Source organism: Lathyrus oleraceus, chromosome 5 (genome assembly GCF_024323335.1).
Source record: "Lathyrus oleraceus cultivar Zhongwan6 chromosome 5, CAAS_Psat_ZW6_1.0, whole genome shotgun sequence".
Lineage (NCBI taxonomy): Eukaryota > Viridiplantae > Streptophyta > Magnoliopsida > Fabales > Fabaceae > Lathyrus > Lathyrus oleraceus.
The window spans coordinates 240,721,268-240,793,356 of NC_066583.1; the positions used below are offsets into that span (position 1 = coordinate 240,721,268).

At 33.5% G+C, this 72,089-nt stretch overlaps 2 protein-coding genes across 2 annotated transcripts; one reads left to right on the plus strand and one right to left on the minus strand.

Moving 5' to 3' along the window:
• Positions 1 to 27,814: 27,814 nt before the first annotated feature.
• Positions 27,815 to 29,938, minus strand: LOC127088030 (bidirectional sugar transporter SWEET7). Its single transcript, XM_051028943.1, has 5 exons — positions 29,781 to 29,938; positions 29,597 to 29,633; positions 28,441 to 28,819; positions 28,238 to 28,357; positions 27,815 to 28,155 (listed from the first exon to the last, which is right to left on the minus strand). The coding sequence occupies exons 1-5, from the start codon at positions 29,821 to 29,823 to the stop codon at positions 27,949 to 27,951; spliced, it is 786 nt and encodes a 261-aa protein (XP_050884900.1). The 5' UTR covers positions 29,824 to 29,938; the 3' UTR covers positions 27,815 to 27,948.
• Positions 29,939 to 40,358: 10,420 nt separating this feature from the next.
• On the plus strand, positions 40,359 to 50,371 carry LOC127083411 (ABC transporter F family member 3). The gene is made up of 18 exons (XM_051023723.1): positions 40,359 to 40,742; positions 40,843 to 41,058; positions 41,143 to 41,332; positions 41,643 to 41,851; positions 41,981 to 42,130; positions 42,292 to 42,420; positions 42,688 to 42,789; positions 42,894 to 43,040; positions 45,730 to 45,792; positions 45,977 to 46,023; positions 46,126 to 46,185; positions 46,310 to 46,392; positions 46,649 to 46,743; positions 47,750 to 47,836; positions 48,358 to 48,445; positions 48,563 to 48,648; positions 49,776 to 49,838; positions 49,943 to 50,371. The coding sequence occupies exons 1-18, from the start codon at positions 40,539 to 40,541 to the stop codon at positions 50,063 to 50,065; spliced, it is 2,142 nt and encodes a 713-aa protein (XP_050879680.1). The 5' UTR covers positions 40,359 to 40,538; the 3' UTR covers positions 50,066 to 50,371.
• Positions 50,372 to 72,089: the final 21,718 nt, after the last annotated feature.

The window sequence follows — 72,089 nt, forward strand, 5'->3', positions numbered from 1 at the left end:
GAAAGATCTTGGTCATTTCCTTCTCTTCCAGCGGTGGAGTGATTTGAGCTGCCAGCTCTCGCCATCTCTGGGCGTACTCCTTGAACGATTCCTTGTCCTTCTGGGACATGGACCTGAGTTGATCTCGGTCAGGCGCCATATCGACGTTGTACTTATATTGCTTGACGAAAGCTTCGCCAAGGTCATTGAAAGATCTGATGTTGGCGCTGTCCAAGCTCATGTACCATCTGAGCGCGGCACCAGATAGACTGTCTTGGAAATAATGAATCAGGAGTTGATCATTATCAGTCTGTGTTGACATCTTCCTGGCGTACATGACCAGGTGAGCAAGCGGACAGGTGTTCCCTTTGTATTTTTCAAAGTCCGGGACCTTGAATTTGATCGGTATCTTGACACCGGGAACTAGGCAGAGTTCGGCTGCAGACTTGCCGAATAGGTCTTTGCCTCGAAGAGTCCTCAATTCCTTTCTCGGCTCAAGGAATTGATCGTTCATGGCGTCCATCTTTTCATGAACGTCTGCGCCCTCAGATGGCTCGGAGTGATAGATGATGTTGTCTACCCTTGGCATGGTATGCACGACAGGAGGAGCGGCGATAGGGACCGAGCTAGACGCCGGCATTTGAGCGAAGGTTGGCGCAGGAATATCTGGCATAAAACCTGGGGGCATGCCCCAAGGAAACCCGGGCGGCATGGCATTGGGCGCGTGGGTGCTGACTGGCACTGTAGAAGTAGCTACCTCTGAAATGACTGTCCTCTGAGCAGGAGTTGCAGGCGTCGGAGCAGGTTGATTCTGAGCGGCAAGGAGTTGCTCCATCAAAGCGCCAAGTCTGGCGACCTCTTCCTTCAATTCTCTGTTCTCTTGTTCCAACTGCTCCATGATTCTTGCAGAGTTGACTCGTGTATAATACCGGTGAATCAGCTTGTCTTCAAAATAAATGAAGAACAGAGGTTAGGACAAGAAGACCAGAAACAAAGGGTACCTGTTTATGCAAGAATGATGCATGAAATGCTTGTGCAAATGCTTTGTTTTCAAGGAACCCTTAGGGTATTATTTGCAATATTTTGATTAATTTAAGCATTTTTGATTCCTCATGGAAAATATTTCATTCAATACATCAAGACAAAAAGTACAGCATTTTAAATTACAAAGAGAAAAGGTAAGTGACATCCTATGGATCCCTAAAAGCTCGGGATGCTGGAAGACGAGAAGTGCACAACTTCTTGATCTCTCTCTCATAGGCCGCTTCCATGTCAGCTTTCTCCTTTGCAAGTCGATCATACCTCCTCTTCCAGAATTTGGAAGACTGAGGAAGCAGAGAAGTCCAAGCGTCGTTCGGATCATCGATCACTCGGTGCTCGAGGAATTCAATCATAGCGTCCTTCTCCTTGAGCTGCTGCAGCAATTCCTCCCTCTCACGGATCCAAGCACGCGAAAGGTCTTCTTCTCTCAACTCCTCTACACGTTGGGTAGGGAGGGTTGAAGGCCCAGCCACATCCAACGGTGTAGGTCTCGGATGATCATACGGCATCAAGTAAGTGGCAGCTCTTTGTCTGACCCAAGAGGTGTATGGCTCCAAAGCAATGCAGTTCTTTGGACCCAACTCGTTCCTACTCTTCTTGTGAATACTGCGCCAAGCACGGACAAATCTGGCTTTCAGGCCTTGGGGATCTTTACCCTCCTGGAAGAACACACCTTCTAACAGAATGCTATTAGGTTTATCCTTTAGGGGGAACCCAAGCTGGCGTCGTGCAAGTATAGGATTGTAGTTGATCCCACCACATGTACCAAGAAGGGGCACATTAGGGAATTCACCACAATAGTCGATGATCTGGACGGTATCGTACACGCGATCATACCAAGTGATATCATCATTGGTGAGAGACATGAGTCTCTGAGACCACCGTAGACATCCCTTGTTCTCCTTGAAAGCAACCGTCTGCGGCAAGTGCGAAATAAACCACTTGTACAGCAGGGGTAAACAGCAGACAATGACTCCTCCATTCTTCATATTCCTCAGGTGCAAGGAGACATATGTATCACCCAACAAAGTCGGAACTGGATTAAGAACCGAGAAGATCCTAATGGCGTTCATGTCCACGAACTTGTCGAAATTGGGAAATAGCACCAATCCATAGATGAGTAACGCGAATAGAGCCTCAAAGGCATCCTCACTCATGGCCTTCCCATAAAAGGTAGCTTGGGCAATGAGGAACTCGGAAGGAAAACCCTGAATTCCGCCTTTGGTAGTCAGGTTAGCTCTAATCAGATCTTCATCTATATGCAACAAGCTGGCAATCTCTCGAGCAGATGGAATATCCTCTAAGCCACTGAACGGCACTTGATCCAGAATCGGAATCCCAATGAGATGAGAATACTCCTCCAAGGTTGGCAATAGCTGGAAGTCCGGAAATAAGAAGCAGTGATGCAACGGATCGTAGAACTGAGCCAGAGTACTCATCAACCCTTCGTCAACCTGAGTGGTGAGCAGTGGTAGAAGCTTCCCATAGCGAGCTTTGAAACCCAAGGGATCTAGTACATACGATGTCAGATTCCTTAACTCTTTTACATCGGGCTGTCTAAAGCTGTACTTCTTTGTATGCCTCTTTGGTCTTTCCATGTCTGAAAATTTTGCAAATAAACCCTTTTTTAAGTTCCTCGAAAATCTTTTTTTTGTGATGACATGAATGCGGATGAATGCGTGAATGCATGAATGCAACAAACACACTCAAGGATCAAGCAAAGCACACCAAACAAAGGTCGTGGGAAAGCTCTATGTATCCCTAATATCAATCATCCATTTTGGTGGATTTAGGTTTTCACCTTATCGACACCCAAGTTCCATTGATATTAACGGTACATGAACCGGTTCAGACATTCTTAATATCAACCAGCCGCTTTGGTGGATTTTAGGTTTTACACCTGATCCGGGATCCATTGATATTAACAATGTTTGAACGACTCAACCACGAATCACGGGTTTGTTGAGAGTCACGAGCATGGAGTCTCGGTTAAGAACCACCCAAAGGGAGTGTACTAGGGTTTAAACCTGCCAGACATGTTCTATCAGAGGTTCCCATAATCATCGTTCCATCTTTCGAATATTATCGGAGGAACGAATACTCGTATTCCAAGAATATTCTCAAGAGAAACTCTTATGAGTGTAGTATCGCGTAACAATCGTATCAGAACTGACATCTGAACGATCTCCGCACTACGGTCCTAAAAATAGGCCAAGATGGGTTTGGTAAGCTAAGGTCCTTGGCTTCTGCGGAACATGATTGAAAGAATAATGCCTAACCACAAATGACTTGTGTGACATTATTAATCCAACATGACCTCCACCAAGTGAATGGGCTCGCAAGTCAACTGGCTAAGGAATACTCCACACCAGTCAACAGGACTATGCCATTCTCCTATCCTAGAGTGCACTCGAGTTCGGGTATAGAACTCATCTCACAGATCACCAAAGCAAACAACAATTGTATATCAAGCAATTCAAACATTACAATCAATACAGTCATCCCAAATTGTACAAAAAATATGTCAAATAACAGATAACAATATAGCACAACAAGGGTGAAAAGTAGGCAATACCACCAAGGATCGATAGTTTCCCCAGCAGAGTCGCCACTTTTCTGTAGCGGTGTATTCGTCGCTATATGATTTATCGATTAAACCATAAGCAAAGCATACAATGATTTTCGAGTCGCCACCGCACTTTTATTTATCCAAAGGACTGGCTAAAAAGCGAACAAAAGCCTAAGAAGTTTTACACGTAGAAAACTAATAAAAAGATCAGAGAGTCTGGGTAAGGGGTAAATTACGCAATGGGAAGGTGTTAGGCACCCACTACGTCCTAGGTACTCCTAGGGAGCCCTTTTCACACTTGTTGTACTAAATTGTTATTTGTTATGACATAAGTATTGTGCAAACATGATTGGGATGATGAGAAAAGAATATACAATTTTATTATTGGGTTTGAACGGATGAACCCGCTGCCTACGTACCTTCCATCAAAGGTAAGGATCAAAACGCCGTAGTTCGGCTAAAAGATTTCAAAAAGGTTGATGGATTCAATTTTAAACAATAGCACTGAGGCTTTTCATTATCAATGGGAGAAAACTCGACCAAGACCAACATCCACCATGCGAGGATAGCTTCGACGTACTGGAGGGGTTAACCCTGTTTTTAGTACGGAAGTCTTACTGTCGACTCACTAAGGATAGGCAAGATTTACATCAACCGCAATGATAATTGAAACCTATGGCTAATGCATGAAAAGATTAACAATGGACAAAGCCAAAACAAGTGAATGAGTGAAGTTAATTGATTGTGATTATGAAAGTGAAGTCAAAGTATGATTAAGATTGATTTGAAAGAAGTATTATGAAAATGGAGTTTGAAAAAGTCAAGGACTTGGGTCCAGGTTTTTAGTTTGGAAAACATGAAGAAGTTTGCACAATATCTATGTCAAGTTTGAAAATTGAAGTGTGAAAAGGTTTAGGACATAATGAGGATGAATGGATGGATATGGATTGTAAAACTTCTTAGAAGGTTCACTTCTTGAAATCATATGGGAGATGATTCAAGTGTGTCCTTTGGAATAGCAATGGATAATAACAAATAAACAAGCAAGTCAACAAAGGCGGATATCGGATGCCAATCACTGGGCTTATACCAATCTCCTAAAATAAAACTGGATATCAGATGCCACTCAATGGTCTTACACTAATCTCCTCAAAAGAAAATAAAGATGAAACATGGAAATCAACTGCCAATCTGTCTGGACTTAGGTTAACTCCACAGTATGGTCCTAGGAAATCCAATGCCACATTACAGGGACTTACAATGGATCCTCACATACAAGAACAAAAGCAACAATATGATCACAGGAATGCAAATGCCGACTTACAGGGACTTACAGTTGCAACCTCACATAAACAGAGAAAGCAAAACATGGATGTCAGATGCCAATCTGTCTGGACTTACCCTAACATACACAGTATGATCCTAGGAAAACAAATGCCAACTTGCAGGGACTTACAGTTGTATCCTCACATACAATCAAACAATGCAACATGATCACAGGAGAGCAAATGCCAACTTGCAGGGACTTACAATTGCTTCCTCATAATCAAACAAACAAAACAGAAGCTATGAGTGACCAATGAGGTCTTACACTCTATCCTTCCATATCATAGGAGCAAATGGCCAAAAGAGATGGACTTACAATTGTCCTCAATGGGCAAACAACAATGATAGCATCACAAAAGCAAATGAGATGATCATGCATTAATGGCAATTGATGATGATAAATGCATAGCATACAGGCAAACAAGTGCATATGAAGCAGTCAATCAATCAATGAATAGCAAACAGCACACTCTATAGCCAAACAATGGGGGGCTCACACAAGAGGGTTTGACTTTGAAAGTCCACTGTAATAGGTGAAGGTCGCTCTTAACCTTGCCATTGAGAGGCTAAGGTGAAGCAGATGAATAGGAGATGAGGGGTGTGCCTCATTGCTTCTATCTCAGATCAGAGAGAGCATCAAATAATATAAAGTGGGGGAGTTCAGAAAGATGGAACTCTTTCCCCTTTATTGACTCGATTAGATCTTGGGTTTTTATCTCAATGCTTCAACCGTGTAATGGGAGCAAAGAGAGGACACACTGAATAGTGGGGGATAGATTGCTTATCCCTACCTTCCACCAATTGCCTTACTTGAAGGACTTTTCCTGCTTGGGACAATTTTAAACACACACAGGCATTGCCTCTTAAGGAGGACTTCAGACAGTTTGCCCGGTCAAATAACAGACCGGGTCTCCAGACTACATGAAGAAGAAAGGTTTATACCTCAAAAGCAATTGCTAAATAGCAAAGCAAAGCAAGTTCAAGGAACTTAAGCAACTAAAGTACCTGAAAAAGTCAAACTTATTAGTAGACAAGTTAACAGTTCAAATCAAAGGAAAATGAAACAACAGTCAACCACAGAGGGACCAATGTGCATAGCACAAGACTCAAGTATATGAGTCACACCTACAAAACAAGGGTTAGCACATGATATATACAATCCAACTCAATCAAATTTGAATGATCTTTGAGGCATTGGTGCTTAACCTGAAACAATAGCTCAATTGTAAGCTCAAAAGACCACTAGGGCTAGCCTAGGGTCAAAGATAAAAGAAAAAAAGTCAAACAGCAAAGGAAAGTCAACCCAATTCATGTTCAAACATTTAAGAAGCAATCTCAATTGGATTCATAATCAAATCATGCACCATTGTCATTTCATACACCAAGGAATGCAAAGCATGGCAAGAGAGGCATACAAAAAGGTCAACAGCAAGACTTCATTCAAAAGTCAACCCAAACAATCTCAAAAATTATCAAATAAATCACATTCAATCCTAACACCTAGCATGGAAAGCATGTCAAATTTCATTGCATTTGGATGAGAGGAAGGCAGTCAATTAAAATCATGAAGTCAAACCAAATTCAAATAAGCATAATGAAAGTCAACAAGCATGGGTCAACTTCAAAAAATCATATCAAATTGAAAACAGAAGAGAAATGAATGAGATTAACACCAATGCAAAGCTTGAGATGTCTAGTTATCACATATGAAATTTCATGGTCATACAATATGATGTGAGAATTTCATAAATGAAATGGGAACAAGTGCCACACAAGGTCAACATTTGACTAGGCAGGGAAGAAAAATCTCAAACAAATGGAAAATAGTTCAATTAAATCCAAGAAAATTCACAAGTCAACTAGACATACAAGAGTAGGCTCATGCTAAATTTGGGGTCATTTGGATGTAAGGAAGCATGGTAATGAAAATCATGAAGTTGGACATCAATGGTGTGACACAAATTGTCACACCCTAATTCAAAAAATCATAACTCACAAACCACAAATGATAAATTCACAAACTCTACACCAAAATCACCATGAATGTGTCTAGTTTAAGCACAAAAAATTTGGGGGCCATTGGATACATTCTCATCATTTCACAATTGATTTGGCAAGGTGCACAAAATTTGGTCACATGTCACAAACCCTAAGGCCATTTAAAAACCACTCATCCAAAAATTCTGGAAAAATAATGATAAAAAAGTAGAGATCATGATGAACATAACACAAAAAAATCCCATTCAAATTGGACCAAAAATGAGCAAATTATGATTTTTGGAAGATGGATGAAATAATTGAAGAAAATAAAATGAAATGATAAAACAAAAATGGCATAATTGTAATATTTGACTCCACTTAACTAAACACGGTCGTTTTGGCCTTAAAAATGAAATAATTTCATTGGTTGGTGAGTGAAAAGGCCATGCACACGAAAATGGGGAAAATCTGGGCAAATTGGGATTAGGGTTTATGTTCATCACCATCCCCAAATTTGAGTTTCACAATTTTTCTCCAGAAATTAAAATTGGCCATACCATTGTATTCATCAAACATCACACAACAACATCCTAAAATTGATTTTCATTAATTCAAGCTACACAACAAGAAATCAATGGAAACATTTTCAAGCATCAAACTTTATCTCATCATATCTTCATGAATAAGCAGCCATTCCAAAAAGTGAAAGCATCACTAAACTCAGCATTGAAAGATCTTTTGAAAACATGTATCAATTTGAGAAATCATGGAGCTCGAAAACTTACCAATTTGGAGGAACAGTGGTGATTCAGTTGGTATTTGGCTTGTTTGGAAGTGGAACAGTTGCCCTAGAGCCCTCCTGATGATGAATGGTGAAAAATCCTTTGACTTGTGGAGGCTTGGAATGGAATTCAATGTTCAACTTCTTTGATGTTTTTTGGACATGAAGTTGAAAAATGCAAGATGGAGTTTTAGAGAAAATGAGAAGTTGGCTGGTTAGGTTGGCTGCAGAGCTGGTTAGTGACAAAGATTGGAGTTTGGTTTGCTGTTGGATATTTCTCTTGGCATGGCAGGGTTTGTGATGATGAATAGATGGTCCAAATGCAAGGCTTGGTTTTGTTCAATGGGAGTTTGTTGACAGGTTTAGTAAATGCAAGGCAAGGTGAGTTGGAGTTAGGATGAGTGATGAATGGTTTGCTATGAGGGTTTGGTCATGATGAACCTCTGCTGTTAGAAGTTGTTGCTGCAGGTCAAAGTTTGGTCTTGTGTGTTCTTTTGACAGAATTTGCAAAATGCCAAGATTGAGAATGGAGATGAATGAAGTTGGTTGTTTCTTGTGTGTTTTGGACCTGTTTTGAACAAAGTGCAAGTGATAGGGATTTTGGTTGAATGAGGTTTGTCATGTGTTGTTTGATGCCATTGTGTTTTTGGATGGCTCTAGAAGGCAACAGCAAGGTGCATGAGTGAAGTCTATCTGCAGTTGGTTATGTTGCCATGGTGAGAAATTGAAATGAACAAAACTGATATGGTTGGCCAAGCAGGATGGATGCTTGTTCTACTGGTTTTGATGACAGGAAAATGAGGTCTTTTGCCTGCTGCTAGGTTTAGTTCATTTTGTGAGTTTTGGAATGATTTTGATAAATGCAAGATGTGATCCTTTTTAGCATCCAAGAGCCAAAAGGTTTTTCTGTTGTGTGTTGGTGGCTAGCTGTTTTTCATAGCAGAAAAATAGTGAGGAACCATGTGCAAGGCAAAGCAGGTTAGGTTATTTGGTATTCTTTTTTTGACAGAAATTGCAACATGCCAAAATCAGTCCCTCTCAATGAGTTCTGTTATGTGGTTGTGGAATGTGGTTAGAAGCTCTTCTTGACAGAAAATAGTGAAGCAGTCCTGTTACCAAGCAAGGCAAGGACAGACTTTGTAAATGCAAGAGCAAGGTGAATGAATTTTTGATGAGTGCAGTTCCTGATTTTCTCTCTGTGTTGCAATGTTGTGACAGGATTTTTTTGATAAGGCAAGGCAAAATGGCCAGGTCCAGTTTTTAGAGAGTGTATGCAGTTGGTTTCATGACAGAAAAAAAATGATGGAGGGTATGGTCAAGCTAGCCAGTTCATTGAGTGTTTGGATAGCTCTTGTAAAATGCAAGTAAGGTCAATGCAAGTTTTTTTGATGAGTGATCCCTTTTTCTGCCATGCGTTAGATTGTGGCTGCTGCTAGTTTCATGTGACAGTACAAGGCCTTGTTGTTTTCTTGTGTTGCAATCTTTTATTGTGGCTGCAATTGGTGTTTGCAATGTGACAGACAATTATGGCTTGGGTCTGCTATGAGCAGTACCAAGCAGGGCAAGGCTTATGCTGTTGGGTGTTTTTGACAGCTCTTTTCAAAATGGCCAAGGATCATGCTCCACAGAATGAAGTTTTCTCTTGTGTTATGCAGCCAAATCCTCAAAATGACAGAAAATTTTCCATGAAATCTGCTATGTCATATGGTACAAGTATGGTTCATGGATTTGGTTGTTGAAACAATGTCCTTTTGCCAATGTTCAAGTAAGCTAGTATGGCCATATGTACTGTTGGTTATTTGGCTGCAAAATGTGTGCACAATGACAGAAAAAATGCTGCATAATGCTGCTGCTCTTTTGAGGTACAAGGCATGGTTGTGGGATGGTATGGACAAGTATGGTGAGATTGTACTTTTCTTACAATTCAAGCAACCAAGCAATGGCCTCATGTACTGCATATTTTGACTTTGCAAACACATTCTAAATGACATTTCTGAGCTGTTCCAATTGGCCAAATGTTGAAAAAATGTCTATATCAAAAAGTCAAACATTGGTCAAACTTGCATTTAAATGAGAAAAGTCAAAAAATGCCATTTTGATTGGTGAAGTTTTGGCTCATGAAATTTATATTTTTGGAAAGAGGGGATCAAATGTGACTTGTAGGAAAAAACCCCACCAAAATTGGTCAAACGGTTTGAGAGATATGGCCTTTTGAAGTTCAAGATTTTCTGAAATCGATTCGATCATAACTAGCCAACCACACATGGGAATTGAGAGTTCTTGGACTTTTTGGAAATGGGAGAACAAGATCTTCAACTTTCATGTTGGGCAAAAATTCATTTGAAGCTTTTATCATGATGTAAGTTGAGGATCAAGAAGTTTCCATTTTTGGCAGTTAAAATTACAGGCCCAGTTTCCATTTTTGGAAATTTTTGATCTGGCTTCAAATTCTTCCATGATGAGGTTGGACATGACATATGAGGCTTATATAAGCATGAATGAACTCCTTCAAATCAATTCCATCCATCAAATCACTGATTAAATGGCCAGTTGACCAAGTTTGACTTTCTGTTGACTTTTCTAGGGTTTTGCATGATTGAACCACTTCTGATGAATTTCAAACCCTAATCCCTTGAGACCTTGATTTCCAATGATGTCCCAAGTTGTATGAACTCTTGATTATTGATCATGGTGCCCAAATTCTGCAAGAATGGCCACCATCCATTGCTTTGACTGACTGTTGACTGTCTTTGACCTAATTGCTGATAATTGCTTCAACTGCAAGCAACAAGGTTAGACTGACAATATTTTTGTACTTTTTGGATGATAAACATATGAAAAGCAATAATATACAAATGCAAAACATGCTTGGTGATCAAGAACCATACACACAAGGCAACCTATCCACTAGGAGGGAAGCAAAGGCATGCAATGATCCTTGAGGCTATGATATGAGATGATATGGGCCATGAGGTATCTTAGGGCCAAAATTGGGGTCTTACACCGACTCGCTAGGATTTGAATCCATATGGTTCAAGTCTTAGCTAAAGGAAAGTTAATATCCATTTAGGGTTAGCCGTTCTATTTGATTTCCAGTCGAACAAATCAATTGTTATAAAGGAGATAAAGCCAATTCGGGATGCATAGCATTTATAAAAAATGACTAACATGGTGTTGTTTCGCTCAACAATCTCTAACCTTCCTATAAGAGGGTTACTTGCAGGACCGACTACAAACTCCTGAACTTAGTGTTTTGGGTGTATGGTTTTGAAGGTAAACAGTGTTCTTGACAGGTTTAAAAGGTGTAAACGCAACTCTTGATGAGTTAAGGAGGTAATAAAGGTAAAATGGGAATGGAAAATATAAACAATAAAGTACTGAAACAAAAGTATAAACAATAAAGTAAGAAAGACAAAAGGTAAACTTTGTAAGATTAAATGACTTGTAACTGTAAAGTGGAGGCAAAATACATTTTTGTGAGGAGAGTGACTTTTTTCTCGTAAACACTTTGATACTTCAAGCTTTACCCCTACTGCAAATGTTCAAATTGCCACCTTTAGAATTTCACCTAACATTGGCTTAAATACTAGTTGAAAATAACCGTCTCGAGGTTACAAAACCTTCTCGTGGTGTCACGTGTCGGTCCATTTCCCCCATCTTGGCGAATAACTACCCACGATCTCTTTGCGTGCCCACGTTCCCATTCTCCAGTCAAAACCTTCGACTTCGACCGAGGCTTGCACGTGTCAACCTGCAGACTCGTCCAGCCTCCTGTCGAGGAGCCGAAATTGGTCAGCTAACACATGGTTACAACTAAAACAAACCCATGAGGGCTCAAATATTATTGTCAAAGGATCAGGAAAGCGTTTAAACATTATAAAATGCATCTCAAAAGATGACTAATGATAAAAATGAGTGTGAGTCAATGAGAACAAATTATGACTTTAGTCACACCAAAGATTCTCCAGGGATTGGATCTCGACACACCGGGATCCTCTAAATAATGAAACAATATTTAATTGGATTTTCCAACCTATATACGTCTGAGGATTTGGTTATTATTGATGGTTTAAAAACCCACATGGACTATTACGATCCAAATAATAAAGTCATGCATTGGCATAGTTAAAATGACACTACAATTGGTCAAGACTCCACTGGGGTTCTACTTCTCTATGTCTAGAACCTACCTGGTTATACGATGAGAAGCGATCGAGACCCCACTGAGGCTCTCCGACCTTTCTATGTCTAGAACATATCGGGTTCTACGACGACAATTGTAACACCTTAAACCCCAAAACAGATAAATCATAGAATAAATCAAGTATTGATCATAATGCACACGTTTAGGATGTCACTCATCATAAAACAACACTTATCCCAAATAAGGTAAAACATTTTAATGCATCTATCATCGCATTCTCACCTTCACTTAGGCTATCATCGCAACGGAAATTATCAAATAATCATGCTTCACAAAAATTTAAACCTCAATAAAATACCTTATTTGAATAAAAATAATGTGGTAAAAATCTCCATTATATTATGATCTCAAAACCTCAAGAGCATAACATACAACTCTCGAATAACAAAAAACAAACCGAATAAAATAATCAAACATTCACAACCCCGATGTTACAGAATCAGAGCAAGACTTCTAAAATAAAGATGAAACTAAACGAAGTAACTCCAAGAGATAACTTCCACTTACAGCAACAAACTTTACTCCTGGGTATCTGCAAGATGTTCATGATGGACAACACCAAAACAAAGGAGTGAGACGCAACAAAAGTGTAAAGAATGCTAAGATAGAAAGTACACATCAAGCAAACATTATCGCACAACCATCAAAAACATATTCTCACACCTAATTCATGACAACAATTACATAATCACATACAATCATCAACATCATGAACAATAAACAACATATGGCATCATATATACAAATGTACTCCACAACTGACTCATTATACATGTGGTACCATTCATGAAGACTCTGGTTCATCTTGCTCCCGATCCCCACCATACGACCAGAGCACACCAAATCTTTACCATCACCATAGGTAACGCTTCACTGATTCTCACTTGAAATCGACTACTCGCTCCTGATCCCCGCCACAAGACCAAAGCATACCAAATTTCGTTACCATCACCATAGGTAACGCTTCACCGATTCCCACATGAAACCGACTACTCGCTCCCAATCCATACCACCGGACCAGAGCACACCAAACTTGGACCAAAGTTCGTACACCATGATGCATGACTCTCAACAACATGCATTTTCACCAAAAAAAGGTTCACCAAAGAATCACCTAGCACATCTCACCATTCATGAACACATCATTCATCATACACAACAATTAATCAATGTTGCGACATCATTAAACAACAACAAACAACAGCAATCCGCCCAAATTAACGTCATATGCATTCATTCATGTTACTTCATCAAAACACTAACACATCATCGTATAAACATAACGATTCGCTAACCGATCACACAAGTTAGCACAAACGTCCCTACATTAGGAAAATGACTACAACTCAAACATTTCACCAAGCACTACCATGAGGTAGCTCTACGTGTTAGAATTCTAACACTTCGAACGACGTCTCATTTGAAATTACATAATGAAAGTTACAACCAAAATTGTTGAATAGTGCAACAAAAGACAAAACAGACATTTTGGCAGCCAGAGGTCGACTCACAGGGTTATAGGTCGACGCATGGGCAATTCTGCTAGCTACAGGTCGACTCATAGCACGTATGCATTGATGCATACTGTGTAAAATTTGAAAAATTTTAATTTCGTTGGTTTGAGGTCGACACATAGGTTATAGGTCGACGCATAGGTTATAGGTCGACTCATACTACAGTATTTTGCCAAAAATCAGGTTTTAACGCATTTTGAAAATCATTTAGTGATAATAAACCACCCAAACTCTTCCTAACACCAAAATATCTTATTTCAAACATTTATTTCTCATAATAAAACCTCACTCCTATTAAGCCCTAATTCTAGCAATTAATATACCAATTCAATCACCAATTCATCAAATCATCATCGATTCACCTCTCTAAAACCTTCGACATTTCAACAATGGTGAAAAACACACAAACATATTTATGATCATTCAAACATGGATTCAATCATATCAACACATATAAATACAAGGTCAACCAACTAATTTTCAAAATTTCATCATATAACACATAATCAAAAGAAAACCTAGAACCCTAATGAGATTAAGAACTTCTCATCACTATCTCATCATATATTACACCTAATTGGTAGCCTTTTCTCCCCTCTTACCTTAGATTTCCAGCAATTGATGATGAATCAAGCAATATATATGGTTCCTTCTTCAAAAATCCTAGCTTTTGCTCTTCCTATCCTTTTAACTTTTTTCTCAAATTTCACGTACTGAAAAAACTAGGCTAATTTCCTCTTACTCAAAATATATCTTTAGGGTTTTCTATAAAACTTTTTCCAATTACCTCATTAACCCTTAGTTTTCTTAATTCACATAATTGCCCCAACTCTCTAACTCCTTGCTCCCCTCTATTTCTCCAAATTTCACAAATGGCCCAATTCAATTATTTTACTACTTATTTAATCAATTCAAATAAAATATTATTATTCTAATAATTAATTAAAGTGATAGTAACCTCTAAACAACCAAAAGAACCTATTACTCTCTTCATACCTCTATTCCAAGGATATTTACCCCCTACAATTCCATAATAATAATTTTAAAATGCCAATTAATCAAAGAAAATTCTAATTAATTCAATTTAATTAATTAATCGAACTTGGTGTTACAACAATTGGTCGAGACTCCACTGGGGTTCTCCGACTTCTTTATGTCTAGAACATGTCGAGTCCTATGACACCTACAAGTCAAGATCCCACTGGGACTCTCTGACTTCTTTATGTCATAAAACGGTTTGGAAACTCCGTCAACCTAGAGTCATGATGGAGTTATGATGGAGATTTCCTTCCCCATAAAAGTCATCATGACAAGGAGAAAGAGGAGATATGTCAAGACTGACATCAATGTTACTCTTAAAAACCCACTATCACACGTTAGCAGGATATGAGACGACTGTTGGATTAAATCAAACTGGATGGAAGTACATTTTGGGATTCTCTGTCCGAACACTTCAACCCGTTGGGCCTTGTGATCGGGGGGCTTATGTACCCCACAAAATTCTCAAAACTGAGTTATAAGTCACTAGGCCCGAGAGGTGAAAGTCGGGTGTGCTAGGTACTTGAAATGATAATCGAGATGCTACTTATGAAACAAATAGGAGCCCAAGACATAGAGTTCTCAAAGGCACGTTTCGGGACGATGAGTATAAATTGGCGTAACGACTATATGGTATGTACATTCCGGATTCTGATATGCCCGAGATGACTTACTCAGACAGGATGCACTCATCTCAGATTCTAGAAGGGATAGCCAAAGGTCCTTCATCGATTATGAAATTATGATTTGTCTATTACAACATTCTTCCATAAATCATGGAGCATTGTGACATTCATCAATAATGGGCTTATGTAACTGTTATTCTAATAATGACCATCAAAACATACTTATGACCATTAAAAGTAATTGTGTAAGTCTCTTAGAATCCTGACAGAGTGAGAATAACAATATAAATAGGGAAGGTTGAATACCAAAAAAGGGGCATCAGATCAATGAATAACACAAAAAGTAGAAACATGTGAAAACCTTGAACCACCAACAATGATGGTCATGAATCCTTCATAACATACCTCCCGCTAGACATGACGATTGTGGCCACTTGGCTAGCTTCAGGGAGGTTTCTCCAAATAATATATATATATATATATATATATATATATATATATATATATATATATATATATATATATATATATATATATATATATATATATATATAATGTGTAATAAACACTAACAAACAATAGCATCTGAATTCAATAGTCATCCGATTAGAATCGAAGTTCCTAGACATGATTCAAAACTCAATTTAGTCCAACTGTTACATGCCATTCTGGACAATTAATAATAAACAAACTTCTAGGATATATATATTGATCTTATATTCCTGATAACAAAATAACAACAAGATCAATAAAATAAAATGCGGAAATAGAATTAGAGGTTTTACCTCCAACCATTGTTGCAGTGTTGTGAGTGCACTGCCTTTGATTCTTCCAAGCTCTTGCTCTCTCAATATAGATGGTGTATTTCTTTTCTGATGAGAGAAAGCTTTGGGAACCAAAGACTATTTATAGGCTTGATTCTACCATCAAGAACTTAAAGCCATTAAAACTCATTACCACCCAATTAAATGATCATATCAATTTACATTAAAACCAAAATAAATCATACCCTTTTCAGAACCAAAATGCCAAAACTATGGACCATATTAAAATTGTTTTTTATTATTAATAATTATTATAATAAAAATAAGAAACCGTTACATTCTCCCACTTGGTCCATAGAACTGATTATTGGCATAAATGAGTCATGGAAAACTTACTCAAGAAATAAATATGTGAATCATAGAGATAGTCCCCCTAAAAGCGAGTAGTCTCATCTATGTATTACAACATGTCTATTTTCAAGTATATATCTATAATGTGGTAACTAACTTGATGAATAAACCAATATTTACTCTTGGCTCAAATGTAACATATTTTCTCAAACTGATGTGCGCATGAAAATGAGAAAACATCACAATATAAGAGTTTTATTAATAAACTGTATGTATACAATCATAAGGAGGACCCAAGTCCCATGTTCTCTACATGATCCTTAAATTTTATTGGTGGCATGCCCTTAGTCAAAGGATCAGCGATCATTAAATCAGTACTAATGTGATTAATAACTACTATTTTATCTTTAACTCTTTCTCTAATGGCTAAATATTTTATGTCGATGTGCTTGCTTCGACTTCCACTTTTATTGTTCTTATCCATAAAGACAGTTGTTGAATTATCGCAAAAATTCTTCAGAGATTTAGAAATAGAATCCATGATTCTAAGCCCAGAAATAAAACTCTTAAGCCATACACCATGAGAAGTAGCCTCAAAACAGGAGACAAACTCGGCTTCCATAGTAGAAGTAGCAACCAAGGTTTGCTTAGTACTTCTCCATGAAATAGCTCCATCAGCCATCATAAAGATATATCTTGATGTTGATTTGCGAGAATCAACACAACCAGCAAAGTTGGAGTCTGAATAGCCGATCACATCAAGATTGTCCGTCTGCCTATACATTAGCATGTAATCTTTTGTTCCTTTAAGATATCTCAACACCTTCTTTGCAACTTTCTAGTGATCCATACCTAGATTACTCTAATATCTTCCTAAGATTCCAACAGCAAATGCAATGTCGGGCCTTGTGCATACTTGAGCATACATAAGACTTCCAACAACAGAAGCATATGGAATGTTCTTCATTTGTTCCCGCTCAAAATCATTCTTAGGGCATTGATTCAAATTAAATTTATCTCCCTTGACAATGGGTGCAACACTTGGTGAACAATCTTTCATTCTAAATCTCTCTAAAACTTTATTGATGTAGGTTTCTTGTGATAGACCCAAAATTCCTCGAAGTCTATCTTTGTGGATCTTAATGCCAATGACATAAGATGCCTCACCCATATCCTTCATATCAAAGTTTTTAGAGAGAAATTGTTTCACCTCATGTAGAAAATCTTTATCATTGGTTGCAAGTAGTATGTCATCCACATACAAAATGAGAAAACAAATTTTACTCCCACTGACCTTCTGGTATATACATTGATCCATGGGGTTTTCAATAAACCCAAATGAAGATATTGTTTCATGGAATTTAAGATACCATTGACGAGAGGCTTGTTTTAAACCATATATGGATCTCTTAAGCTTGCAAACCAAATGCTCACCACTATTAGAAGAGAAACCTTCAAGTTGTTTCATATAAACTTCCTCCTCTAAATCACCATTAAGAAAGGTTGTTTTCACATCCATTTGATGCAACTCAAGGTCAAAATGTGCAACTAATGCCAAGATGACACGAAGAGAATCTTTCTTAGATACAGGAGAAAAAGTATCAGTGTAATTGATTCCCTCCTTTTTAGTAAATCCCTTAGCAACGAGTCTGGCCTTGTATCTCTCAATGTTGCCTAATGAATCTTTCTTGGTTTTAAAGACCCATTTACAACCAATGGCCTTTGGCCCATTAGGTGACTCTATAAGATCCCATACGTCGTTGTTTTTCATGGAATTCATTTCATCATTCATGGCATCATACCACAAATTTGACTCTTTGCAACTCATGGCTTGTCTAAAGCTCTCAGGATCATTCTCGGCTCCAACATTATAGTCAGATTCTTGCAGATACACAATGTAATCATTAGGAATAGCTGGTTTTCTTGTCCTAGTAGATCTTCTTAATGTTTGATCAACATTTTCTTGTGGATCTTGTTGTTCAACTAATTGTTCATCATCTTGATGACCAACTTGATTTACTAGATCATCAGTAGCTTGTGGAGTCTCGATGATTGGTTGATCAACATCCATTTGAACTTGAGGGATGTTGTAAATAGTAACCAATCTATTACTTGAAGTGGAAGGTTCATACTCTATATGATCATGCACAGAAATTGAATTTTTGATTTGATCGCTCCCACTAGTCAAATGATTTTCAAGAAACTTTGCATTTCTTGACTCCACAATCCTAGTTGTATGAGATGGACAATAAAATCTATAACATTTAGACCTTTCGGCATATCCAATGAAATACCCACTAATGGTCCTCGGATCTAGTTTCTTTTCTTGTGGGTTATAAATCCTCACCTCAGACGAACATCCCCAAACGCGCATATGTCGTAAACTCGGCTTCCATCCTTTAAATAACTCAAATGGTGTCTTTGGGACAGCCTTGGATGGAACCCGGTTTAGAATATACACAGCTGTCTTTAGTGCTTCATTCCATAATTATTTAGGAAGATTAGAGTTGCTAAGCATACTCCGCACCATGTTCAATAATGTTCGGTTTCTTCTTTCTGCAGCACCATTTTGGTTCGGAGAACCGAGCATGGTGTATTGGGCAACAATCCCATGTTCTTGAAGAAACTTAGCAAATGGACCAAGTGCTTGTCCACTCTCAGTGTATCTACCATGATATTCACCACCCCGATCTGATCTCACTATCTTTATTTGTTTTCCACACTGGTTCTCAACTTCGGCCTTAAAGACTTTGAAGGCATCCAATGCTTCATATTTATTGTTAAACAAATAAATATTCATATATCGTGAGTAATCATCTATGAAAGTGATGCAATATTTCTGACCATGTGCATCCATATCAGGACAACATATGTCTGTATGAATTATTTCTAATATACTTGAACTTCTATTGGCACCTTTCTTAGACATGTTGGTATGCTTTCCCTTAATGCAGTCAACACAAGTTTCAAAGTCAGCAAAATCTAGAGTATTAAATACCCCATCTTTTACTAACCTTTTAATTCTCTCTATGGAGATATGTCCTAATCTCCGATGCCATAACATAGAAGAATTCTCATTAATATTACACCACTTAATGCCAGTTTGAACATGCATTGAACTATAAATGGATTCGATTTGTAAATTAATACGATAAAGACCATCAGACAATATACCATCCCCGACATATTCCGAATTATAAAATAATTCAAACAAGGTGTCTTTAAAATTAAAGGAATATCCAAAAGGTACAAGTCTAGAAACTGAAATCAAGTTTCGTGAGAAACTTGGTACATAAAAGGTCCTTTCTAATTTCAAAACAAAACCATTATTCAAAATTAAATTGCAAGTTCCAATAGCTTCCACATGTGAGCCCATTCTGCTTCCTGATAGGACAGTCCGCTCACTTCCCACTGGCTTCCTTAGGTTTTGCATACTCTGTAAGGAATTTGTTATACGGATTGTTGATCCAGAATCAATCCACCAGGTGTTAATATCAACATCGGTCATATTAGATTCATAACAAACAAATGAGAATAAATTACCTTTCTTCTCAAGCCATTCTTTGAATCCATGGCTTTCCTTCTTCACGTGTCCTTCCTTTTTTACAGAAGTAACACTTTGCTTCTTTCTTGATATCACATTGCGGTGGTATTTTGAATTTCCCTTTCTGATTGGCTTGTGACTTGTCAGTTTTGAAAGCTCTGTTCTTCCCGCGAGTGTTTGTCAGCAATGCACTCTCACTATGTTCCATTACAAGTCTTTCTTCTTCCTGAACACACATGGTCATTAATTCATTGATTGACCATTTGTCTTTATGTGTATTGTAGGAGATCTTGAAAGGCTCATACTCAGACGGAAGAGAGTTTAGAATATAGTGCACCAGAAAGAAGTCAGACATATCAACCTCAAGTTTCTTAAGTTGAGTTGAAATGTCACGCATTTTCATTATGTGCTCATGCACACCTTTCACACTGGTGAGTCGATAGGAGGAAAATTTCATAATAATGTGCTTATCAAAGCCTTTTCAGAAGTGACGAACTGATCGTCAATGGCTTTCAGCAAATCACAGGCATTCTCATGCTGATTGACAGAACCACATATTCCACCTGTGACCTTAGTCTTAATGAACATCACATTGAGCCGGTTGGATCTCTCTCACCGCTCATATAGTGCGATTGCAACTGGAGTACTTTCATCTGTAATTGCAGGTGGTTCGTCTTTCCTAATAGCATAATCTATGTCCATCCATCCTAAATGGAGGAGAATTCTTTCCTTCCACACCTTATAGTTATCTCCTCTGAGTTCATGAATATCACATCGGATATCAGGAAAATTAGCAGGTTGAGAAGCTAAAAAGATAAACAAAATTGATGTCAAAATTTGAGGCATAAATATTATCCAAATTGTATGTATTATCAATATAAACATACTATAAAATAAATCTTGCAACATAAAAATTACCTGTGGGCTAAATTTTAATGTAATAAGATTTAAAAAAAAAATGCGATAGATTTTTCAAACCTCACACTTTACGTGCATGATATAATTTTGTTTTTCTATCCAAAATTAATACTTTATGATAAAACTATCAAATTATGTACCAATTCATAATTTCTGTGGGTAAGTTATGAAAATATTTTGACATTTTATCTCAATTAATCATACAAATATAATAAAAAAATTTGTAGGATAAAATTTATTATACCACGTATAATTAATTACAATTTTATGTCTAATAATTTATGTGATCTCAAAACTTTAAAAAAATAATCTCAATTAATTTAAGGATGTTGTGGCTAATCCAAATTAATCAAAATTATAACGATCACTAGACATAGTAACTCAATTATATGAGAGAACAAAATTAAATAAATAAGATCTATTATACAATTGCTTAACAAAATAATAACATTATAAATCAATTTTAATTTATGCACAAATTTAATTCAAAGATTAAATAATAAGGCATAATTATCAGTAAAAATGAATTTATATGGATATGAACAGAATCAAAATACATGTTTAACAAAGTAGCCCGGAGGTAACATTCATAAATGCCATGGATCAGGATCTTTGATTCTTCCAAACTCTTACTCTCTCAATATAGATGATGTATTTCTTTTCTGATGAGAGAAAGCTTTGAGGACCAAAGATTATTTATAGGCTTGATTCTACCTTCAAGAATTTAAAGCCATTAAAATTGATTTTTATTATTAATAATTATTATAATAAAATAAGAAATCGTTATATATATATATATATATATATATATATATATATATATATATATATATATATATATATATATATATATATATATATATATATATATATATATATATATATATATATATATATATATATATATATATATATATATATATATATATATATATATATATATATATATATATATATATATATATATATAATGTGTAATAAACACTAACAAATAGTAGCATCTGAATTCAATAGTCATCCGATTACAATAGAAGTTCCTGGACATGATTCAAAACTCAATTTAATCCAACTGCTACATGCCATTCGGGACAATTAATAATAAACAAACTTCTAGAATTTGAAACACACGTTCATCCGTGTAAAGCTAGGAGACAACATTAAATTTAGTGATTTTAGAGTCTACAGTTGAAAAGAGCAACATGTAATTAATCTAAGGGAAAAGTCAGCTTTTAGCAAAAACAAAATTCCAATGTACGCTAGTATGCCAACTTTGTTCCACTTTTATGATCCTGTGTTGAAACAAAATGCATTTTGATGTAAGGGAAGAGTCGGGTAGAATAATTTTGTTACTGTGTTTTATGGTAAGTGAAGAGAATAAATCTCTTTTTTCTACAAGTTGGCTTGGGTTCAGATTTCATTTCTAAAACTCCACTATCACGTCATTCTCCCTTTCTACATGAGCTTATTCCATGTCATGAGTTTATTCCATATCAGACTTCTGTCTATTTATAAATCACTCAGAGAATTCTACACTGTCTACCTAAAATCGAATAATAGGAAATCCAACTGAAAACAGTCACTAAAGTGCAATGCATCTACTCAAACACACGCAGGAGTACAACTTGGTCTGTTACAAAAAAAGTTCATATAACAGTGGTTCGAACCTTTGCTCCAGTAACATTGATCTAATAAAACACAACTACTTTATAGGCATGACAATTCTGTTGTGATATATCAAGACTGACTTAAAGTCTAACCTCAGATGGAAGTGTAGATGTTGAATACTTTGTAACTTAAAAAGATATATATATATATATATATATATATATATATATATATATATATATATATATATATATATATATATATATGATGTCTTAAAGTTTTGAGTGAAAATGTATTGTTAAATTCATTTATGTGACAGTTTTTAATCCACTGTGGTGATCCAACTTAGTGCGGAGACCTCAATAGTAGTATAAGAGTTCAGTTCGACTTTATGAAGGGGTACGAGAGATTTATTTTGTTGGATTAACGGTACAGTGAGTCTCACACTTTACGAAGATATTTTTTGATGTGTCAAATGTGAGTTAAACTTTCACATTTAAAAAAACAGTAGATGTTGAGTACATAAGAAGACTTAAACACATAATATCATAAACTTTTTTGAGTGAATATGTGATGATTTGTAATTGTTTTCAGTCTAATATATTAATTCAATCCAATGAAAAATCCCCCACAAGTCTCAACAAATCATAAACCAAACAATTATATTAAATCCAATAAATTTAGTAGTTTTTGGCATCTACAATATACTAAATTTGGATAAGGTATTATAGTAACCGTCTCTATACTTAGATTTGAAAAAAAAATCTTATACCGAACTCATATGCATGTGTGCACCAAAGTTTGTATCCTTATTCGTATTCAACATATACTTAATTATTCATATTTTTATATGTTATTCGCATTTTTAATAAAAAAATATTATCAATTATAAAACATCATATCATTTTAAATTATTATTAACATTAAAAAAAGTTTTAAAGATTTTATTTGAATAATAAAAAATAAATATTTATATTAAAATGTGTGATAGTTTAATAGTGGTGTTTTTTAAAATTAATTAACATACAATTTTTATACAATAATATAAATTTAAATATAGAAATATATATTGTGCAGAATGGTTTGAGATGGATATTAAGATATTCATAGGTGCTCTCATACCTGCTTATTTTATTGGATAATTATATGTGTTGATATATGTATCCATTTTGTGAAGTTTGACCCTATCTATTATCAATATTTATTTTATTGGATAATTATATGTGTTGATATATGTATCCATTTTGTGAAGTTTGACCCTATCTATTATCAATATTTTTTTTTCGTATATCTGCCTATTATTTATGGAGTGTTAACAATGAACTTCCATTAATAATATTAACAATGCATAAGAACTGAAGATTATATATATATATATATATATATATATATATATATATATATATATATATATATATATATATATATATATATATATATATATATATATATAGATAGATAGATAGATAGATAGATAGATAGATAGATAGATAGATAGAGAGAGAGAGAGAGAGAGAGAAATGGAATTTTCTAACTAACTTTTTTAATTTGGAAATGTGTAAGGTTTTGTTACAAATTCACTTTCATTTGAGTTTTATACAAAGATTCAAATGAAACTCAAATTCAAATGCAAATGAAACTAATCTTGAATGTTGAATTACATTCAATGTCATCCCTTAATTCATATTCAATCTAAAATCAACAACACTAATTTCATCCCTCAAATTGATGAAGTGTTCAGTTTTGATTGCTTTGGTCAGCACATCTGCAAATGAAACTAATCTTGAATGTTGAATTACATTCAATGTCATCCCTTAATTCATATTCAATCTAAAATCAACAACACTAATTTCATCCCTCAAATTGATGAAGTGTTCAGTTTTGATTGCTTTGGTCAGCACATCTGCAAGTTGCTTATGAGTGTTGAGATGAACAACCTCAAGTACTCCATTTTGAACCTGATTGAGAAAAAAATGATACTTGATATCAATGTGCGTGTTTCTTCCATGCAACACTGGATTCTTAGCAAGACTTATGAAAAAAAATTGGCAATCATCAACTTGACTGGTTTGTTCACTTTGTACTTCAGTTTCTGCAGCAAATTCATCAGCCAAACAGCCTGACAAGTTGACAAAGCTACAACTATGTATTCAACTTCACAAGTTGACAATGCAACCACTGCTTGCTTCTTGGAGCACCAAGAAATAGGGGCTCCCAAATACATAAACATGTATCTAGTAGTGTTTTTTTTGTCCAATATATCCCCACACCTGTAAGAGTTTGAGAAGCATATCAACTCAGCAGCATCTGACACTCCATATGGAAAGAGAATTCCATACCTCAAAGTCACTTTTACATACCTCAGAATCCTGACTACAGCTTGGTAATGTGACCATTTTATCTTACTAATAAACCTACTCACTATTCTAATTGCATAGCATATGTCAACCCTGGTGTTACACAAATATCTCAGACAATTAACCAATTGTTTGAAGGTTGTAATATCTACATTCTCACCATCAAAATCAGAGTCCAACTTATGATATATCTCAACAAGTGTGACTGCTGACTTACAATTCATCAACTCAAATATCTTCAACAACTCAAGTTCATATTCAGTTAGTGCACAATAATTTCCTTCTCATAATACAAAATCTCCATCCCTGGAAAATATACCATACTTTCAAGGTCAGTCATATCAAAAGCATTCATTAGCGCCTTCTTGAATTCTTTATCTCAGAAGTACAGCTCCTTGTCAAAAGTATATCATCCACATAAAGACACACCAAAATCACATTGCCTTCAAAAGTATGATGTGTATAGACACCATACTCCATTTCACATTTCTTGAATCCCATATGCTTGAAAATGAATCAATTTTCATATTCCAAGCCCTTGGATCTTGTTTCAGCCCGTACAAGGTTGTATGCAGCTTATACATCATCCCTTATTTGTCCTCTTTCACAAATCCATGAGGTTGTAACACATAAACTTCTTCTTGCAAGAAAGTACTTTATTTCCTTGTAAAATGTAATATTTATAAAGATATAATATTGATGAAAAAAAGAAAACAAATCTTAATTAATCTATTTTTCAAAACCTCTTTTATAATTCAATGGTTTCATATCCCAATTTTGTCAGAGCATTTTAAGAACTTTTATACATCTGATTTTACTTCACTTTGCATCATTTGCATAGAAGGACATGTATTTCATCACGCATAATGACTAAAATATCGATAAGAAAAAAAATTCAGATCTACAGACAGACTGGTTGAATCGTTTCTCAAATGTATGTAAAATTAGTGGGCAAAAAGTTTTGAAACCTAGCTTGCATACATCATTTTTATTAACTGACGATTCACGTAGTTTGACCTAGCATGCTCGTTTTATTTTTCGACTATTTTTTTGGTCACGTTTTAATCAGCCTGATACTTTTCAACCGGACATTTTTCACTTCAAAATTTGGTCAAAACCTGTCTGTTTTTTGGAAGTTTATTTCGCCTGATCATTTTAGTACATTCGTGTTAACTTTTTTGGGCACTTTTCGCCCGATCTTTATTCATATTAAGTCATTTTATTTTTATTCTTTTGTTAAAATATTCATAAAAATTAAATAGAATTTCCCATAACTTTATTTTATTTTGTTTAGTTTAAAAGGTATTTTTTTAGTTGTTTTAATTGATTTAATTCGTTTTTATCAATTAGAGCTTCTAGAAAGGGCAAGGTAGATTTTTTAATTGCTCAACAATTTGTATTTCTTTGATTTAATCTCAACCATTAAATCGGGGTTAATTAAAGGCCCATATTGGTTATCCATGTGTGTTTGTATCAACCAATCAAAAAATTAGAAATTAACTAGTATTAATATTAAAGAAAATCTGAAAAATAAGAGATATCCCCTTCCTTCCTATCACTTGATGCCACGTGTCCTAAATGACAAGGAAAAAACAATTTTTTATGGTCTCCTATATCCAAACGTGCCCTTGTATATTGGTGCATCACATTTTTCATTTGCACAACTCATAACCAATAGGGAATGAATTTCGTTCCTGCCTCATCCACTTACAGCAGGGCAGCTCACAATTCTAACAAAAATAAGACCCTCTTCTTTCCAAGGAAAAGAAAATACATCTTCTCTCTCAAGATTTTTCCTTGGGCTCTCACAAAAAGAAGTTTCCTCTCTTCCTCTTAATGAACCCAGCCTCTCACTTGAGGAAAGTAAAAAAAAAACGTATTCCTCTTCTTCTTCAATGAATCTGACTGAAACCCAAACACAACTTGCACCTCCTCTATTTTTTTCCTCTTTGATCTAAATCACTAGACACAACCACCACATAACATCGTACGCCATTATCTCCTTCCACCCTCTTCTCCATTAAACTCGTCGTGAAACCCTAACAACTCACTTCTTCATCCAAACCAAAATATGGCTTCACCCCTCACATATATATCAGTCTTCATCCCTCAACATCAACCTACCACATACACACAACAACCAAACACCCAACCTCGCAACTCGTTCACGCCATCCACCCAACAACCAACCATCCAACGTGGCAATTCATTCATACCACTCACCCAAACACAATACCAAGAATCAAATCCCGCAACCGCAACCGTCTATAGCCCAGATGATTCAAATGAGTCACTTCATCGTAGCCCCTCGCCAATGACCACTCAAACATCCCATCAACATAACACTCAACCATTGTTTAATTATAGTATGCCCCAGGAACCATTTCTTCGTTTCCAAAACGACTCAATGACCCAATTTGGGCAACTATACCGTCCCCAATCCACCCAATCCATCCAACCCCAACGACCTAACTACGATGACATGGGCACCGAACTCCATTACGGAAGTGCCGTTGGCCAGAGCCCCTTCGAATATTGGGAACAAATGATGACACATCTGTCAAATACCGTCGGACTTTCCCACCAGTCATTGCTCGATCAGGTCAGCACACAAAGACCTTAAACACCTCAAGAAAATCGTGGGAGACCTCGGAGACAAACTAACGCACTTGGATGTGGAACAGGGGGACGTTATAATCAGGTCGGTCATTAGTTTATTGTCAGTCCAATGTAACCAATTATTACATCATCAATAAATTTATTTATTTTCCATTACTATTTTTTATTTATTAAATAAACAAAATTAAAATTTAAAAAAAAAAAAAAAATACAAGGGGTGTATGCGCCAGATGAATTGGCGCATACACCATCCATTGCACCTAGGCGCCAAGAGCATTGGCGCCTCCTCATGAGGGTCAATGCATGCGCCAATAACATTGGCGCCTCCTGATTTTTTTTTTTTGAATTATTAATTATTTTCGATTTTTTTATAAAAAAATAGTTATTTTAAAAAAAATCCTCAAAATAGTATTAACATTTAAAGTTTTTTTTATTAAACCCATAAATATTTTTTTATTAATTTGTTAAATTTTTGTTTTTCATATAATCATTGAAGATTAATGATTAATTTTTTTAATATATAAACAAATGTTAAAACTATAATAATAAAAAACGGAGATAGGAAATTATAATTGTAATGTGTTGTTCTCCAGCAATATTGAACTGAGTACTACTTAAAAAAGTTAAGATTACTAAGTAATACGACAATTAATTCAAAAACAACAAGATGATAAATCAAAGATTACTCAATGGCTTAGGAAGAGAAAGAGAATTCAAGAGTGACATTAATAGTCATTTGACAGTGGGAGTTATCTTCTTGATGTTGACTTCATCTTGGACCGTAGCAGTAGCTTTACTAATACCAATTACCAATTCTGACACATTCATCTCTATTTTTCCATTCTTCCTTGCTGCTATCTGTTCTTTCGTTGACTTGTAATATGTTGCATACAAAATCAGTTGTATAACCGCAAACAATGTCCCAATCCCATTTGGTATCTGACAGAGAAATCATCCATTTACTATAATATGTAAAGCTAGTATACATAAGCATGGTAATTATAATAATTAGTATTCTTACAGCAATGAATGGGTCAAAAGGGATGAGAGCATAAATTGTCCAAGACACTCCATTGCTAAATGAAGCTAAAGAGAGAAAAAACGGCATGAACTCGACACTTTTGGTCTTGATCACTAGTTTCTGCATGCATGCAGCCACATGTGTTAATTAATTAAGATCACATGATTAAGCCAATATTAAGACGTGAAATAGTATATACTAACCATGATGGATAAAGGTGAAGCATACATGGCAACGTTGAAGAACATGCAAATAGTTCCAACTACAGCCGAACGTTTGTTAACAGAATGAATCATGGTCAATGAAACAAATGAGAGAAGTGCAATGAAAATAAGCTCCAAGAGTAAACTAAGAAAGACTTTGAGTCTCTTTTTGCTGTCAGAATAGATGAAGAAGAGTGTGATATAAATGATCTCAATCACACATCCTGCACCATTGATGGTTACCACAAGTAAGCTGTGAGGATGCACCATAGGTAACCCGTAGAGAGTCCAAACCATGCAGTTCATTAACGTGGCTAGGTATGGTACTGCTGAGTACTTTTCCACTGATCTTTTTTTGCATATCCCAACAAATGTTGGCCTGTAGAAATTTATTTTGCCTTATGAAAATATATTTAATAATTCCTAGTCAAAATTATTTTTGACAAAAAAAAAATACGAAGACAAATGTTGATTAAGCTAGTCATTAAATATGTAGGTCTAACATGGTGTTGCAGAGGCTTTTTAGAATTTAGAAGAGTTGAGTGTCTTCTAAAATAGTAGTGTTCTTTTGGAAGTTATATATGATTTCTGTTATGTCATTCAAAAGATAACTTTTCATAGAGAATAATATCAATAAATTAATATTTGTTAATTCTTCAAACTCAAATACCAATAAAATGGGTAAGATGAAAATAAATAAATAAATCATCATGACTGTACATTTATTTAACACAATAAAATTATATACTTAAGATTTGCTAATTAAAAAGCAGCTAAACATAACGTAATGGTTAAGAATAGCTAAATATAAAGTACAAGGGATGCTGATAGCTGGATGGCACGTAGAGTCATTGACATAAAAAAATTTCTCCAAAAACATTAAATTTGATACTAATTGATATTTATTTTTATCAAAAATCTCTAAAAAAAATATGAGTTAATATTTTTATTATAGTATTTACCGTTGGTTGTAGAAAAATATATATTAATAAAACAACAATTAGTTCAATAAATATTTAAAAAGAGTTTGTCTTTATTGATTCAAAAATATTTAGAAAGAGTTTTATAAAAGAAAATAAAGTGAAATTTCTCAAGAGTTTTAAATTTATAGTGTTTTTTTCTGGCATATATTACTGGACCTAAGAAATAAACTTACAGTGGAGACAAGAACATGCATCCGGCAATGATATTTCCTGAAGTCAAGAAGAAGAAAAATGTCAAAAGTGATAAATGAATAAGGATTGGAGATTACTCATAACCTAAATAATGAAAACATAAAAATAAAAAAAATACATGTTTTTAATGAAAACTCACGTACAAAACAAATTCATATAACCCACCTATGACGCCAACAACTGTTCGAGCAATTTCTGCAGTACTCATGTTTCTTAGCAGAAGAAGAGAGAAACTGAAATTTGCTAATATGAGTGTAGTTATGAGTCTATAACACTTTCACTATTGATGCACTAATTTAATGCTAATATATCTTTTGCATGATGTGTTGTGACTTGTGAAGGATATGTTACAAGTTTATGTTCTATAAATAGAGGCAGTTTTGATTGAGCTTAGCAAATGAGAGTCAATTTAAGTTTCTTTGATTTCATTTGACACTATGTTTAAGATACTCATCTACTAGACACAAGAGTTTTTACCCACATGTCACACTTTTTAACATTTATTCCCTAAATATATTCCACACTTTAAAATAAAATGTCTAAAATATCACATTTTTTAATTAAAATAAAATGAATGGGCCGATGGTGCTTGCCTCTTGGACTGTCCTTTCAGTTTATTTACTTTTTTTTCAATTCTGTTTTATATTCAACTATGATCGTCCTGTCCCGGCCCGTTTTTTCTCGAGCTTTTGCGGGGCGGATATAAACGGAGTGGACATGCCTGTTTGTCACCCCTAGTTACAATGACATATTTAAAAAATTAAACTATCGATTTGATGGATATTAGTGATTGTCGGTTCCATAAGATCGTACTATTGACACACGAAAACTATGATATTATTGTTTTCGACAAGGTGATGGATGAGACAAAGTAGAAGGTGGTCCGAAGGATGTACAAACTGTCGGGAATCCATTTGAATCGAGTTTTATTGCTTATCAACCATCGAAATTAAAATTCATGTTTTCTTAAAGAAATTGAGCCTAATTTTTGTTGTTGTTGAGGGTTGTTTTCTTCTCTCTTTGTTGTTGGTCTTTCCTTGTATTGGGTTTAGCGTCTCTTGTGTTTTATTAATACAATTGCTTATAAAAAAATAATTAAAATCCATGTCCAAATCGTTAGGGGGTTGTGCGTTGGTGTTTAGGTTTGTTGGTTCTATAGAAGAGAAATAACATTTGGTGGTTGGTTCTATGAAGGTTGTAGAATTTTGAGGGTATGATGTGTTATAATAGTGTTGTTGAGGATTTTAGTAATCAAAGTTTGATTTAGGATTGGTTGTAAGGTTGTACGGCACGAATTAATAAAATGAGATTATATATTCAAGAGAAACGTGTGACGGTTTCTACACTCACGTTGCTCGACTTTGTATAACATTATATACATAAGTTTCATTTGGGTTATCATCCTTCAACGTTATGTATGGACAATAATAATGTAGTTTTCTTAACTTTCTAGTTCAACCATCTAACTGTAAAAAAAAACTCGTGTTGATGATTGCAACAATTAAAGTAGTCAAAATGGTCTAACTCAAATGGATCGGTCCAAAAATCCCGATAAACCATAGGGTTTAGGTCTTAAAATTAAAGTCTAAATTTTGTAAGAGTTTTTTTAGTCTAAAAGAGTCTTTTACTCGTTATGACTACTCATATGGGTCATAGGTAGTCCTGTTTGGCCCGTATAACTAAAAATTCTAAAAATTATAGTAATGTATATGTTGTTTCATTCAAAAATCACACATTGAGCTCTCACACTTTGCCAAATTTTATCTCTTATATTATATTTATTTTTTATATTTACAATATTATATATTAATATAATCAAATTAATCTTTAATTATTTAACTTTTCACTCTAATTTTTTTTTGTATTCTATTAATTTGTGTTATGTTGGATATTTGTATATTATTTTAAATAATTTTAAACTTCTATAATATTTTAAAATGTGTTAGATTATTTTTTTTAAAATAATATAGTACATAAAAATATATTATATTTAAGGTTTGATATATTTTTTTCGTTTTATATCTTTGATTTGGGGTCCAGTTTGATTCCTTAATTTTTTTTGAAAGACAATACGAGGCCTTTAACTTTTCAAAATATAGTATATTAGTCTTTTTCATCCAAATATCAGTAATGACATTAATTTTTACTTATGTGGCAAATGACATGTGACATTGACTTTTAGTGACCGATTTAGCGACAGAGAAAACGGTCACTAAAACTGGTTTAATGGGTTTTGAAATATTCTTCATCTTCTTCATTAAATTCAACACCATATCAAATCTAAAACTAGAAAAAAGAAAGAAAAGAAAAGACAAAATTCTAATTTCAAATATATTTTCATTCCACCACTACTACAAAAAATACATTTAACCTCAGACGCGAAATGCATTTAATCTCGACTCCAAAAGTGAGGTAACGAATGACATCATAAAAAGTTGCATCTTTACCCCCTCGGTTATTTAAAAACTAATGGGTAAAGTTATATGCACATGAGCTCGAACCTCATCCTTTGCATTTTTATTATTTTCAGAATTGGATGACGCGCCCAATATTAAATCTCAGTTTTATGTAAAACGGATGTAATAATGCAATATTTTTACATCAATTATAAGTAAAAACCGAGGGGATAACATTATATTTTATTTTTATACTTTCGTTTGTACATGTATTATAGAATCATATCACATAGTATAGAACCATATCTTGCAGATTTCTGAAACAGAAACATTGTATATTTTGTCAATTTCTCAAACAGAAACATTGTACCACAAATATTCATTGTTTACACTAGATGCAAAGCAAAAATGACACACACCTTATAATTTTACAACAAAACTAAAACAAATGATTAACCAACAAACGCAATAACCAAGATGAAAGTCTTGTAGGTTGTCCAAAAGATATATGCTAAGATTTGTCATTGGTTGTTAAACACTTATAATTTGAATAACATTTGAAATTAATTATGATAATCAACAACAATATTAAATCTTTAGTAAAGAGAATAAAAATGAGTAAAATGAATTATTATAAATTACTAAATGATGTAAAATATTTACTTACTAGTTTTCTCATATCCCCACTTTATGATCACGACGAATATCATGTACATCATCTAAATCATTTTCTTCAAATGAATTATGTATATGTGTTGCGAAACAAGGGGCTCATAGTTAAAATCTTAATTTTTATCAGTACAGCTAAAAAGATATTTTCCTTGAAGAACAATTGAACATATAATGTTAGAAGATCAGTGAAATAAAAAACTTGTTTTGCTTGGATTGAGTTCACTTACAATAACAGTTTCCAATGGAGTATTGGGATAGACCCGTTTGAGGCGTTATATGGTAGGAGGTGTAGGAAACCTCTGTGTTGGTACGAATCTGGAGAGAGTATGGTGATTGGACCTGAGATTATACAACAAATTTATGAGAATATCAAGATGATCCAAGAGAAAGCGAAAGCTTCTCATAGTTGCTAGAAGAGTTGTCATTATAAAAGAAGGAAAATACTTGAGTTCCAAGAGAGATATCATGTGCTTTTGAGAGTTACTCCAGTAATCGGTGTCGGTCGAGATTTGAAGTCTCGAAAGCTCACGCCACGTTTTGTTGGTCCATGCTCGATCTTGTAGAGGATAAGAGAGATGGCCTATCAGATTGTCTTGCCATCGCCGCTTGCTAATCTTCATGATGTGTTTCATGTGTCTCAGTTGAGGAGATATATTTTGGATCCGTATCATATGATCCAAGTGGACGATATACAAGTGAAAGAAAGAACCTAATTGTTGAGACATTGCCCATGCTGATAGAAGATCGGGAAGTGAAGCAGTTGTGTGGTAAGGAGATTGCCTTGGTGAAGGTAGTGTGGGGATGAGCAACTGATGGAAGCGTGACTTGGGAGCTCGAGAGCCAAATGGGAAAGTCGTATCTGAATTTGTTTACTTAAGAAAAAATTTTAGGGCGGAAATTCTTTAAGTGGGGTTGAGTTGTAACACCTCAATTTTTGAGTTACTATTTTAATTGATTTATTTATATTTTAATTTAATTATTATATTATTGTGGTTAAATGAATATGAAGTTTGTGGTGTGTATGTTTTTAAGATGGGAGTCTGAAGACGGAGTTATAGGTTGATATAATTAATTTAGAATTATTTTAATAATTAAATTAATAATAGTTTATTTGATTTATTTAATAAAATTGAGGAAATAGAGAATTTGGGCCAAAAGTGGAAAATAAGAGAAATAGAAAGGAGGAAGGAGGGATAGAGGATTAAGTGAGGGAAGAAATTATAATTTTAAATAGGTTAATATCCTAACTATTTAAGGTTAAGCATAATCCAAGTTTAGAAATCCCTAATTTTGATCAGTACGTAAAAACCAAATTTGAGGCAAAGGAAAACAAGTGAGAGACTAGAGGTTGAAGAGAAAACACATTCAAATCAATTTAGATTTAGACTTCTTGCTAGGAATTAAGGTAAGGGATGAAGTTTCTTAATAAATGGGTATAATGCATGAAAGGTAGAATGAGGAGTCCTTAACCTCCAATAAGATTGTTGGGTTTTTCATTGAATTATGTAATTTGGTGATGAATTAATGTTATGTGATGATGTTGGTGGTGAAATTCGTGTACAATTATGTGTGAAATTTTTATTTATATTTTCTTTAGAACACCCCACTTCCCGACTCGACAATTCAATAATAAAACAACTATAAAACATTAATAATCATCAATATATTACGCGTACAATCTAAAATATTTTGAATCACATCATGATGAAAAGATAACTCGTTTAACACGCAGCAGAATTACAAAACATTTCGCATAAAGGCCTCAACAACATTATTAGTTTGAAAATGGTTCATCATAGAATAAAATAAAAACAGGAAGATACGCAACATAAACAAATATAGGACATCATGATCTCCCCATGTTACGTATCATAGTGACTCCAACTATAGGTTTGAACGACAAGTAACTAGAGAGACACAACACCGTTCTCAACCTTAAGTTCCTACTTAGGCACATGATTATTTATACTCTAGAGGAGCACAAACGCAACAACACAAAAAAGGGTGAGAATACATTCAAATAATTAATGGTGCATAAACATCTAGGATAGATTCACATATCTACACAATCATTCATATGATCAGGAAACACACCAACTTCATGTATTCACATGTCACCTATATCACAAACATCCAATCACAATCATTATGATGCAACAATAACTCGAATCGTGCTCATCACGATTCCCACCCTGATTCATACTCATAACTCAACTTATATGCACGTGGTATCGACTCAATATTTGATTCTTCATACGAACCGGATCCCAATCTCCGTGAACCCCAAGCCCCCACTATGAGCTTCAAGCCTCCACTCAAGGTTTGAGACAAGTCATTAGTCCCTACTCTGAACTAGCAAACATGTCTTTTTCACAATACGACAACATATGATGCATGCCATTTAATCATGCAATAAAAACAAAACAATCAATGATTAGACCTCATATATGTTGACACATAGACCTGCAGGCTTTAAAAATGATCCACATATGTCGACTCATAACATGTATGTGTCGGCACATAGACCAGTTTTTCACATAAAAACCTATTTTTAATGCATGAAATATTTTCTAAATCATTCCTAAGTTTCCTAATACTAAGATACACATTTAGACTCAGAGAATACCGTCTAATATACATAAATGCTAAAATGTCCTAGTTTTTATATCATATAAAACATTTATAATAGGAAGGTGAACTCACATAAGTTACCATGGGTAAAACAACCTACTACTTGATTTATATATTTGATGTTAAAACAATATTTAATAGACTTTCATTCACTTTTAAAGTTATTAATATAAGCAATGTCCATGCTAATGACATAAGCAATACAACTATAATAATGGCCAAGTTTAATTCCAAGGGCATTGTTTTGACAAAAACAAAATTAGATAAAAATTTAACTCATGGCAAGACTTACATGTCTTGTAATGACAAATGCATAATTTCTAAGTAACCATTATATTGAAGTTTATGGATGTTTAATATAAACCACCTGTAATATGTTCAGATGACACATTTGCATTTTTTTAAACATATACATACGTAGACTAATATATGTTATATCATATTTAGATATATTGCAACAAATAACAATAAAGAAATGTAGTCATGTAAATTTGAGTAGTATGTACAGATGACACATTTTCATTTTTTAACACATACATCATTAGACTAACATATGTTTTTATCTGATATGGAGATATTACAACAAATATCAACAAAGAAATATATTCATGAAAATTAGTGTAATTTAATTATGATTAAAAGCAATCCATTAAAGGACATAACGAAGTTCATTGTAAAATATGAAAGATAGCTATAAAGTTACAAAACCAAAAGTTGTTACCATCATTGATGGTAATATCACAACTAAATAACTTAGAAAACCCGATAAAAAATTTAGTAGGACAAGTAAAATTATTTTTCCTTTTTGATATCTTTCATTAACTTTGTGGAGGACAATTGAACATTATCCAAATCTTCTACCATATCACTCAAAGACCGTTTCGATGGAGTCAGTCCTGAACTCTCACCAACAGGATCATAACCTGCAGATGCAGACATAAGTTCCTACATAAAGATATAGATATAAAAATCATTAGAGTATGTCACAATAACCCCAAATATGAACTTAATGTGTATTGGAAATAAAAAAAAACATTGGGTGCAACTGTAAAATAAATCGTTATAGATAGAGGAATAGTATTACAGAATAACTTGGAAGGTCATCCTGCGACGAAGGCTCAGAAATCTAAAGTTCTGATGTATACTGAAAAGAAAGAAAAAAAGAAGTAAAAACGGACTATAAAGATTGGTTTGTTTTCAGTATTTGATAATTGGTATGTTTCACCTAAGGATTTTCTATAAGATTACCTCTTCTAACTTGAGATCGTCCCTTATTTTCTTATGCATTTCTTTGTTATCTATGAATCCAACAACAAAAAATCTCCCATACTTTGGTTGAAAACAACTCTAATTGTCAACTCTTTCTTTAAAATTTCATAAAGCAGATAAGGAAATTCAAGAGGTTTATCTTCACTAGCCTGAAATCATAAAAAGCTCTGCTAACGATTCAGATATAAATAATACATTTTGTACTAAGAGATGTAACAACCTCATTTAATTGTCTCTTCAGCTCAAGGGCAGATTTTCCCACCAGTTTGACACAATCGTTGTCCAAAAACTTAAACCTTGCCCTGAATTTGTCATCCACACTTAGGACTTCAAGTTTGTATATATAACAAAGTTTGACATATGAAATCAGTTTTCAGACATGGCATAATATTTATTACTATGAATACTAATAATCATTCAGTTCAAAAAGACATCTTGGGATAGGTTCATCAATTTCATGATTCGTAAAACATTTCAACTTTCCATCTTTAAGTGAAACACTTCTGGTACACTCACCAAAACCATCATAATACCATGCAGATTGACCAACCTCAAATTTTCCTAATATAACAACAATTACACATGTTGTCTCCTAGTATGATGTGATATAACATATTGTGAAAAAAACGAAACTGAACAAAAATGTATCAATATACAAACGTACACTTACATTCTGAAGATTGTTGATTTCAGCAAGACTTAGAACTTCAACTTTCCACAAAAACTTATCAACGTCTGAATATTATGAGTTTTAAGTCATCTCAAGGTGCATGTTTGGCGCAGATAATAAAAAAAAATTCCTCAAAGGCTGGGACTTATAAAGACAAACATCAATGTCATACATAAATCAAGATTTAACATTAATACAACATATAATATAATAAATATATGAAAATGTAACAACCTTTCTTTTAACTTGTTAATCTACATTAACATCATTGATATCTAGTTTTTTGCCATTCCACATGGAAGACCTCATATATATATATATATATATATATATATATATATATATATATATATATATATATATATATATATATATATATATATATATATATATATATATAGTGTGTGTGTGTGTGTGTGTGTGTGTGTGTGTGTACATTAGAATATGGGGGTTAATATATATTGGAAAATAAGTGAAGAAAACTATTTACTATAGTGTTCTACAAATAGCCAACATCAATATCTTGAGCTCCATTGATGCTTGCATTTTGCAATAGTACAATAACTTTATCAGCATCCTTGTTAGCATTGTAGTAATTGTATAATTGTGATGCAATGTCACTCTAAAGAGTACATTGAACCAAAAATTTATTGCGGTAAAAGAATCCAACAAATATTCAATAAGGTCAATTTATAGACAAAACTGTTTCATATTGAGAATAATAAGGAAATACCTCATGTCAATTATAACAAATGCACCTTTGTTTTTGTTGTTCTCAACATTCACTTGGGTCTGAATGATCTCTGTAACTCCTCCAATAACATCTAAAAATATAAAATTATTAATGTAAGAAAGCTAAATTGAAAGGATTTAATATGAAAACAACAAAGTATTATGATTAAATTACCAACTAAGAAATCAGATTGAAACCTCCCCGCAATTATGGATATCAAACTAATCAATTTCAAATGGTTTAGCAGAATGTCGGGAAAATTAGTAACTTTTGCAGAAGTTACACCATAAAAAATTAACTTGATACTATGAGCGGTTGCTTTGAAGGAGAAATCAATATTGACAACCTTGAAATTCTACATGATATAGGTATTTCCAACTATAAGTGTAGACTTGTATTTCAAAACCAAATACGATGGTATAATTACTTGGATCATGTCGCACTAAAAAGTCAAATATAAATAACACTCATAAGATACAAAGACGATTTTCAGTTAATAATGAACTACATATATGTTATTTGTAAAGTGAAATATAATCATACCTTTGCATCAACGAAAACCATTTTCAAATGCTCCTTGTTAGAGACACATTTGATAGACCCCAAATCTCTAATCATAACATCAATCTTCCACAAATCTTTTAAGTTATTGATATCCCTAACTCTTCAATTGGGCATGTCATTAGTTTGGTATGATAAACTGAAACAACAATAAAGATTGAGCAACATTCAACAAAATTTAATGAGTTTTTCAAACAGTGAAATACTTTTGAAATGCTTAATGTGGTTTATGAACATAGATTTTCCAACAACAAAGAAGGAAGACATTTTTGCATTGAAAGTTTTTAAACCGCACATATTGTTTTCCAAACAGTAACATGAACTCCTATGTTGTCATCTTTCAAATACCAGCACTAATATGAACTATATGAGATATTTTCATGAAAATTGAAAACATTTCAAGCAAACATCACGTTTTCTAAAGACAAAAGTATATGAACATCAATGACAGCTTTGAACTTATGCGTTTCTAAAAACAAAGATTAAACAACTTTGAATAAGTATAAGGTATAATCCACAGTATAAATCCATATGAAATTCAACCTTAAGCAAGTAAAGAAGGAAGGAAAATAATAACAGTCACATTTATGAACAACCATGATAGCTTTGAACATAGGTTTTCCTATAAAAAAATTAAACAACTTCAAACACAATGAATACGCAAACATTGAACAACAACAAAGAGTAAAAATCAAAGATTGAACATAAATTGTGACCAGTTGAACACATATGTAACAAAACTGACAAATAGTAAAAATCACCTTCTTGCGATGACAGTGGGGAACTTCTTCATGTGCTGTACAAAATCAGACGGAAGCTGCGACGACGATGAAGTTGAGGACGAAGGTGGCGAAATGAAAAACAAAACGGAACATAAGCTGCAACAGCGGTGGCGAAATGAAAAATAGAACATAACAGAAGCTGCAACATCGGTGGCATTGGCTTCGACGGTGGCAAAATGGTGAGGGAGAATTTTGAATATTTGTATTATCTTTTAATATTTCAGCAGAGTGTTCTTTTGAATACTCTATACATGGAGTAGAGTGAAAAGTGAATTTGACATTGAAAATTGAAAAAAAACTTTTAAATTTTGCATGCAAATTAAAAAAGTAAGTTAAGAATATTTAGATCGAAATAACTCTCTAATTAGAAAAAAATGAACTTGAATTAGAAAGGTAATGCTAACTTATGTCCCAAGAACACATGTTAAAAAATAAATATAGAAATAAATTCTTGGAAATTGTGTATTAAATTTATTAAAAACTTATAATTAATAATTTTATTTATTTTTTCAAAACAAATTTTCTATTTTTGAATTTTTTAATATGTGCCCTTGGGATATAAGTTAGCATTACCCAATTAAAATAGTGTAATGATAAATTCTAGGACATAATCTTTTAATAGATCATAGATAAAAAAAAGTCAAATTATTACTAACGATTTCCTACTCAAATTCAATTTATTTAGTTCTTAAACCAAATTTAATAAATTAATTATCTAATTGAAATTCTAATTATATTTGACTCCGTTTATTATCAACTTTTGGACATAGAAATGTAGGAAAATTTTGTGGGAGAGTATAAGTCTAGAGTATCATCACTCTTAAGATAGAGAGAGAATTAAATTAAATCACTTCAAATGCAATTTTGATTTATTTATTTTTTATCAGAGATAGCCATTTTGTGTAATTCTTATGGCCCAGATTCCCTGCAGTTAAAAAACCTCGCTTTCACACATTCAAGCGTAGCCGACTGTCCGATCAAGATCGGACGATTTTGATTTAAAGCTGATAATTTTGTTAAAATTAAATCTGTTTTCTTTTAACTGTACGATCAAGATCAAATGGTTCATAATGCCTAGACAGCGTGAATGCGGCGAAATTCGACTGCAGTGTTAGGCTGAAATATCTTACCCCTAAAACTAAAAAGGAAAAACAGTAGGTTGCAGTACAGAGGTGAAGCCGTCGTGAGTTGAAAGTAAGAAAGCGGAACATGACGGAGGTGGCGAGAACAGTGGTTCATGAGGTTTTAGGAGATGGAATCATCGACGTCGATGAACCAATTGTCAGTTACATCGTTAACGTCCTCGCCGACGAGGATTTCGACTTTGGACTCGACGGCGAAGGCGCCTTCGATGCTCTCGGAGATCTCCTCGTCGCCGCCGGATGTGTCCCCGACTTCTCAGAGTGTCGCTCCGTTCGTGAATCCTCACCTCTCTTTCTATCTATCTATGATTTAATCATTCACACCACCACTCCAGCAACTAACTGGTTTCACCATGATTCATTTCATTTAGGTATGCAGCACACTTTCTGACAGGTTTGGGAAGCACGGTTTGGTGAAGGCGAAGCCAACAGTACGAAGCCTTGCCGCGCCTTTTCGTATGAACGAGGGATTGGACGACGGTGAAGCTCCGAAGAGGAAGCCGGAGCCTGTTGACGGTCCTCTCTTATCTGAACGCGATAAATTAAAGATCGAAAGGAGAAAGAGGAAAGACGAACGACAGAGAGAGGTTCCAAATCTCAATTAAATTAAATTTCATTCACAGTTTTTTATTCTTTGTTGGTATTATTCATTTGCAAGTGATTGTGAACAGGCAAAGTTCCAATTGCATTTGGCGGAGATGGAAGCGGTGAGAGCAGGGATGCCTGTTGCGTGTGTGAAGCACGAGAGCGGTGGTGGACACACTGTGAAGGATATTCATATGGATAATTTCACTATCTCTGTTGGTGGCCATGATCTCATTGTTGATGGTTCTGTTACACTCTCTTTTGGAAGACACTATGGTGAAATTTACTGCCCTCTTTCTCTTTTTTCTATGCAGTGTGGACATGGACTTGAATCAAACTGAATACAATGAATTGTTTGTTTTTTTGTTTGTTCTTTGTGATGTTGAAGCTGAGTGTTGGGGATAAAACTCATACACTTTGTAGTGCTTGATTAATCAGAGATTTTTTTATTGATATTACTCTGCTTAGACATAAGCACACTTTGTAGTGCTTGATTAGTTATTTTCTAACTAACCCTCATTAACTATATTAACAAGTCTAAGTCCAACTAACAAAACTAATTCAGTTTGAACTAATCTCAACACAGGGCTTGTTGGCAGAAATGGTACAGGAAAAACAACTTTCCTGAGGCATATGGCCATGCATGCCATAGATGGCATTCCCAGGAATTGTCAGATATTGCACGTTGAGCAAGAAGTTGTTGGTGATAATACATCCGCCTTACAGTGTGTTCTTAATACTGACATTGAAAGAGCCCAACTTCTGGAGGAAGAAGCTCAATTAATAGCCAAACAGGTTCCCTATGTTGTTCTTTTAAGTGTGGTGATAGTGGATCAATGTTGTAGACTGTGCATGAAATACATGCGTATAAGTATGACAAATTGTAAGTTCACAACTAACAATGTTGTTGTGATTTTCTGATAGAGAGAATCGGAGGACAGTACCGAAAAGGGCAATGATGCAAATGGAGGTGTGAAAGGAGATGCTATTTCACAAAGACTTGAGCAAATATACAAGAGGCTTGAGTTAATTGATGCTGATGCTGCCGAGTCACGAGCAGCATCTATACTTGCGGTGGGTTTAATTGTAATTTGTTGTATCATAGTTTATAGTTTATCAAAGCTGTTTGTTCGCAGGCCTTATTTTATATTAGTCACTTGAGCTAGTTGAATTCATATTATTTATTGGATGGCAGTTTCCCAAATCATCATCTTACTTATCAATGGTATTTTCAGGGTCTGAGTTTCTCTCCTGAGATGCAGAAGAAGGCAACAAAAACATTTTCTGGAGGGTGGAGGATGCGTATAGCTCTTGCTCGTGCACTGTTTATAGAGCCTGATATGTTGCTTCTTGATGAGCCTACGGTAACTCATCATTATAATTTATAAGTTTCTTTTATATTTTCATTCAGTATTGTCATATAATGTCTATTGCAGTGCTCTAGCGTAGCGAATTTTTAACAAACTACAGTTGTTCAATACACAATTTAGTACAAAGGGTTGTCAAATTGTGGCTGCAGCACTGTGAATTTGAACAAACCTCTATTTTCCACGATCTGCATACTTTAGATTCATTTATCCCTTAATTTATAGAATTTTTGGAACATTATTCTATTTTTCTTCTTGTTGCAGAACCATCTTGATCTTCACGCTGTCTTATGGCTTGAATCGTACTTGGTTAAATGGCCAAAAACATTTATTGTTGTTTCTCATGCTAGAGAATTTTTAAACACGGTAATATACCAGTTGTTCTTGCTTTGATTAGATGTTTCGTTGATTTAGTGCATTGTCTAAATCCCGACATATTTTTTAGTTATTCTTCTCAACTGTATCTCCAGGTAGTTACTGATATAATTCACTTACAAAACCAAAAGCTAACCACTTATAAAGGGAATTATGATACATTTGAGAGGACTCGAGAAGAACAGATTAAAAACCAACAAAAAGCAGTAGAGGCACATGAGCGCTCAAGAGCTCATATGCAGGTATTATTTTTTACTGTAAAGTTATCCTTTTTATATGGACATTTTTATGTTTCTTCCTACCTAATTCCGAGGTTTGTTTTCCCATTGTACGATAGTAATAAGACAAGTATGTTCACTTCCATTTTGGTGGGAGCTTACACTCTTTATTTTATCATAACTATTGTGCGTAGCCCATTGTATTTGAGTTATTTTTCTTTTAAGTTATTGTGCTACTAGGAGCTCTAGGTCAGTAATGTTAGTTTACTGGCTTGATATTTAGAATATTGCACATTAATTTGTGCTCTGGTAGTATACTAACATAGAAAGCTACAGATTACTGCACAGATGGCATGATGATGTGTGGAACCTGGCTTCCAAAATGTATTTTCAATAGAAAAACACTATGATGCAAACCCCTAAACTGGTTATAATATTTAATAGAAAAACACTATGACAGACTCCTAAACTGGTGAAGTATGCAATTGGCAATTGTATTTGATATGATACTATACGTAGGGTCATATCACATGCCAACTATGGTATATCTTTCTTTGTTTGAATATCTGCTACCGTCAAAGTACCTGCCAATCTCAAAATCATTACACAAGGAGTTAGGAAAGGGTTGACACTTGGAAATGGGATGAGATAAGATATCACAAAGATAAAAGATAATTTTTGTTTATTTATTTATTTACAAATTAAACATACATATTTATTTAATATATACTGTTATACAGGTATACCCATATATTTTATTTTAAGCAAAGGATCGAGTAACCGTATAGCATATTGTACTAAATACTTGAACCTGCACCATTGCTGTATTGGAAAAACAAGATTTTGATGTAAGACATGAGTCAAGAATACTATGAACGATCTGGTTAAGGCCGAATTGTGTGTTTAGACATTCCACTCAAGGTCTTTATGCGTATTTAATATTAATGACAAAGATGCAGTCCTAGTCATGTGCATACAATCCTAAATTTATTCTGAAGACAGCTTCTAATTGATTCCATCATATGCACATGATATGTTACCTAAAATATCTAGGATATTCTAACACTTCCCTCCAAGTTAGTCTGTATAAATCACACGTACAAATGTTGTCACATATTTAGTTAACTCAGGGACATCTAAGGGCCTTGGTGAAAATGTTTGCAAAGTGGTCATTAGAGTTCACAAATGCTTCTTGTGATCCCGGACTGAATTTTATCTAATTCTCAACCAAAGTAGCAATAAATTTCCTCGTGCTTAATTATTTAATTCTCAACCAAAGTAGCAATGTTCTTACTTGATCGTCTCATGAGTTTTGTTGGTTGTGATTCACAAACTATAAATTCTGAGTTACTGCTAGAACTATAACTAGATGAGTTCACATGGTTACTATCACTCAATGTTCAACTTCTACCTCAATTTGGCAACCGTGGTTTGTTTCTTTATTTTCCATGACATTTAATGCATCAAATGTTTTTAATAACATCATCCCATTGAGTGTCACACAATCCAACACTATGTCCAACACTCTATTATGTACAACATCGCCAGTCTTACAATCGTCTGATAAAATTTCCCTTCAGTCTGAGCATTACTTCCGTATCACTTACAAGTTACAACACTTGAGGCCCTCTTACATTTTAATCATCAAACTTGAATTTGATGGTTTACATCTTCTTTTATTTCACTATTGTTTGGTACTATGAATTCAAGATATTTAAACCAACCGACCTCACTTAGTGGGATAAGGCTTGGTGGTTGTTGTTGAATCCAAGATATTTAAACCGTGTAACTTGTGGTATGATATGATCTCGAACTTTCCCCTTTAAAAGGTAGAAACTTTCGTCTTTTGCTAAAATTAGATTCCATATATTCTATATTGCTTCTACTCAAGCGAAAGCCATACGCTTCTAAAGCTCATCTGCAAGTCTCCAACCTTTCATTTAATTCCTCCCTCGACTCTCCAAGTAGAACTAGATCATCTATATAAAATATACATCTCGATGTTAGCTTTTGTATGTGTTTCAAAGTACATCTAAAACTAAAGTAAAAGTATAAGGGCTTAGGGTTTAACCTTGATGCAATTCTATTGGCCAACTTAATGCTACGAAAAATCTTATTAGGGATGAATTGTATCTCTAGACTATCCAAGCATGATCTCTATTTATATTAGTATTAGTATTAATTACAATGATTGGATCCTAAATTCCTAATTACATATATACAAACTCCCAAGTTATTTCGTAAGATTGCTCCTAATTGGCTGTGAGCTTGGATAAGCTTTGAAAAAGTATTAGTTCAATAATTCAATCCTAATTATAGATATATACTCCTAAATCTCTAAGATTGCTAGCTCCTAACTGTTTGATGGTGCACTTGAACAAGCTTTGAAAAAGAGCACTATTATGATTTAGATTTTGTAGTCTTGTAAGTATAAATTCAATTGTTATTTGCTATTTTCAAGAATTAATAAGTTAGCATACTTTTTTTAAATATTTTTCATTAAAAAATGCTTTTTTTTAATAAAAAGGTGTAAACAAACAGGCTCTATCATATACGATATGCTACTATATTAAGATATTCTAACATCTTCCTGACTATACTACCATCAGAAAATTTCTAGGTTTTGCAATTCATAGAGCATGTGGTGCATGTGTATCATTTTATTCAAGATTCTATTTGACTTCTGACATGTGATGTTTTGCTTTTCTACCAGACCTTCATTGACAAGTTTCGTTATAATGCCAAGAGGGCATCACTTGTTCAATCTAGAATCAAGGTACTTGTTATTGCCACTTTACCTTCTTATAAATTAAAATGCCCAAATTTTTGTGTGCATGTATATGCTTTTTTTGTATTGTCTATATGCTCACTGGTTTGATTGTTTTTCATCTTATGTTTTAATCATTTAAGTAGATATATTTCATGTCTATAACCTTTTATTTTCTTGAAAAATGTTTCAGGCTCTGGATCGATTGGGCCATGTAGATGCAATTATTAATGATCCTGAGTATGAATTACTATTTATTCTTTTATCACTTATTGCATCAAAAGTTCAGAATGCTTTTATCTATGTTTAAGTGTTTAACTATGTTTTAATGGTGGAGTGTAGCTACAAGTTTGAGTTCCCAACTCCTGATGATAGACCAGGCGCACCTATTATAAGCTTCAGGTAGAACATTTCTTTCTTATCTTACTTGCTTTGTGAACAATGTAGATGTAGATTTATAAATACCGTGCACACAGCTTAGGCCTTATCCCTTATCTAATTTGGAATTGTTTGATTGTGTGTGCAGTGATGCATCATTTGGTTATCCCGGAGGACCCATTCTATTTAGGAATTTGAACTTTGGGATTGATCTTGACAGCCGTATTGCAAGTAAGAATGCATATCCTAGTCCTATGAATGTTTTTTCTTTTTCGTCATGCGGTTCAAATTTTGTTAGCATTTTCTAGTATTAATTTTTATGATGTCACAGCCTTGTTTCTCAACATGTGACGGGCATGTCATTCATAGGTTGCATCTTTTGGCATAATAGTATTCAATACACTTATGCATGTCGGGTAATATTGTTAAATTTATGACATGATCCGGCAATATTGATGTACTTATATCATATCCTCAATGTTTGCAGTGGTTGGACCAAATGGTATTGGTAAATCTACTATACTTAAGTTAATTGCTGGGGAACTACAGCCAAGTTCTGGGACTGTCTTCCGTTCTGCCAAGGTAATCTATATTACAGCAGTAAAACTGTCCTACAGCTTTACTAATAGAAGCCACTTCTTTTTTGCTTCACCTCCATCACATACTTTATAATGTTTTGTACTCCCTCCGCCTCATAAAAAGTGTCTCATTTGCACTTTTTTCTGTCTCAAAATAATTGTCCCTTTACAATTCCAATGCAACATTTATTATTAGTCACTTGAGTTAGTATGATAATGAATGTGTTTCATAGCTCTATGCTCGGTTAGTACAATACACTAACAGTTTTCTAACAACACGTTAAAATAGCATAACTTGTCCACATACGACATTTCACTTTTTTCTTCTCAAGTTGAATGCTTTGTAGTAATTTTCATGATAATTAGTTATGGTTGGTTCGGGTAGATGGGTTTGCGGGTAGAAAATTGAAAATCGACATCCGAACCAATTGTCATTGATTTTCATTGGTTTGGTTGGTTCTTGCCCGAACTGAAAAAATGCCCAATTCAAACACCATTGTTTTTGGTTTGGATTTGCCCAAACCAATGAACACCCCTGATTTTCCATTACCATACTCCTATTTATTAACTTTCACTTTATTCAACTACTCTATTAACTATAGTTAATAAGGGTATTCTAGTAAATGATATTAGTTTTGTCATTAAAATCAACACATCTAATCATTTTCTTAAGAATCACGCATTGGTCAAATATGACACTTTTTATGAGACGGAGGAAGGACTTTATTTTCTGCTTCTTACATGATTTTGCAATTAATTTTTTGAATGTGTTTATTTTCTTCTTCTAATCCATGGCAAGGTCAGCACATAGGTCTTATCCTTGTATTTTGCTAATCAGATATATTTCTAAAACTATTTGTGTGATTTAAAAATGGTAGTGCTTTATTTTACTACAATAACATTCAGGAGCTAGAAATTATCAGAATGGAGACTTATTCAGTCTTTATGACATCTTTTTCATGTTTTGGAATTATTTTGGATAATTGTTTACACATTGTCACTGTTTACAGGTTCGTATAGCAGTTTTCAGTCAGCACCATGTTGATGGACTTGACTTATCCTCAAATCCTCTTCTCTATATGATGCGCTGCTATCCTGTGAGTGCCTTATGCTTAAAGATAATTAACTGTTTTTCTAGGGAGTTATCTTCAATTGAAATATTTTTGGTTGACTATAATCGGAATTTCCTTCATTAAAATCATAGTTTACCTTTATAGAAAAAGTATGGTTTCAAATTGTGCTTGCTGACTCGCAGTCATGTTGTGAACAAATGGTGCCTACAATTGACTGCTAAGGCGGTTATGACCGACTGGCAAAACCTATATATCACATTTGCATGTTCTGATGCAGACTGAGATTCATTAAAAACCTTGTAAAGTTGTAAAGAATGCAAAATGAACTGAATACTAGTTAAGATTCACAAGTTCTTATTTGTTAGTTTTTTTTTTTTTTTGCATATGTTAAGATTTTTTGTTACAAAGTTAAAATTTACTTTTTTTTTAATGGGAGGAATAAGGTTAGAAATGTGGATTTTAGGCTGTAACAGGTGTTTCTTTAGAACTTCATTGCCTGTACATGCAATTATATTATTTACTTTGCTTATTGGAATTTTCTGCAGGGAGTTCCAGAGCAGAAACTTCGTGGTCACTTAGGTTCGTTTGGTGTAACCGGAAATCTTGCACTTCAACCGATGTATACTTTGTCAGGTATATTTTTTGAACTTCAACCCATTTATACCGTCAGGTGTAGTTTTTCAATGTTGAGTGTGTGCGTATACCTTTTTGTTATGCATTATATCTTGACTTTTCTAAATGCTTTGCTAGGTGGTCAGAAAAGTAGAGTTGCCTTCGCAAAGATAACTTTTAAGAAGCCACACATAATATTGCTTGATGAGCCATCCAATCATTTGGTAGTTCTCTCCAACATTGTTTATTACTTCTTATTAGTTGTTTACTATCATGTTTTGTTGCAGGCAAAGTATTCTGAATCTATAGTCTTTGTTGTTTTTGTGTTTTTCTCATCATGTTTATTCTTATATCTTCTCATCTGAAAATGATATCTGAACAACTTCCGTGTTGAGAATAGTTAAAGTTCCTTTTAAGGGGTTTGGAACTTCTCATAAGCTATTCATACTATGTCTCGAACAAAGCCTTTTGTAAAAAAATTGGGTAAGAAAATGATAAACTAAAATCCAATAAGTTGGAAAGAAAATTGAAAAATCAGTAATTTAAGTTATTCGTTCGTAGTTATTTTTTGGAGTGTTTAAAACAATAAAATAATATATATTTGAAATGATTAAAATATATTTTTAATATATATCTATATACACATTTTATGAGAATTTTATCAAGGACAGGGGACATGCGTGGCGGGGTGTGTGTTCCCCTTGCCTAAATACAAGGCATGCGCTGCTTAATGCACGGCCTTATAAGTTAAGATTAAACAGGTATAAAAGAACATAATGTTAGATGTTTTTGTCCCTATAGTATATTGTTTTGGTTCTTGCTGTTGTGAGACCTGCTATTAGCATGTGACGTTTGGAGGCCGCCTGGCCATCTCACTCAATGATCTAGATGCCATGTCAGCATGTGACTACTGATTATTTTATCCTTGAGCCCTTATAAATTATAGTATTTATCTTCCCAGAAATGAATACGTTGGGACCATAACCGGTGATTTCGGATGGATGAAAATAAATATTAGTTTAGAGACTAAAATCAAAATTTGCTCATTTAAAAGGATAAAAGTCAAAGGATGTAATTCATAAGCCTTGCAAGTATGAAAAGCAAATAAGAAATTTTTTAGGGAATGAAACCAAAATTTATCCATTTTATAGGGAACTTAATTCATATTTAACCCAAGAACTTGTATTGTGTTGCTTTAATTATGATGGTATGACCATATGAAACTCAGCCGATGGAAAATCCTTTTAGATAAAGTGAATATGTCTCTTGTGATGATCAAAGTTGATCCTATATGTACCGGGTACTATGATATCTAGATCGAGTAGCTAAACTATAGAACCAATGTTTGTAGGACTTGGATGCTGTTGAGGCGCTGATTCAAGGTCTTGTGCTGTTCCAAGGAGGCATTCTCATGGTATGCTGAATGCTCAGTTCTGCTAACACCACATTCTTTTAATACTACTTGATCAGAATGCTCTTAACAATTTTATGTCAAAATTGACTTCTGCTATTTGACAGGTGAGTCACGATGAGCATCTCATCTCTGGTAGCGTGGAGGAGCTATGGATTGTATCCGAGGGAAGAGTGGCACCATTCCATGGCTCCTTTGGAGAGTATAAGAGGTTACTTCATTCATCTTAGGCAAGTGAGTCTCGGAGAGTACCCTATGGAATCGGGAGGATGACATTTTTCTGTCGCTCATCCTAGCAGATCTAGATGGAAACATGCAGTTTTGCAATTTATAAAAACTATGTACAAGTAATATCGTTTTACAAAGTAGAAGCGGTTAAATAGTTTTATATGAATTATTTGATAATAGTTATAATTGAATATTATCCTTTAACAATTTGAAATGTATCAAGTATACTGTTATGTTACGCAGTACTTATTCAATATAGTTTTTGTCATAAAACCAAATTAAGTAATTATATTTGAATTTAAGTCCAAGACTCTTCAAGTATTATTGGTCTCTGATAAATATGTAGTAGTATCTCGTGCTTTGTCCTATTTGCTAGATTGGAGTCAGTCAAGCTAATATGAGTGATTGTGACATGCCTATAAGTTAAGAAAACCTACATCCATCTACTTGGATTTGGCCTTCTACAAATTAGGGTATTACTCTCCGCATCCACTCACCATTGTGAAAAATCAATAATGTTTTTAAAATCCGGAACTTAAAATTCGTACGCATCTAAAATGCAACTAATTTTGTTATGTTTTCTTATACGAATTTAACTTTAATTTTTGGATTTTTTTGATATTCATAGCTTGTTTGATTTTGTCTTTATAGTTTGATTTCTTTGATTATGATATGATTTTCTGGTCTAGTTAAAAGGTAAAATGTCTGACAATCAAGAAAGATTGATATATGGTAGAGTGGTGTCTCTTGTTGCTGCCCCAGAAGTTCTAGAATTCAAACATGTTGAATCTACTTTTGTCTCACTACTTTAACAACTATGCATATTATGTATAAATGATTTAAAATATAAGGTTTATTAAAATATTCAAATTTATAACAAATTTATTATCCCAAATGTTAGTTTAGAATTTAACATCCAGATTCTCCGTTGAGTTGTAAAATAAACGCACTATTATGAGTTCATAATGTGTGTAGAATTTGTCTGAAAGTTAACTTTCAGACTCACCATTTCATTAATCCTTTGGCAAAATGAGGATAACCCACTTATGAAGTATTTTGGCGTGTATTATGGACGTCTGAAAGTTAACTTTTAAATTGTTTTGTAGCAAAATATGAGTGACTCATTTATAAAGTGTTTTGGTATGTATTGGTTGGGTCCGGGGTTAATTTCTATATTATTCTAAGGATATTTTTGAATTTTATAAAGGTGAAGAGCGTGGGAAGAACAAACTACAAATTATTATAAATGTTATGTTCATGCATGTGGATAAATTTTTTACCTCATACCCCATCTTTATTTCTATATCCCTATATTTTATAAAAAATATCAACTTTGTTGATATCTATTTTTAATTAATTAATTATTTTATTTTTTAAGTATTTTTTTAATTTTTATTTTGTGTTTCGGAAGATTTTGTAAAAGAGTTCCGGTAGTCAAATTTTTAGATATTTTTTACTTTTATTTTGTATAACGGAAGACTTTGCAAAAGAGTTTTGATAGTCAGTTTTTAATATTAACTTTTATTTTGTGTACCGAAAGACTTTGCAAAAGAGTTTCAGTAGTCAGTTTTCAAATATTTTCTTAATTTTATTTTGTATATCAGAAGACTTTGCAAAAGAGTTTCGTTAGTCAATTTTTTAAATATTTTTTAACTTTTATTTAGAGTACCAGAAGACTTAAAAAAATCCGATACTTAGTTTTTAACATTAACTTTTATTTTGTGTACCAGAAAACTTTACAAAAGAACTTCGGTAGTTGATTTTTAAATACTTTTTAATTTTTATCGTGTATCGAAAAACTTTGAAAAAAACTCCGATAGTCAATTTTTTAAACATTTTTTAACTCCCTAATAATGCCTCATAATCAAATGGCTTCTTTCAACTCTTCAACTAGGAAAATATATTCCACTTGAGTTGTATAAAGCTACAATAAATTGTTGACATGCCCTCCAACTAACCGCCATTCAAAACAATGTAAACACAAATACATGATAAGGATTTTTAGTGTCCAATTTCCCCGCATAATCAACATTGAAACATCCCTTCAAAAAGCTTTTCTTTGTGTAATTAAAACCATCCTTTAAATATCCATTCATACACCCTAACACCCCCTTCAAAACTGTCTAATGCTCTCAACCTAAATTTGCAATAAAACATATTACCGTACTAATGGAATATGCTAAATCTGATATGCTACAAACCATCTCATACATGACGCTTTAAACTTCACTTGCATATGTAGTACTCTCAATCTCTTTCTTTTCATACTCGAATTGAGAATATTGCATGATCAAAATCTTTGTATGATGACCTAAAGGATCATTAATAATTTTAACATCAAACATTTTAAACCACTCCACCACTTTCTTCAAATAACTAGATTCAAATAAGAACAAATCACTCGTTTCTTAATTTCTCATAATATCCATCCAAAGAATCCTCTTAGCCTCATCAAAACATTTTATCTCTAATTTTTCATTCAATGTCTATTTGACCTTAACGATCTCTTTCGTACTAGAGCATTCCATTAAGATATCATCAACATATATAAGTATAATGATTTCCGCATCCATCTTCATTACGCATACACAATTTTTATACCCACTTCTCACAAAACTATTCTTTAGTAAAAAATCATCAAAGTGATAATTCAATTGTCCAATAACTTTGTTTCAGTCTGTGCAAAGATTTCTTCAAAAGATATACCTTAGGCTTGTCATTTACAAAATCTTCACGTTGTTCAATGTAGATTTTATCTTCAAGGTATCCACGTAAGAAAGTTGTTTTAACATATATTTATTCCATTTTAAGATTATATTGATTCATATTAGTCATAAAAACTCTTATGGAACAATACTTTACCACATGTTAAAATATTTCATTGTAATAAATATCTTTCACCTGAGTAAAATTATTTGCCACAAGTCTTACTTTATATATTGGTTCTTTAATTCTCAGAATGAATTTATTCTTATTCTTGAAAATTTACTTAGATTTAATTACCTTTTACCCCTTAGCTAGTTTCATAAGTTCCAAAGTCTGATTTTTCATCAAAGAACATATTTTGTCATTTACGACCTTCAATTATCTATGACACTTTTTGTTATAAAACGCCTCAATAAAAATCTTTAGTTATAAGTATTGAAACCCTTTATTCATATTTAAATCATAAAAAATTATATCAACACAACTATATCTTTGAGTTGATACCATCTCTTTCCTTACCCTATCACAGGTCTGATAGTTTGGATCCACGGGTGGTTGCCTTCCCTAGAATTAGAAGTGGGAGCCTAAACATCTTCCTCATATCTAGTTACACTAGTGAGAGCCTCTACCTCAAATTGATCTTTATCCACCATTGTTTTAGAGTCTTTAACCTTCAAGTGTTTCTACTTCCTTCTCATACGAGTCTCGTGAAAAGTAAGATCCGTGCTTATAATGAACTTTAATCCTTTAGATTCCATTTTCAGCGACTTTTATACCGTTATACATTCAAGATAATCAATGAATACACATTCTTATCTTTAATATAAAATTTGTCTTGCTTGATATGTGCAAATTTCAAAGCCCTAAAAAACCTTTAAAGAATAATAGTATATTGGTTTACACACCAAACCTTCATAGGTATTTGGAAGCTTATTCTAGTGGATGGATTCACTACAAAAAAATGTAGATTTCTTAACAAGTTTTCTCCCCAGTTGAATATTGGACCGAGTTGAAAACCAGTGGCATCACATATCCCTTCAGTTGGACTTTGTAACCGATAGGAATTTTTTTTGGCTACACGTATTTGAATCCCACCAATACACTTTTATTTAAAAAAAAACTACATATTTCTTCGATTTAGATACAAACGATAGGAAAAATCTTTCAGGACGTGCCTTCAAATCTCAACGGTTGCACTTTTTATTTTTATTTAAAAAACAAACTATATGTTCCTTTGGTATAGCTAACAACCGATAAGAATTTTTTTTGAGGGAACACATTCAAATCCCAACAACTAGACTTTTTTATTTAAAAAATAAACTACATATTCCTTTGGCTGAGCTAGTTATCGATATAAAAAGTCTTTCACTTGGCGCCTTTCAATTGTTTTTATTTTTAAATTAAAAAAAATGAACTACCTATTTCCTCCGTTGAGGTGGAAAATGATAGGAAAAGTTTCATTTGTTCCCTCAGTTGGGTCATTTAACCTATAGGAAAATCCTAAATATTAAATATTTTCTGACAACTGTGTGTTTGACCGATAGGAAAACCTAATCCAAAACATATTTACAAACTTGTGTAGACTTTTCATTTGTATAGTTTAAATTTGATTTTTCATTCTGTTTGTATTGAGTTTAATGTTCATTTTACTATTGTATAATGATTTATGAATTTGGTTCCTTTAAAGTTAGTAAATATCAAATGAGTAAATCAAATGATTTTTATTCAAAACACAAGATTTGTTATGATATACTTGCAATTTCTGCTCTTGATTCGTTGATATATAATCAATAGTGTTGAACATGTGACTCCCCACACAAGAGGGGGTGAATTATGAGTTTCTAAAAATTGGCAGTTTGAAAATATTTTTTGATTATTTTTCAGTTTAAAAATATTTTAAAATGTTTTATAAATTAGCAGCAAAAAATTAATAATACGGAAAATAAAGAGTTAAGGGAGATGGAAATAACACCAAGAATTATATGTTGGGATAAATTTGGTTCTATAACTATCCTTGAGTTTTAATGATAACAAAGTGTAAGAGAATAATTTTGTACTCTAACTAATTTGCTGAGTGTGCGGAAAATTTGAAACAAACTTTGACTTTGAAGATGTCAAGAGTCTGAACCAAAGAATAAAAGCGTGACTACAAACAAGTCAACTCTTAAGTATTAAGTTAATGTTTATGAATTGAAACTAGACATACAGACTCTGATAAAAGGTTATGACTACCAGCTTCTAAAAGTCTCAGAATCCAATACTCTAAAGACTCTGAAGCCTCTCCAAATTCTGAAGGTTGACTCTGTTCTCTACCCAAGCTTCAATCCACTTGCATAAGAAGCCTTTGACTAGAAGATTTAGATCAAAAGGTCAACTTTGATTGACGTGACAAAAGTACAAAATCAAATATACTTTCTATGTAAAGTATTATGCCTTGTATCAAAGAAAATTATCACGTCTCATCATCCTCACTAACTCTCTACTACAAGCACCACTTTATTATTGTAGATGAAGTAACCTTCATACAATGAATACTTTGAGGATATCTCTAACTTCATCCTCCAACAAATCTATTTGTTGTCTATATAAAGAGGTCTTTAAAGATTGGAAAATAACACATGCACTAAAATATTATCAATGATTACACTTAGAATATGTGTATAGAAAAATCTAAAATAAATATCTCTCACACTTACACTTAGAACATAAACTCATTAGATATTTTTGTTAAGTGTAATACTTAGTTTAAACTTGTATATCTGCTTGCTAAAACATCTTGTAAAAATAAAACCTGTTATATTAACTTTGGTTAATTTCCTTGAAAGACTAAGTGTAGTCGGAATTCTCAAGAGGTCATTGACTATTAGTCTTTGAGTTGTTTTCCTTGAGAGACTAGGGTATAGTCAGAATTATCAAGAAGTGTTAGACAATTGGTCTTTGAGTTGTACAATCAGTTTGATTATTGGATTAAGTCCTTTTTGAAGGCAAAATCACTCAGGTAGGTGGACTCGACGTAGCTTCGTTAACATCGAACCAAGATAAAAATACTTGTGATATTATTGTTATCATTATCTTTGTTTTATGATATTTTGGGCTACAAATTTTTTTAAATCCAAAACCCAATTCAACCCTCCCATTTCTTATGTTTATTGCACCTTCAATTGGCATCAGAACTCCGATTCTGGTTTTGACTACTTTGTGTCAAACACTTAACAATATCAGATAAAGATTCATTCTCTTTGAAACATATTATGGCATAAGAAAACAATGATAAAGATCATTATTCTGCTAAACCTTCAATCATTGATGGAGAAAAGTTCAACTATTGGAAAGATAGAATCAAAAGTTTCTTCTTAGGTTATGATGCTGACATATGGAATATGTTGTTCGATGATTACACACATCATGTAGATGACAGTGACACTAAGCTTGAAATAAGCAAAATTATTGATCAACAAAAGATTAAATACGTGGCTCTAAGGGGTCATGATATTGAACTTGAGGAGGATGAGCCTCAGAAAAAGATTAAATATGTGGCTCTAAAATCCAAAGGTAAATCTGAGAAGGCTAAATCTCTTCAAGTTGAAGAAGAGGAGCCTAAAGAAAGTTATGAAGAAGAAGATGAGTTGTCTCTACTCTCAAGAAGGGTCAACCAACTCTTGAAGAAAAGCCAGACAAAATTCAGAGGCCACTGAAGAACAAATGGACATGCTAAGTCAACTTATGGGCAGAAGAAGTATGAAGCTGACAAAGAAGTCACTTGTTTTAAGTGCAAGCAACTTGGGCATTATAGTAATGAGTGTCCCAAAATCATGCCTAAAATAAAATATTCCAGAGAAAAATGAAGGGTCTTATGGCTAGTTGGGATGACTCAGAAGCTTCAGAGGATAAATATGAAGAAGAGCAGACAAACATGGCACTGATGGCTAACTCAGAAGCATATGACTCTATATCATAATCAGATTCAGACTCAAATTGAGGTATTCTCTAATCTAACTTGTTATGATGTTTAGTCTTGTCTCACTGGAATTCTTATAAAGTTTCAGAGTCTTTAAAGCAGACACAAGGATCTAAAAAGAATCCATGTAGCTGAGTCTGAAGCCCTTAGTGAGTTGAAGAAAGAAAATTCTAGTCAGAAAGAAAAATGTTATGTTTTTTAGAAAGATAACCCTGCTTTAAAAACTAAGAGTAAAGAACTTGAAAAGAAAATTCTTTAAGAGGTATGGAATCTGATAATGTCATAAAGAAATATGACACGACTTTTCAAGAATTTCTTGCACGAAACATAGACAGAAGCAAAATGGCTTCCATGATCTATGGAGTAAGTAGAAATGGGAAAAAAAGGTCTTGGTTATGTTCCACCAAAACATTCAAGGGTCAAACCAAAATCTAAACAAAATTTTATAAAACCAAAAGCTCTATACTCTCATTTCACTTATGGGCACACACATGATTATGCTGCACAAAAACCCCCGGTTAAGAAAAACTCAGGGAAAACTTACAAAAAAAGGACTCAAAAAGATATGAGTACCTAAAGATAAAATAATATATGTTACAAACATCCTTAGCAGTAAAGTTGAAACACCAGTCATGGTACCTAGATCCTGGATGCTCACGACACATGACGGGAAGAAGACACATGTTCCAAAGTTTGGAACTTAGGCCTGGAGCATTGTATGTTTCAAAGGAAATAAAAAAGGTAACATTATTGGGTCTGGAGCTATTGGTAATGGCTCTCTACCTCATGTGTGTATATATATATATATATATATATATATATATATATATATAATTACTTGTTAAAGGTTTAATACATGACTTATTATTCATAAGTGAGTTAAGTGATTGTGGTTATGATATTATCTTTAATAAAATATCCTACAAAGATGTTAGTTAGAAGGATGGTTATGTACTCTTTAATTGCAAGAGGAAGAATAACATTTATAAGATCAGACTTTATGATTTAGAAAATCAAAATGTTAAGCGCCTCATGTATGTGAATGAAAAACAATGGACCTAACATAGACAGTTATGCCATGTTAGCATGAGAAGGATCTCAATGCTTAATAATCTGAACTTAGTTAGAGGCCTTCCAAATCTGAAGTTTGCTTCAGATGCTCTTTGTGAAGCATGTCAGAAAGACAAGTTTTTTAAAACATCTTTTTTTTAAAATGTTGTTTCAACCTCTAGGACTTTTGAGCTTTTACATATTGACTTGTTTGAGCCTGTGAAGACAACCTCTGTCAACGGTAAAAAATATGGATTAGTCATTATTGATGACTACAACATGTGGACACGAGTCAAGTTTCTTAAGCACAAGGATGAGTCACATGTTGTGTTTGTTACCTTCTGCTCCTAAGTACATAATGAGAAATAATTTAAGTTTGTTAAAGTCAGAAGTGATCATTGTGGATAATTTTAAAATAAATATTTTGAAAAACTATGTGATGAACATGGCATTTCACTTGATTTCTCTTGCCCTATAACTCCTTAGCGGAATGGAGTTGTAAAGAGGAAAACTAGAACTTTACAAGAAATAGCCAGAACTATGATCAATGAAACAAATGTTGCAAAATACTTATGGGAGATAAATCTGAACCCATATGGACTAGATCTTCATTTAAAACTTATAAAGAAATGCTTTTGGAATTGGCGTCTTTAATAGAACCTACCTCCATTGACGAAGCACTTTTGGACACTGACTGGATTCTGGATAAGCCAGAAGAGCTGAATCAATTCTCCGGAAATGATATATGGGATATTATGCCCAGACCCAAAGAAACCCATGTGATTGGAACCATTGGGTCTTCAGAAATAAGTTGTATGAGCAAGGAGAAATGGCAAGGAACAAAGCCAGACTGGTTGAACAAGGTTATAGTCAACAAGAGCGAATTGACTATACTGAGACCTTTGCACCAGTGTCCAAGTTAGAGTCTATTTGTCTTTTAATTCCCTTTGTTATAAATCATAACATCACTTTTTATCAGATGGATGTTAAACGTGCATTTTTGAATGACTACATTACTGAAGAAGTGTATGTACATCAACCTCCTGGTTTTGAAAATCAAAAAAATCCGTATTTTGTTTACAAACTCAAGAAATCCTTGTATGGTCTGAAACAAGCTATAAGAGCATGGTATGAAAGACTAAAAAAATTATTTTGAAAATGACTTTACAAGAGGAAAAGTAGATACAACTCTATTTTGTAAAACATTAAAGAATGATATCTTAGTTGTGCATATTTATGTTGATGATATTAGTTTTAGTTATGCTAATGCTACTCTTTGTAAATAATTCTCTAAGTCTATGTAGGAAGAATTTGAGATGAGTCTGATGGGAGAATTAAAGTTCTTTCTAAGGATTCAGATCAACCAAAATTCAGAAGGGACATATATTCATCAAAGCAAATATATATGGGAACTTTTGAAGAAGTTTGACTTGTTAGAATGTAAAGTAGCCAAAACTCTAATGCATCTAACATGCATTCTAGAGAAAGATAAAAGTAAACAAATAATCAAAAGATATGCAGAGGTATGATAGGATCTCTCTTATACTTGACTGCTTCTAGACCTATTATTTTATTCAGTGTATGTCTTTGTACTAGATTCCAATAAGATCCTAGAGAGTCCCACTTGACTGCTGTTTAAAGGATCTTTAGGCATCTAAAATGTACTACTAATCTTGGTTCATTTTATAGAAAATCTGAAGATTATAAGTTAGTAGGTTATTATGATATTGATTATGCTAGAGATATACTAGAAAGAAAGAGTACTAATGAAAGCTGTTAGTTTCTAAGTGACAATCTTATTTCTTGGTCCAACAAAAAGCAATCAACAATAACATTATCAACTGCAGAAGCTAAATACATTGCAGTATCTGGTTATAACACTCAGATTCTCTAGATGAAAATCCCGCTAAAAGATTATCATCTATATGAGAGTAACATTCCTATTCTTTGTGATAATAGTTCTGCAATTTGCTTATCAAAGAATCCTATTTTGCACTTCAAAGCTAAACACATTGAAATCAAACATCATTTTATAAGAGACTATGTTCAGAATGGTGTAATTAATTTGAAATTTATAACTACAGACCATCAATGGGCTAACATCTTTACAAAAACCCCTTACCGAAGATATATTTACTTTTATTCTAAAATATATAAAAATAGAACTTTGTCCAGAATAAAACAAAATATTTTAAATGTGCAACCTCTGAAGAGTAAAATATTACTTTGATATAAATTGGTTATAAACCATCTAACCCTCTAAAGTTAGGAGGCTCTTTAGATCAGAAAGTCCAAAGTAAAAACCCTTTTGGGATTCTCTGTCTTCTGAACTCTAAATTGATAATACTAATGATGAAATCAAGCATTTTTGCATGGTTGTAATGTAAGACAATTGTCATATGTTAAAGTCATATAAACATTTGATGTGACCCATTGGCATAATATTTCTTGGTTTAAGATAAAATATCTCTACTTACCTCCCATTGTTAGGTTGCATGTGATTTTAAAATATTGTATTTACTTTTTCAAAACCGCTTTCCTATATGTCTTTTTGAATGTCCTGTCTTTAATTTTTTTCAATGTTTAGTCTTAATATCTTATGACAAGCGTGCTCTGTTGAGGGTCTTAGTTTAAAGACTATTACTGCTGTATGCATTGGTTCCTATTGAGTCTACTTCGTTTAGACTTCTACCCACTCCCTCTTAAATCGTTTTATCTCCTTCTTTTCTTCTTTATATAAACTAACTTTTAACTCTTTTATTTTTCATCCCATTTTGCACTTGCTCAAATCACCTTTCAAAAACTTCCATCTTACTTCATCCTTTCAAAATCTCAAATATGTCTTCTGTTTGTGGAGTCACATGCCCCCTCACCATTACTTCTGAAAAAATTCTTCGACTTCGACAAATTTAGAAATCATGGTTTGGATCTTCTAAGTCATGTTTGATCCCATAAATCGGTGAATTACTTTAATTTGGAAAGTGACTCCTCTCTTCGAAGACCTAGCATCAACTCTTGATGTCAAACTTTCAACCAAGATAAGATGCACTCTCTATGTTGACAAGCATCTTATCTTCTTCATCGTGTCGAGGACTAGGGTTAACCTTCCCTTCACAATCTTTAACTTCTTGAGACAGAAAATGGTTGCCTCTCACAAGGGATTATCTCCTCTCATACCTTTTTTGGAAGGGTTATTTCAAAAAGGTATTATTTAGAATGTGCAAGAGGCTAGGTTAACAGAGGCTCTGGAGACCATTTGGAGTTAGAGGCTCGCAACAACTTAAGACCCTCAAGTGTTGGATTCTCTCCACTCTAGTTTCTCCTTTCCCTGATTTTCTTTTCTTGTTGTCTTCTTATTTTTTATCTTCTTTTGTATTGTTTCGTTCATCAATGAAAAATTATTTCTCGTTTCTCGTGTTTCTTCTCTTTGTTTTGCATTTTATTTTATTTTGCTATATTATTTTTCTTTTTGATTGATGACAAAAAGGGAGAAAATAAATATGATTATGATATATCTTATGACCTTAATATAACCTAAACATTGTTAAAATCAAGCTGATAAATTGTTTTGTTTTTTCTAAGTCTCAACTCAGAGGGAGCTTACAAACAAAACTATGAAAAAACTGAGAAAAATATGATAAGTATTTAGGGGGAGCTTACAAACCTCACTCTGAAGAATCTTTCCTTTCTATAAAACTCAGCAGGAGCTTAGAAACCTATATCTGACATTTTCTAACATATGATTATCCAAGTAAAATTTGTTCATCAAAATACATCAATTTGTCATCATAAAAAAAGGAGGAGATTGTTGGAACATGTTTGGTTCTATAACTATCTTTGAGTTTTGATGATAACAAAGTGTAAGAGATTTTTTTTGTATTATAACTATTTTAATGAGTGTGCAGAAAATTAGAAACATACTCTAACTCTGGAGATGTCAAGAATCTGAACCAAAGGATAAAAGCTTGTATACAAACAAGTCAACTATGAAGTATCAAATCAATGTTTCTAAATTGAAACCATCCAGACAAACTCTGATAAAAGTTTATTACTTCCAGCTTCTGAAAGTCTCAGAACCCGGTATTCTAAAGACACTGAAGTATCTCCAAGTTCTGAAGGATGAATATGTTCTATACTTAAACCTCGATCCACTTGCATAAGAAGTATTTGACTAGAAAATTTGTATAAAAAGGTCAATGTTGATTGATGTGACAGAAGTACAAAAACAAATCTACTTACTATTTAAAGTATTGTACCTTGTATAAAAGAAACTTTTCGTGTCCCATCATCCTAACCAATTCTCCGCTGCAAGCTCCACTCTATTGTTACATATGAAGTGACCTTAATACAACAAATACTTTTAGGATATATCCTACTTCATCCTCCAACAAATCTATTTGTTCTATATATAAAGAGGTCTTTGAAGATTGGAAAAGAACATATGCACTGAAATATCATTAACGCTTACACTTAGAATACATGTATAGAAAAATACAAAAGAAATGTCTCTCACACTTACACTTAGAACATAAACTCATTAGATATTCTTGTTAAGTGTAATACTTGGTTCTTACTTGTGTATATGCTTATTGAAGCATCTTGTAAACACAAAACCTATTATATTAAATTTGATTAATTTTCTTGAGAGACTAAGTGTAGTCAGAATTCTTAAGAGGTCATTGATGGTTAGTCTTTGAGTTGTGTTCCTCGAGAGACTAGAGTATAATCATAATTCTCAATAAGTCCTAGACGATTGGTCTTTGAGTTGTATAATCAGTTTGATTATTGGATTGAGTCATTTTTGAAGGAGAAATCACTCAGGCGGGTTGACTGGATATAACTTTGTTAACAACGAACTAGGATAAAAATACTTATGTTCTTATGTTTATCATTATCTTTGTTGTTTGATATTTTGGTCTGCAAAAGTTTTTAAATCCAGAAACCCAACTCAAACCCCCCCTTTCTTGTGTTTCTTGCACCTTCATTATAGAGGTTCAATAAAAAAAGACCTAGTCCTCTCCCCAAGATATGTTCTTAAGAGTATATAGTAAACCTTAATAGCTTTTAGTAGGTTGAACGCTCAAACCCCCTTATAGAAGGAAAAATGAAGTTTCAGGCTAACTCCAACCAAACAATGAACTGCGGAGAGAGGCGGCTAACCTTCCTTCTAAATGGCAGATTGAAGCAGTTAGTATTCTTTGTAAACATCAATATTAAGCAGTTAGTCCCCAAGTTAAATCAAGATTTTACACGGGTTTATCTCGAACCAATGTGAGCTTTTAAACCGGGTTGAACTCACGAACCGAACTGGGGTTTTGAACAAATTGACCATAAACCACTAAGATTTTATATCAAACTTATCTTGAAGCAAAGCAAGCTTTTAACTAGGTTAAGCTTATAAACCTAACCAGAGTCTTTACTAGGATAACCATGAACCAAATTGAGATTTTGTCATGAGCTGATGTAGAACCGAAGAAAGCTTTTGAACGGGATGAGCTTACGAATCGAAACAAAGACTTAGAATCAAAATCCCAAAATCAAAACTTTTAAAGGGGTTAACTTTAAACCCAAACAAACAATCCCTTATGGATAAATTATTAAAATAAGATAAAAATATTACTTAACAAATTTACAATAATACCCTTCTAGAATAAAAAATTTATCACTAAATAAAAGGACTTTCCCAAAATTGTTGCAGCTAAAATATGTGAGAGAAAGTTTGAAAATGTTTTAGAGAGGGAGAATGTGTGTGTGTTAGAAGGGAGATAAAATGCTCACATTTCTGGATGCAAAAATGAGAATGGAAGATCCTCTATTTATAGGCTAAAGGTGAGCACAAAAAAGGAATATTTCTTTGGCCAAAATTAATGAGACATTCATTGACACTTTGTTCAATCGATTAGATGCCAAAAAAATCGATTATAAAAGTTAAAAAGGAAAAGTAGATCCAAAGACATTGTCGTTCCTTAATATGTTGTCCTAAACATTTAAGGACAATTTTTGCACTAACCTAATCGACTGGTAAGAGTGCCACTCGATTGGACATTACAAATTTTGTCCAAAATCATTCAAACACTTCCTGATTCAACTAACATATCTCTAAAATATTTTTAGGGATAATTTCATAATAACTAAAGGCTTGAAAATACATGTTAGTTTATGTGTGTGAATTAGATGTATAACCTTATGATAAAACTCTTTATATTTTTACAAATTACGGTTCACTTAGACGTATCAGGGTAAGCTTTCACACTTCCTCTCTTTCACACTTTGAAGCTTCAAGTCTTGTCAAGTAAATCAATCATATAGACATTTGCTTTAATCTTCCTTGAATATGAGGATTGATATTTAATCAAGTTAAATACCATGATTGAAGGATGTTTCTAGTGATCATAAAACTGTAACTTGTCTGGTTGCATATTTAACCATTTTACATTGTTAAGTGCTTATTTTAGTTATCAACATCAAGTTGTCATCATAAAAAATCACATTGACAAAGGCAAACCATGATAGATCTCTTTGGCTTTAATCACTTGTCTTGAATACCCTGCAAAAATATGTTTCCATATTCTCCCTCTTTTTAATGATGATAACGCATCTCTTATGGAGGTGGTAAAAGAGACAAACAAATATATTTGTATTGGTTTATACTCCTCCTCAATTAAGTAAAGAGTATACTTTACTCCTCACGAGAGTATACTTCACCACCTTTGTCAAAATCAAAAAGTCGGGTAAAGGATGCATTGTGATAATTTAAATATGCGAACATAAGCATTTAGAATAGGAAATAACATCACAATTTATTATTTTAAATCATACTGGAATTGAATTACAAAAAATAGGAAATTGCAGAATTCAAAAGTAGTGCGAAAGACAGGAAACCAGAGATAGTTAAAAACTAAAACATATAAGTGAGATTATTCTTTTCCATAACACTGTCATTCATTATGATGATACTTTTGATTTCTTCCACATATTTGGATATGCTTTGGCATATCCCAAAGACTTTGTTGATTGATATGTTTTATGTTTCTTCTAGGTTTTCTTCTTCAACCATTGTGTCACCTCCCAATTGTCCATGTTTGATGATGACCTTTATATCTTTGAGGGTTGTGTAGTTGATCCTATGGTTGGATGAGTCTATAGCTTCTTCCATGGTATCAACGTTGAATGTTGCTAAGAGTTTGGTGATCATTGCTCCATAGGGAAGTCCAGATGACTGACTCTCTTTGGAGTGGATCATATGGAGGAATATCCCATCCACCTAATTTGTTGGAATCTTTTGTGTTAGGAGCCAAAGGGGAACAACGTCATCTATTATGACATAGTTGAGGTTTACATTCCTTAATAAAAATATTCTTGTTAGGAGGTAGTGCATTACACAAACTTTTGGTTTAAAAAGGTTGACTTACTAAGAAACATTCTTTTCTCCATGGGGTTTACAACAAGGGAGTTTAGAGCTATGATCCTCTTATAGTTCTTATATCCTAAGGATTATTCATATGTGTAGACTGCTCCTTGGAAGGGAAACTCAAAGATTCTACCAAAGTGGTATATGTAGATTTCTATTTTAACCCTTCTAACTGATGACCATATGGATGTTCCTGTAATTTATAAGTTGGAATAACATTCTTTTATGAGGTTAGGAAAGGTTATATCAGGTACCTTTGTGAAGAATACCCTTAGTGACCCTTGAAAAGTCTGAGAATAGGGTTTGTAAATTTTTATAAAGCTTTCTTCCATGTACCATGGTTGGATCACCTTTTTCCTAAGGATCATCATTTTCTTCTCTTGACTTCTTTCTGTTAGACTAGGAGTGAACAAATATCTCTTCTTGGGGTATTTCCATGTTTTTGGATTCTTGACGAGGCCACGATGATACTTATGGAGAGGATGGAATAAACTCACACAAGAAACCAAGAAAAGAGATAAGGTATGAGATATAAAAAGAGTGAGAAATGAATACCTATTTATAGCGTGCCTCCTGGCGGTTTTGAACGTGTAATTCTTGCAAGCAATCAATGGGATTAAGTACATTCAAAATCATTCCAAAAGCGGGGTTCCAATCAATTGACTTAGGGCTCCAGTCAATTGGATGATCAAATTTTCCAAGAGTTTGAGCGATCTTCATTAAGGCGAAGATCTGATTAACTAGGAAGACTATGTTTAGCTCATATTTAATTTGAAAATATGCACGCCAAACATGTTAAATAAATTGTCTCATGGTGCCAATCGATTGGGCTTATGTCAGACAACCTCCTTGGTGCATTTTGGGCTTTATGCTGGATTTGCTTTCTCTTTTGCACCTTTATCTTGATTTATTTGCACCCCTTTTACAAAATACTATGAAACTCATCTATTGGGTTAGCACAATAATTTTATTCGATGAGAAAAGTTAAATTCACTATTTAAAGGGTTTAATTAGATTTTTCCAATCATTTCAACTTTAAAATAGTTTTTTTTTACCATAAATATCAAGAAGACTTGATAAAAACTTCCCTCTATCAAGGGAACACTAACAAATTGTGATGTGTCATTCTCTAAGAATCGTTAGATGAGAGAGTTAATTTAAACAACGAGATAAATATGTCCACCATATACATATCTAATAAACCTACTATGACACTAGCTGATAATTGAGGATTAGTGATGCTGAGATCATTCTCAATGGAACAACTTCACTTTGATCACCATCGTTAATATCCACCATCAATGATCATTTATGGACCACCTTTTTCCCAAGGATCATCATCTTCTTCTCTTGACTTCTTTATATTAGACCATGATTGAAAACATCTCTTATTGAGGTATTTACATGTTTTTGGATTCTTGACGAGGCCATGATGATACTTATTGCAAGGAAGAAAGAAACTCACACAATAAAGCAAGAAAAGAGAGAAGGTATGAGATGCAAAATAATGAGGAATGAATATCTATTTGTAGCATGCCTCCTGATGATTTTGAACGTGTAATTCTTGCAAGTAATCAATGGATATTGTGTTACATTCAAAATCAGATCAAAACCATTCCAAAAGTCGCGTGCCAATTTATTGGCTTAGGGCTCCAATCGATTGGATGATCAAATTTTCCAAGATTTTGAGCGATCTTCATTAAGGCGAGGGTCTAATTAACTCGGATACTATGTTTAACTTAAATTTAATTTGAAAATATGTGCTCCAAGCTTGTTCAATCAATTCCCTCAAGGTGCAAATTGACCGGGATTACATTAGTCAACCTCCTTAGTGCATTTTGGGTTTTGTGCTGGATTTGCTTTCTCTTTTGAACCTCTTCCTTGCTTTATTTGCACCCTTTCTTACAAAAGACTATGAAACTCATCTATTGGGTTGACACAATAGTTTTATTCGATGAGCAAAATTAAATTCACTATTTTAAAGAATTTAATTGGAGTTTTCCAATCATTTCTACTTTAAAATAGTTTTCTACCTTAAATATCAAGAAGACTTGATAGAAACTTCTCTCTATTAAGGGAACACCAACATCGTGTGAGATGTCCTTCTCTATGAATCGTTGGATACAAGAGTTATTTAAACAACAAGATAGATATGCCCACCACATATGTATCTACTCAACCTTATATGACATTAGCTAATCATTGAGAATCAACGATGTTGAGATAACTCTCAATGGAACAACTTCACTTTAATTACCATCTTTGATATCCACCAACAATTACCATTTATTGATCACCTTTTCCTAATGATCATCTTCTTCTTCTCTTGACTTATTTCTATTAAACCAGGAGTGAAAACATCTCTTATTTGGGATATTTCCATGTTTCTGGATTCTTAACGAGGCCATGATGATAGTTATGCCAGGAAAGAAAGAAACTCACACAAGAAAGCAGAAAAAGAGAGAAGGTATGAGATGTAAAAGAGTTAAGAATGAATACCTATTTATAGTGTGCCTCATGAAGATTTTGAATGTGTAATTATTTCAAGCAATCAATGGAGATTGCATACGTTCAAAATCAGATCAAAATCATTACAAAAGTGGTGTGCCAATCGATTGGCTTATGGCTCCAGTTGATTGGATGAGCAAATTTTCCAAGATTTTGAGTGATCTTTATTAAGGCGAGGATCTTATTAACTTAGAGACTATGTTTAGCTCAGATTTAATTTGAAAATATGTACACCACGTTTGTCCAATTAATTGCATCATGGTGCCAATCGACTGGGCTTACATCAGACATCCTCCTTGGTGCATTTTGGGTTTTGTGTTGGATTTGATTTTTCTTTTGCACCTCTGCATTGCTTTATTTGTACCTATTTTTACAAAATACTATAAAACTAATACTTTGGGTTAACCCAAAGTTTTATTCGATGAGAAAAATTAAATTCAATATTTTAAAGGATTTAATCGGAGTTTTCCAATCATTTCAACTTTAAAATAATTTTCTACCTAAAATATCAAGAAAACTTGATAAAAAAAATTCTCTATATTAAGGGAAAACCAACACAATGTCATGTTCCAGTCTCTATGAGAATTGTCGGATGCGAGATTTGGTTTAAATAACGAGATCGATATGTCTACCACATACGTATCTACTCATCCTACTATGACGTTAGTTGATCATTGAGAATCAGTGATGTTGAGATCATTCTCAATGGAATATCTTCGCTTTGATCACCATCGTTGATATCCACTATTAGCAATCAATGTTGGATCAGTGACTTTTAAAAACACATATAACTTGTATACTTGATATCATACTCTTTGCTTTGCACAACTTAATTTAATATCTGCTAATTCTTAGAGTTTCAAAGCATCCCTAGAATACATACCAGGATTTCACCTTTGATACCCAAATTTTCTTAGGTCCAGGTCCGTTAGTTTTTCCAAAAGGTAAAAGTTTATTATCCTTAGATATTTTTAACTTTTTGAAACAAAAGGGTTATAAATGACCAAATTTGTTGCAATATGAGCATTTATAAACGGGTCAGTTCTTTTTCTTCCTATTTAATCCTTTACTATGTGTGCTTATTTGCTTTAAATCCTAGTCCGCTTTTATTTATGGAGGGCATTTGAATTGATAAGATCAAGTCAAAAAAATTTCTTCTTCGTAAATCTACTTAGGGTTTCATGCAAATCTATCACTTCATATTTCAACGAGACACAAGTCTCACAATATTCTATTGAATTTCTAATTTGAGCATTTAAGGACAATTTTTGCACAAACCCAATTGATTGGGTAAGACTTTCAATCGATTAGACATTATTAATTTTGTCTAAAATCATTAGACAGTTCCTGATTCAACTGACACATCTTCAATAAATTTATAGGAATATTTTCTTAATAAATAGAGGCTTGAAACACATTTTAGTGTGTGTATATGATTTATCCATATAACTTTATGATAAAGCCCTTTATGTTTTTACAAATTATAGTTCACTCAGACGCGACATGGCGAGCTTTCAAACTTCCTCTCTTTCATAATTTGAAGCTTCAAGTCTTTTCAAGTAAACCAATCATACAGACACTTGATTTAATCTTTCTTGAAGACGAGGTTTGAGATTTAATCAAGTTAAGTACCATCATCAGAGGATGTTTATAGTGATCATCATAAACTAACTTGTATGATTTCATATTTAATCGCTTTACATTGTAAAATGCTCCTTTTAGTTTTCATTATCAAAATCACATTGACAAAGGCAAACTATGATATATCTCTTTGGCTTTGATCACTTGTCTTGAAAGCCATGCAAAAACATGTTTCCATAAATGGTATGCATTTTACTCTCTAAAGTGAGTTAATAAGTTACTTACTTTTTTAGGTAAATGATGAGTCACTCAATCTTGATAGGAAAAATTTATTTGATTAAGAAGAATTATTTAAATTAACAAGTGTTAGCTAGTGTGTATGGCTGGTTCTTATGGTTTTATCATGTGTTCTTATGGAACATAGTTATTAAATTTTGATTTATTTCAGAAAGTAGTTATGAATCTTAGTTGGATGAAAGCTAATAGGTTAAGTGTGGAGTATATGAATGAAGTGATTATATTTCTTCAATTTGGTGAAAGAAATCTTTCTGAGAATAATGGAATATTTTTATTACCCTTGTGTTTTTTTGTGGGAATACAAAATAGCATAGAAAGGAAGAAACATTAAATCATATATGTTATGATGGAATTATACGAGACATATGTGGCATGGTGATGTGAAAAAAACTTCAACTATGTCACATAAATAGGAAGTTGATGTAGATATGGATGATCGACTACATGATATGATCTATGATATTGGAGAAGATTCTTTTAAGAGAGATCATGTATATGATACTTTATATAGTGATAAGGAATTACCGTTATATTTGGGGTTCATAGATTTTACACGATTGCCAGTGGTGTTAAGAATGTTTAATTTGAAGGAAAAAAGGGGTGTACATATAAATGTTTTAAAAAATTGCTTAAATTATTGAAAGATACTCTTCCATAAGGTAACACGTTGTCGAACCATAATTATGAGGCCAAGAAGATATTGTGTCTAATGGGTATGTACTATATAAAAATACATGTATGTAATAATAATATCATATTACATAGGAAAAAGTATGAAAAATTGAACCAATGCTTGGAATATGATGGAAGAATTCTCCATGTAGATGGTTCTTTGAAATGGAAGAAAATTGATTTGTTGTTCCAGATTTTGGCCATCAACCAAGAAACCTTATGCTTGGAATTTACACTAATGAAATGAACCCATTTAGTAATTTTACTACTGACCATACTTCACGATATTTTATCCTCATAATTTACAACCTATATATGAGGTTGTGCATGAAACACAAATATATGACGTTATCTATGATGATTTTGGACCACAGAAAACCAAGAAACAACATAGATATTTATCTAAGTCCATTGATTGAATATTTAGGACTTTTGTGAGAGGAAGGCATTGATGATGCGTATTTGGGTGATATTTATCTATATGTGAAGCTGATACATGCTACCACTAACTAAAGAATGGAAAAAAGACTGTTTATCTTGAGCATCAAAAATTTCTAAGATCCAGTCGTCCATATTGTAGATTGTGAAATGATTTTAATGGAAAAAAATAGTTTGATATTTCTCCAAAATCCTTAACTAGGGAGCATATTTATCAATGACAACAACACATTTATGTTATCTTTGGAAATAACCAAAAAGAGCTCACAGAGAAAAACATATGGAAAAAGAGGTTGGTGTTCTTTGATATTTCATATTTATCTAACCTTAATGTAACACATTGTCTTAATGTGATGCATGTAAAGATAAATGTGTATGATAGTGTAATTGAAACACTCATCAACATTCAAGGCAATACAAAACATGGTAAGAATGCTTGTCTAGATATGATAGATATGAGTATACTACAAGAGTTTGCACTAGAAGATATAGAGAAAATAACATATTTGCCGCCCACATGTCACACTCTATCTAGAAAATAAAAAAAAAGTTTGTGCGAGTGTTTGTAGGGCATCAAAGTGCCCCAAGGATACTCATCAAATGTCAAGAGACTTGTATGAATGAAAGACTTCAAATTAATTGGCTTAAAATCTCATGATTGTCATGTCTTGATGCAATAACTTCTACCAATGGCTATTCGTGTCATTTTGCCAAAAAATATAAGGGAGAGAGAGAGAGAGAGAGAGAGAGAGAGAGAGAGAGAGAGAGAGAGAGAGAGAGAGTTTATTTTGGAGGTGTAGCCATTGAAATATATGGTACGAAATGTGTGCCATTTAGATTTTATTTGTTTTAATTATATAAATGTATAACCATAAAAGAATTAAAATACAAGGGATTTTACATGGGTTACACTTCAAAATCGATGTAACAACTATCCCTTACCCCTTATCACCATGGTTATCCATCTGGACGAGGTGAAAAGTGTCACCTATCCCTTTGGTTAAGATTCTAACCGATGTGAAAAGTGTAACATATCCCATCAGTTACACTTGCTGACCGAGGTGAAAAATGAGATATCCCATTGTTTCACTTATTGACCAAGGTGATAAGTCATTTCTCACCTTAGTCATTCGCCTGATGTTTAATGTGACGAATTTAACATAACATTATATATTACCTAGAAAGGCCAAACAATGTGAAAAGACTATTCCAACAAATGTGAAAAGTATTTTATGTAGTAGTGTTTCATCAAATAAGTTGCATAAGCAACACATTTATCCTATAAACTCTAGGATAACACAACTACCAACAACATGCATATTAACACTCTAAAATGGTCATATTCATGTGTTCAAATATGCCATTTTATTATAGTGTATCAGCTACAGTTCTATGCCACTTTGTA

Coding starts and splice junctions, on each gene's coding strand:
- LOC127088030 (XM_051028943.1), bottom strand. CDS start 29,823: ATGAGTACTGCAGAAATTGCTCGAACAGTTGTTGGCGTCATAG. Junction 29,634..29,780: donor AACAGTTGTTGGCGTCATAG/GTGGGTTATATG, acceptor TCTTGACTTCAG/GAAATATCATTGCCGGATGC. Junction 28,820..29,596: donor TGCATGTTCTTGTCTCCACT/GTAAGTTTATTT, acceptor AAATTTCTACAG/GCCAACATTTGTTGGGATAT.
- LOC127083411 (XM_051023723.1), top strand. CDS start 40,539: ATGACGGAGGTGGCGAGAACAGTGGTTCATGAGGTTTTAGGAGATGGA. Junction 40,743..40,842: donor ACTTCTCAGAGTGTCGCTCC/GTTCGTGAATCC, acceptor CATTTCATTTAG/GTATGCAGCACACTTTCTGA. Junction 48,446..48,562: donor ACCGATGTATACTTTGTCAG/GTATATTTTTTG, acceptor ATGCTTTGCTAG/GTGGTCAGAAAAGTAGAGTT.